General features: G+C 37.4%; 5 protein-coding genes across 6 annotated transcripts; 3 read left to right on the forward strand and 2 right to left on the reverse strand.

Moving 5' to 3' along the window:
* Positions 1 to 11,257: 11,257 nt before the first annotated feature.
* Positions 11,258 to 19,324, reverse strand: LOC121188135. Its single transcript, XM_041047710.1, has 7 exons — positions 19,202 to 19,324; positions 17,885 to 18,141; positions 16,592 to 16,679; positions 15,344 to 15,456; positions 14,874 to 15,026; positions 14,655 to 14,745; positions 11,258 to 11,392 (listed from the first exon to the last, which is right to left on the reverse strand). The coding sequence occupies exons 1-7, from the start codon at positions 19,322 to 19,324 to the stop codon at positions 11,354 to 11,356; spliced, it is 864 nt and encodes a 287-aa protein (XP_040903644.1). The 3' UTR covers positions 11,258 to 11,353.
* Positions 19,325 to 22,339: 3,015 nt separating this feature from the next.
* leprotl1 (leptin receptor overlapping transcript like 1) lies at positions 22,340 to 28,043 on the reverse strand. The gene is made up of 4 exons (XM_041048672.1): positions 27,934 to 28,043; positions 27,230 to 27,305; positions 25,947 to 26,133; positions 22,340 to 25,737 (listed from the first exon to the last, which is right to left on the reverse strand). Exons 1-4 carry the CDS (start codon positions 27,947 to 27,949, stop codon positions 25,621 to 25,623), a joined length of 396 nt encoding a protein of 131 aa, XP_040904606.1. The 5' UTR covers positions 27,950 to 28,043; the 3' UTR covers positions 22,340 to 25,620.
* An 860-nt stretch (positions 28,044 to 28,903) lies between these two features.
* srp72 (signal recognition particle 72) lies at positions 28,904 to 37,731 on the forward strand. Of its 2 annotated transcripts, none has more exons than XM_041048405.1 (19): positions 28,904 to 29,046; positions 29,775 to 29,895; positions 30,292 to 30,412; positions 30,662 to 30,805; positions 30,989 to 31,100; positions 31,194 to 31,225; positions 31,486 to 31,610; positions 31,805 to 31,862; positions 32,158 to 32,289; positions 32,407 to 32,535; positions 32,863 to 32,935; positions 33,043 to 33,107; positions 33,250 to 33,345; positions 33,833 to 33,936; positions 34,196 to 34,273; positions 34,570 to 34,707; positions 34,875 to 34,907; positions 35,086 to 35,247; positions 35,809 to 37,731. In XM_041048405.1, the coding sequence occupies exons 1-19, from the start codon at positions 28,947 to 28,949 to the stop codon at positions 35,987 to 35,989; spliced, it is 2,004 nt and encodes a 667-aa protein (XP_040904339.1). In that variant the 5' UTR covers positions 28,904 to 28,946; the 3' UTR covers positions 35,990 to 37,731. The 2 variants fall into 2 exon arrangements, with proteins under 2 accessions (XP_040904339.1, XP_040904338.1); XM_041048404.1 differs by having other exon boundaries at positions 28,907 to 29,046; positions 34,875 to 34,912; positions 35,088 to 35,247.
* Positions 37,732 to 38,148: 417 nt separating this feature from the next.
* LOC121188588 (snRNA-activating protein complex subunit 1-like) lies at positions 38,149 to 39,459 on the forward strand. Its single transcript, XM_041048406.1, has one exon. It carries the CDS (start codon positions 38,218 to 38,220, stop codon positions 39,289 to 39,291), a length of 1,074 nt encoding a protein of 357 aa, XP_040904340.1. The 5' UTR covers positions 38,149 to 38,217; the 3' UTR covers positions 39,292 to 39,459.
* Positions 39,460 to 39,885: 426 nt separating this feature from the next.
* On the forward strand, positions 39,886 to 43,418 carry arl9 (ADP-ribosylation factor-like 9). Its single transcript, XM_041048963.1, has 4 exons — positions 39,886 to 40,306; positions 40,815 to 40,992; positions 41,090 to 41,265; positions 41,870 to 43,418. Exons 1-4 carry the CDS (start codon positions 40,028 to 40,030, stop codon positions 42,044 to 42,046), a joined length of 810 nt encoding a protein of 269 aa, XP_040904897.1. The 5' UTR covers positions 39,886 to 40,027; the 3' UTR covers positions 42,047 to 43,418.
* Positions 43,419 to 70,169: the final 26,751 nt, after the last annotated feature.

Raw genomic sequence — 70,169 nt, forward strand, 5'->3', positions numbered from 1 at the left:
TTTTACTTGCACTCAGTTGCAGAGGAAAAGAATGTTTTTAATTTTCCATTTCACTGTTGTCCAGCGCTGAGCTACAGAGCCAAGAGCTCCAGCAGTAAGAAATACAATTTCTGTGACAGTGACATGTGTATCTTCAATTTTATGGCTTTCAGCTCATCTCACTCACATTTTTCCTGCACATAGTGGGTCTGCTGTGTTTCTGACAGTCCTGACACGGAGGCATCAGAAGAAGACAGGGTAAACCTGCTGTTGCGTCTTGTCTGTGCTCTGATGAGGCCTCAGGAGTTAAAAAGTGTGCTTTCTTTTGTCGATACAGCTCCAGTGAGTCCCAGGCGCTCGTCACTGAGAAGAAGTTAAGACGAGTAGCTTAAAGAAAGTACCATCTTACATCTGCCTGGTTTCACGTCGCTCTTGTTTTTTTCTCCATCTTTCATTCCTTTGTATCGCGGTTGCCATTCGTTTGGAACGTCTCGGGATCGTCTTTTCCATTCCCAGACAGCTGGAGCGAGTTACTGGCTGCCTGGCGATCAGGCCAGCGGGGGGAGACGCAGATGGTTCAATTCTCATGTCACCCTGTCTGCTTGGCAGAGACGTCGGGGAGCAAGTGGAGAAGGATTTACTCACACACAGAACATATATATACATATACATACACACAAATAGGATCCAGTGCATACACAGTCACGCATGTATGTGTGCAGAGCTTTCACACACATTTTTTCCATTTACATTGCAGGCTTTTACTTGACACTCTTGTCCAGAAACACTTAAACAAAGTGCAGAAGCAGAATAAGCTTCAGTTAAAGCCACCAAAATGAGGAATCCAAAAGGTCTCAGCCCCCAACATGAAATGCAACAACATTTTGAGGAGACCATGTAGAGTATCGCAAACAAACAAACAAACAAAGGTGTAAACATTTTGCAGAGTGTACACACATGTTTCCACTAACAAATCTATTCTTGTCAAGGTGAAAAAGCCACAGAGGCAACATTTAGACAGATGAAGTTGGGACAGATGGGGAAAGGGAAATAATCTGATTATTATTAATCTGAGTATTAAACAGTGTTGATCAAATTATGAACCAATAATCACAGTTTGAGTTTAGACATGAAGGGAATCAGACGAAATGATGCAGTTGCTTGTTTAGGTCAGTTCAGATAAAGGCCATTACTTCACAGTGGGGCTGCAGCTAATGGTTGTTTTCATTAGCAGAGATTTTTTTGGGGGATAATTGGATTTACCATTTAACTATTTAAAAAAACCAACAAACTGAACATATAAATAAATAAATACCCATCACAATTTTCCAGAGCTCAAGGGTTGCGTGTTTTGTCCAAGTATTCAAAACCCCAAATTATTCCATTTATAATAATCTAAAACAGAGAAAAACAGGAAATCCACAAATACGAAAATCTGGAACGAGCAAATGTTTCGCATTTTTGCATAAAAAATTACTTTAATGATTCTGAAAGTTGTTATCAGTTAATTTTCTATCGATCGACCATTTGATTGATCAACTATTTGTCTTGTTACTCTTTCAAAGGTCCTTAAAGCAACATCACCACCATTCACCTCCCCACACTACTCAACGGGAGATCTAGACGGCGTTGCAGAAAAGAAAAGAAAAACATACACACATCATTTATCCCTGAACCTATTAATATTTACGTAATTATAAGCATATTTTTAGCATTACAACAGCAGTGACCATGCTACGCACCACATTTGCACTTTATTCAAAACATACTTCTGGAAGTGACGTGACTTCAGTGATGTGACTTCATGGGGGTGAGATTTTGGAAAAGCCCTGAAATTACTTTGGAGAGAAAAAGAGTTTTGGGTCTCCCCCTGTTGCACACAAAGGCTTTTTTTTTTTTTTTTAAGTTTGTTTTCACAAAATGGGCCACATTACAATTCTCGGGTAGCTCAGTTTCAATAATTGTTTGCTGAATGTTTTAAGGTTTGTTGTCATACCTAATTTTGGCAGAAGGGCAGGCTGCATTCCTGCGGTGCACGGCTCGGTCATTGTGCTCGTCGAGGCCCCTCTCCTGCTGGGGAGGAGACTACTGTTTCTAAGTGTGTGTGTGTGTGTGTGTGTGTGTGTGTGTGTGTGTTAACATTCGGACACAGTAGGTGGGAGGTATCCATAGCAAGAAGACCCTGCTGACAGCTGCAGACAGGTGGGAAACCTTACAATAATATTACACTGCAGTTCAGGGAATGGGTGTGTGTGATTGAGTGCATGCATGTACATGCTTCATATGCATGTGTATGTATCTGTGTCAGACAGCAAGCATGTATTCACATATCAGTTGATGTGTAAATTCATATTAGTTGACCAACATACTTGGCTCTCTGTTACACCACTGGTGTGACTGCAGCAACATTAACACTCGCAGTGTGTTTTTTCTACTGTTAATCTTTTAAACTTGAACTGAAATTAAATTTCCTCCTCCTCAAGAAATCTGTGTGTGTGTGTGTGCGCGCGTGTGTGTATGTGTGTGCGTGTGTGTGTGTGTGTATAAATTTTTCTGCAGTGATAGCCCTACATTAGTGTTCTCCACAGGTGAATATTTGGTGCTAGTGACAGTGTTGATACTAGTAATGTGATTTGTGTAATATCTGTGTGGGCAGGCACTGAAGTTATTACAGTTAGTATTTACATAGGCAGTTCACAAGACAAGCATTCACACAGTTTTGGCAGAAGAAGAAGTTAAACTTCCCATTTTTCCAGTTTTGCTGTGTTCACACATTATTCTAACATGGTAATGTTCTAGCTATCCTTGTAGTCACAAATATTCTAAACATTTGTAGTGGTTTGTTCATCACAGTTAAAACCAGATACAAAAAAAGTGTGTATATTTCCTTTACAATTCATCCCAACTTGTGTTTTTAGTGCTAATAATGCAGTTCTTGGCTCTCAGTCTCGCCACCACTCAATAGGTGTGGTGGGTTACCCTACTCTAAAAAAAAAAAAAAAAAAGGTGCTGAACCCTAAAATAATTTTATTAGTCTGGATTTCAGTGGAGGGCTTTAGTGGTCCATGATGGTCTTAAAGCTGTGACGGCTTTCCCACAGCGACGTGAATAAAATTCCATGGGAAACATTGGATTCTTGTCATTTTTGTGCATTGCAATTTGTCATATTCATGGATATTGAATATCAGGACATAATATCCGTAACAGCTTTCAAAGCCGCTGCCTGTGGAACCGTAACACATGCATGTGTTTCATCCACGCTCCCTGCTGCTGAAGAATCTTCATCTGTGCACCGAGTTCATCTTCTCATCTTACCCTCATTAGTCTAAGGCTGCTTGGACACAAGTTGTGCAGCGCTCACCAGCCGTCTCACCAAAAAGAAAACTCCACAAGCAGGAGGAGCCTGTAACTCATGCCAACATGAGTCACTTCAAAACCGTGGTGAAAAGTGAAAAGTATCCCTCAGAAGTGGCTCTTTTTTGGTTATCTCCATTCTGAATCTGCTTTACAAATGTGTGCAGGACATCCATAAAAGAGCTGTCCCTCGCTGGGGTTTTCTATGGTGAGATAAAAGAAAACCGAGGAGGTTATCTCCAACTCAGCTGACATTCCAAGTCAGAGGATGGTGTTGACTGCAACCCGCTAATTGAAGACACATTTGAGAGATGTCTCGCTGTGGGCCAAAATGGGCATGACGGCAATCCTGGAGCAAGAGGGACCTCCAGTGGCCGGATAAGTCATGAGGAAATACACTGCTTTCTGTGTGAAATATATGTCAAATATGATGAAGAACATACACTTATGACTGAGTGGAGTTCCTTAGAAATGAAAGACAGACATACACCTACATCAGTTGCCTTGATTGCTGTTAAGAGTGTAAATGTAGAGCTTGTCAGGAAGGTTAAAGTTCATTGACAGTTTGGGAGAATTTGACGTCTGGACTATGTGTGACTTCCTCTGAATGAATTAATGGCTACAGCACTGCATTAACTCTGGAGTTCAGTTTGTGAAAACTCCTTTTTTTATGTTGCACATGCTCCATATACTGAAAGGAGTTTGAAGAAAAACATTTGCACGTACAGTATATTACAGCCACATATCACAGAGGTAAAACGTGTTTTATATCCAATCGTCTTTTAATATACTTGAATATCACTCGCTCCTGATTTTAAGATGTAAAAGTAAAGCATGGAATAATCACCGTTAAAGCTGAATGTAGATCCAACATTTCAGAATAATGTTCAGAGTGATGTTATGCAGCGAAGCTTATCGTTTTTCGAAAGGTTTGTTTCTGCAGTATATCTATCATACTTTACCTTTTATCTATATAGATCTCTATATAGTATTAAATAGGTGTTAAAGTTTCAAGTTGAACTTGGTGAACTTGCGGAAATTCTGTAAGAGTAATTGATTATCTCTGCGCTGGATCTCCTTTCAACCTCAGGAAACAACAGCTGCGAACTAAAAAACAACTAAACCCATATAATACATGATTCAGTACTAATCAAAAAAAGAATAAAAACATTTCTTAAGAGACGATAATAGAAGAATTCACCGTTTAGCAGACAACAGTCAACAACTAAATATTAAAGAGAAGGAAAGAAAGGGTTAATTAGACATCAACAATTAAATGTGATGATTTCTTTTAAAAGATTCAAAAGCAAGCTCTTAATAATGTCAGCTTTGGGATTTCATATCTGCAGCTACAGCACGATATCTGATTTAATACTGGCTACGTTTCATTTAATAAAATCAAAGTGAAGATGGTCAGCCTGTCTGGAATTATGAGAATAAATGCGAGAATCCATTTTTTTGTGAGACAGCTGAATCTGCACAAATCTTCCTTCCTCTGGTTCGTGTCATTTTTGAAAATGTGAGTCTGGGAGTGAGCTGACTGAGCTTTTAATGCCTGGCTTTAACACGGCTTTCATCGTGGCTTCACATGCTGGAGAAGATTGTCCTGATTTAAAGAGTACTGACAATACTTCTTCTACACCCAGCATGATATACGCCCACCAGGAACCAGGCAGCAGTAGCTCAACTTTTGCTTTAATGGCCAAACACAGAAAAAGCAAAGAAAGAGATCCCTCCTTCTCTACTGATGTCTGACAAAAACCTTTGACTTTCTTCCCAGGATCCTTCACAGGCCTTTCACTTCTTGTCTTCTAAGTTGCCAAAAGAAAAGCTGGATGTAGAAGTGCTGAAAATGAAAAAAAAGAAAAGAAACAGAGATGGAGGAAAGGAGGAAAGGAAAAAACGTCCAGAACAGCCCTGCCCTGGCACAGAAAAGGCATTTCAGGTCTGACAGAAAATAGACTGCAGATGTTTCTGCCAAAACCTGAGGAGGAAATGTTTACAACCTGGTGCACCTTGTATACCAAATTGGTGCCAGCAGTTCGACCTCATTTCGGCTGCTTTTACATTGAAGGAGAAATCCAACAAATCCAACATCACTCCAACAAATCGTGTGTGAGAGGCTTACTCCATCAAATACAAAGTCTGCAGGCAGCTCTGGCATCATTTTCTCCACACAATTAGTGTTTGCATAAAAACTAACACTGTCATGCTGTTTGGTGGTTCTGGTTATTATATCCGTAGCATTATTGTTATTTATATTAAAAATAGAGTCTGCAAATTAATTAAATAGCTCCTTCTGTTTGTGTTACCGAAACCAGCCTGACGTGCAAACAAAGTAGAATCCTCACAAACCAAGAGAACAGATCAGTGGACAGAGACTTTTTTTTCAGTCTGTCTCTCTGAGCTTCAGCCACCTGGAGCTGAAAACACCAGAATCACAGGCCCATAAACTGCAGCAGGTGCACACATAGTTTAACAAAGCACATCAAAGTTTACAGGACTGTTGTAACTCATGACAGCTAACGTAGCCATCTATCAAGCTAATCTATTTACAAAAAATTTAATTAATTCAAAGAATCCATCTACCAGCACCTTTAAAGCGGACTAATGAATACTTTATATCTTGGATCTTTAATTGATAGAAAAAACAAAATGTGAAAATTACAAGTTATGGATTTGTGATGGGGATAAAGCCTTTTAATTAGTTAGTTAGTGGCCTAGCTGACCTAAATGAATCACCTTCTGCCTGTAGCTTCATATTAACTGTAAACACCTGAGCGGTGTCAGGAGAAACAAGCATTTGTCGCAAAATGCAAAACTATCCTTTCAGACAGGATTGTAGTCTCTCTGCATTTGTGCTGTCAAACGCCTTCTTTATGTGCCTGAAGGCTTAAAGAAAAAACTTTGTCGTTGTGCCTTCATCTACATCATCGTGAATGAGATCATGAAAAGCGGATTTAATAGCTGAAAATCAAATTAATGTTACAGCTTTCACCTCGATCCATCTGGTCAGCAGGTCATCCTGGAAATCTCCTTTAGAGCAATTTATCAAAATTTAGCAAGAACACTGGCAATATTGACAGTGTAATAACAGTGAAATACAGCCACCATAATATCACTCACAATGTCCTGCCAGTGTAAACACTCCATAGAGTGGAAAGTATATTTCTCAACATAAAACACATCTGTCTTCCAGACCATTGATATTAGGCTTCATACGACAGTAAAGGGAGGCTTTTCCTCCCAGCCGGCCAATGCTGGAACGACCTTGTCGCTGTGCTTCACCTGTGCACTCGATGGTCCGGACGCCTTCGGCAACCGTCTAAACCTCAGAGCTGCTGCCACACACACACACAGTCACCCTTCAGTCACACTGTGGGCTGTAAAATAAGCTGCCGCCACATGCCAACCAGGGGTCAACGGTGTGTCAACATCTTGCCTCTGTCACGCAAGACAACACACGTGCACAGACGTACGCACAGAGCCCCACACGTTTGCGTTAGTACAGTCAGGAGGGCCTTTATTGTCTACATTCATTCCCTAACCTCAAACCATTTTCCTTCCAGCTCTTCATGCTAAACCACAACTTTTACCTTAAACTAAACCCACGTCCAAACCCATAAACGCTCCTTGAAGAAGCAAAGACCGGCCAAGTAGACCTCACTGAAGAACGAGAATTCACACTGGTTCTCGTTTGGATAACAAAGACCACTCAGATGGCGTTAGAACTGACATCAATCAGTTTTTTTGTCTGTAGGGAGCCTATTGATTCCATACAAAGGAAGGCTGTGAGCCAGGAAGCAATGAATTGGACAGCATACTCCTAGTGACAATGTCTCATGGAAAAGGGTCTTATAGAAGCTCAAGGTTGTCAAATCTTTTTTTACCTTCAGAAAAGACACCGACACTGTGATGGTGTGATGAGCGTTCCGTCCTCCTGGTTAAGAGCATCAAACCATTTCTATATGCCCTATTTCTACCAGCAGATTTCAAGTCAAACAGTGGTGACCACAAAGTTCTCATGCCAGTCTTTGCAGTTTTGCAAAAACCTTTCAGACCTTGCGCCTCACACTTCCTAAAATTTGAATCACTGCGGTCAACCAGCAACTCTTGAAGCACCAAGCAATCACTTCCTCTACCACCTCTGTCAAAAACATCCCTTCCACCAGGAGAAGAACGAGGATTCTGCACAATGTTGACGAGTGTTCGTGAAGTTTTGACAAAGAGACATCACATGCAACTTCCTTCCTCCAGTGGATTTATCCACAGCTCTCACAAAATCTCAGAGCTCTCACCAATGGCAGCTCCTGTAAGGACGGGATCATAACTCACGCGAGCATGTACACATAAATTCTTGCAGACAGTGCACACACACCCTCTGAGGGGATGATGATGATGTGTGGTTTAGCCCAGGGACCACGCTGAGGCCTTCAAATCTCCAAATAGACTCCTGGCCCCTTTCCCTGTGATTCAAGACTGAAAAATCTCCCAGCAGCCCAACTCTGAGAAGTTAAAAATGGAAATGGAACTTCATGCAAATTTCTTCTGACACATGAAAGTGACAACCTGAAGACAACAAATCAGCTCGTTCTGCTTGTTTTTTTTTCACTTGGTTTAATAATACTTTACAATATCTTTGGATTCTTATGGCAACTTTGTGATCATGCTGTACATTGTGTGAGGCCTGGACATCAGCTCCTGCAAACTCCCACTTTTAAAAAGTGCAAGATAAAAGATTAAATGAAGCACACACATGTGAAAAGCCAAATCCGTGCTGTGTTTGCCGTGTTGCTCCTGCCACAGTTTGAAGTGAAGAAGCAGAACTCCCTCTTTAGCACATTGCCAGGTTTGCATTTTCTCTTAGCATAGCTTATTGGTTTTGTTTATGAGGAGGATTCCTCTACATGTGATGTCAGTGTTTCTTAAAGTAAGAGTAGCTGTGTGTTTACATACAGTGTTGTACAGTGATCCTGCTCGATGTACACAGCATGGGCGTGAAGAGCTAAGATCCTCCGCCGCCAAACAAGCCCCTCTCAAAATCCCAACACCTAACCCCTGTGTGTGTTTACTCACGCCACTGTTAAACATTTACATACCCATCCAAACAGTGTCAAAGGGAAAACCGCATCATCCCGCTCTGTTTTACATTAGCATGCGGCTGAGCAGTTTGCCTCTTCCTCCGAGGGGGAGAAAAAGTCCCAAAACATCCATAGTAATCAGTCTGTGAACCCAAACAGCAGTATACACTGAGGACACGCAAGTAAACAACTTTTAACTCAGCTGGACTCAAGTCTCATCCGCACGAGGAGCGAGTAAGACGTGACTCCATGTTTCTCTAACGTTTTGTCTTTTAGTTCAAGCTCTGAACCGCAAACAACTGTGTCCTGAACATGTCAGAGTTTGTTTTGTGAGCTTAGACAGAGGCATATTTCTCTAAATGGACCCCAGCCCTCATAAGTGTTTAATAAACGCTTTCTATTCACAATAATTGAATCTGTTCCAAACCCATGTGGTGCTATTTACGATCCATTTAAGCAATGTACAGTACATGCTTTTACCAGATAATCTGTGTTTGTATAAGCAAGTACACAGACAAAAGTCACACGTGGAAATACAAGTCTCCTGGTCTCCATTTTAACAAGTCTCACTTTTTTAATAGGTATATCCTGGTGTTAAATATCTGTAATGTGTTTTCTCTGGCTGTGACGACGTTCGGACATAAACATGCTATTCTTGCTCTACCTATAATTGTTCTATTAATAACACCTATAATGTCTGAGTCTTGTTCTGCATGGACGGGTGCAGCAGTATTTATTGTGTGCAAACGCGACCTGTTTCCAGCTGCTACACGTTGTTAATCTCTGGCTACACCTCTGCCATTCACAGCCCATTTAGGTCAGACTCTTTTGGCGCTTGGCAGTCGGAGGGCAGGCGGCTGCTGCCGCTGCCACTGATGTCCCTTGTGGTCAGGGGCGCTGCCACAGATCTGTGGACCACACCTTTCTGATGAGATTTAATAGCGGGTCCTGCAGCCTGACACGTCCGACTGAGAACAGCAGCACCGCCAACCCTCCAACTCCTCAACATCGGTCCCAGACTGATGTACACATTACTTTCCGCTGGCGCTCATGCGCTTTAAGGGTTACTGACCACCCAGGGCTGGGCCTAGAGCTCAGACCTTAACCCATATAGTGCCCAAGACTTTAAGGCACAACCCAGATTATCTAGACTGGTGCCATCAAATTTGGGACACAAACTCAACCCAAGGTCGGAAGCTGTATTTTTGCTAAATATTTTCCATTACTGACCTTTAAGCTGTAGGTTGTTCCCAATATGCATTCTTGTGTATTTGCATGAATGCAAATATGTATTATTGAGCTTGTTAGAAAATATCTGCACTTTTATGATCTACCAAACTTCTAAAATCTAATAATCCCTGACAAGTTTTCGTTGAATGTGACTCAGCTGACATGGAGCTTAAATGAACTTAAGCTTAAATGAACAAGACTGCTAAGTTTTTGTTTCCTGCAGAGTCAGCCTCATTGTTCTTCGACCTAAATATCCAGGATTAACTTAGGTGCTCACCCTAATTATGACACAGGGAGAGGTAATCATGAAATTCAGTGTTTTGGTTTATGACTAAGACTCTGATCTAATCCTCAGGCTGGAAACTGTTCACCAGAGTCAGGGGAAAGTTTTGCTCAAAAAGGGTTTTTCTCAGCCATGAATGTGAGATCACCAGTGAAGTTTAATTCATTTCACGCATCTCATTGTGTTGATAGTTGCTCACTTTAAACTTAACTTTGTAATCTAAAGCACACCTGACTGGGGTTTGCTTCCCGCATACCACAGGTTATTAGGTTCAGGCCACTAAAACTCCGGTTAAATATTGAAAAAAAATCCCAGCGTCTCATCCTTCAGCTCGGTGTTGACTTTAACGAAAACCACAATCTTTTCCTAACCTCTATAAAGAAGTGTGACTTACATAACATAACCATAAGAACACTTATTGTGCTTGAGTTGCCAAAAGGGAAGGAATGCAATACAAACACACTGACACTGATCTTTTTTCTTTTCTCTTTCTCTGATGATTAAATATCTTTCTAGACAAACAATCCACCATCTGATATAAAATACACAGATAAATCTGTAACTATGCGATTCACTGTGATTAAAAGCTGATTTAATCCGATTCAGTTCAGCTGCAATTAGGATTCTATATTTGTACTTTTTTAATAATAATTTTTAAAATTTTTTTAGGCACATCCCTGTAAATGAAACCACAATATGTATTAGTAGTGTGACAGAATGCATGCCTCAAACAGCTTGGCCCAAACATTTGCATTGTCTGTAAACAGTTTTTGCCTTTACGCCATGTGTCCATCACATGGTTCACATGCGATGAAGCTCCTGAATCGTCATCATTAGCGTGAACCTCACATGCGTTTTAGATTCCTGCTGACAAGGAAAAGCCAAGTGAAAAGTGAAATGTTCTGATCTTTACAGTCGACATGTTGCAAACTCAACAGGGGAACAATCAGTAGAGCTTCATTTCGGTCAAAGCAACACGTCTGTTGTTTCCTCTGTGCACCAGCTGCCGGTTCCCCTGTGAGGATTCACTGGCAAAACAACAAAAAACATTCTCAGGTGCTTTTGCTCTTGTTAGTGGTGTTGATTACAAGGTCTGAATAATGGACAATTACAGCAAAATGTGACCAGACAACTTTAAGCACATGTGATGTGCAGACAAAAGGAGGACAGGAGCACAGAGCATTGTGTTTAATTCAGTCATATATCACAAAGCAGATTCTTTTCAAGACAGGTGAACAATCATGGAAGACAAACAGTGAATGTATGGTTTCACAGGTATGTTTTTCTAAGATTGTTTGGTTTTACACAATGACTGGGAAGTATTCCACGTAGCTAACCACACACACAAACATCTAGTCATTATCTTCTGGTTTGGAGAAGGTGGGAAGAGAAAGCAAAGATGAGTCCAGGCTCCAGGCTTCTGTCCTCAAGGAGGTTTTTGGTGTCCGTTGATAGGACTCCCTGCCTGAGGGTAGAAAAATAAACTGTAAGTGAAGATGACCAAAGACAATAAACATGAAGTATGTGCACGAAGGAAACCCAGAGTGGGAAATTGGCTTCAGGAAAAATGTCCCAGTAAGAAACAGAAGGTCAAAACATGTCAAGATATCTATGATGAAATTTGGCTGAATTTAGGATTTTTTGGACATTTAGGTCACATGTTGAGGTCAGTTCATATCACAGTCTCCAACAGCCGCAGGCAGGACGCATGATTTCCTCTGTCCTGCAAGTCAGTGGTGGCCATTCAGTAGAACAAACAATCGTCCTGTCGATAGAAAACACTTCTCTCAGTTGCAAATGATGTATGTTGTCTAGTTTGGTTCAGTAAGTCTCACATGCATGTATTTCAGTTTCAATCAACCATTGTTGTTTATACACCAGGTGCATTGCTTCCACCCTTCGATGTGGCGCTAGACAAGTATATTACAATATAAACCAGAAACCAAAACCATGATCCCTGACATACAGTTTTTATGTTTAGAATATTGTCTGTTTAGGCAACAGTTTTCTTTCCATCTTTGTGTCATCTAAGAACAAATCTGATGTCTACACACTGTGGGTCTGCCGTTTATATAAATCATGTCAGAGCTAGTAATGTGTTTTATCAGGGTTGTTTCCTTTATGTCTCCGGCAGTCCCTGCTCCTCCAGCTAAATTTCCTCCCTCTCTCAACTCTGCAGGGACTAAAAAAAAAAAAAAAAACCTCCCTGTATCATCTGCACTCAATCAGAATAATTATCCCAAGAAATGCACTGCAGAGCCCGTGAGAGGTGAGGGGAATGAAGCACAGAGGCTATTGGCAATCAACCTCCCTCCAGTCATTATTAGTCATCTCTCTGCTGCTTTGGAAGAGGACGCTAACGGTTTGGGAGCAAGCCATGTGCCGCCAACAGACAGGCAAACAGACAGAGAAAAGACCTGATGTGACTCCGGTGCACAGAAAGTATCAGAGATCTCTGAAGGCTCTGGCAGCACGACAGCCCCACTGGGGACTGGCAGTCATCCGCACATGAGTATTAGTCTTATGTCCTCTCTGTCAGGCTCTGTCTTATCCACAGATTTTAAAAACACTGAACTTGTCAGTCTGAAGATGTGGGAGCTTTTAAAAATCCCAAAGAAGCCAGCAAAACACCTTTTGGGTTCTTCACTATAAAAATCCTCCAGTAGGTTGAAGCGTTTGAGGTCCTGTCAGGATTTGTGAATGCTTCCTGAAGGAGCTTTTTGTGGAACATTGTGGGGTTCCCGTTTGATTGCAAAATGGCCTTGCAATCAAAAGTTCTTCAAAGCCCTCTAACTTTTTAAAGCAGACAGACAGAAAAAAAAATAAAATGCTGATTAGACTCCAGTGGCCATGAAGTATCAGTTTTATGAATGTTCTGGCAGCCCTACAAGTCCACAGGGGGCTGGCAGTCATCCTCAGATGAATATCTCTGTGTTTTGAATTCTAATTTCACCCCTGAGAATTGCACTTGTCTCTGGCCCAAAGATTTTGAGACTGAACTGGTTACTTTAAAGGCAGATGATCTTTATTCGCAAAAATACATTTTTTTTGCACATAAAAACAGGTGGAGGGGAACCCATGTAGTGACAAGCTGATGTTTGTTTAGTAATCCCGAAACACAAAATACAGCTAAGGCTGATGGATACTTCTTTAGTTTTGTTGTTATTTAATCAAACATCCTCTGGGAACCATGAATATCTGTGCAAAACTTTGCCTCTGCCTTAAAACTACGAATAATGAGCCTAATTAAGGTTTTTACCCTGTGCCCTCTTGTGGCCGTTTGACGATACTGCAACTTCTTCCAGCGGCACACCCAATCATTCACGCTCCTCTGAATACAATACTGCTGAACGCCGTATAGAGTTGCATGTCCTTGTTAAAATATACAGCAGACAGACAAAATAAAAACACTGATGAGACTTCAGTACCCATGAAGGATCAGAGTTTTGACAATCCTGGCACCAAAGAAAGCCCACAGTGAGCTGGCAGCTGTGCCCCAATGAATATTAGCTCTGTGTTTTGGTTAGCTAATATTTCACCCCTGAGAGCTGCAGTTGTCTCTGATCCAGAGATTTTAAAACAAAAAGAAGTGAAGACAACTGTAGTCAATATGTACCAGTTATCTGATAAGTGAAAAAAGCCCTGAGGCCGTCCTCACCAGAGAAACAACTGTTTTGGTTGCTTGTTCAAACAGCTAAAAATGACCCGAATTTCAGTTTTCCCAACAAGCAGCATTCAACTAAGGGCCCCACCTATGTTTATGATCAGCAGCAATTTATGTGACATTCCTCCACCTCTGCAAAGAGTCTCATTAAGAAAGTCATTTTGGAGGGATGAGCATATAAAGCATACGACTTTGACCAACAAAGGCCAGGACTGTTTCTTGGAACAGACACTCCTGTGTCAGAAACTTACTGAGAAGTTTTTAAAGGGTTCTTTACTAAACATTCTGTGGTTAACCATTGATTGCATAAAGCACTGCATTCAAGGAACCTTCAAAAGACAAAAACAGTGATGAGACTCCAGTACCCATGAAGTTTCAGAGTTCTGGCTGTATATCAACTCCTGTAGGGACTGGCAGTCGCGCCCAGATGAATATTAGCTCTGTTTTTTGGATGTCTTCTATTTCAATCCTGAGTTCAGTCCTTGTCTCTAATCCAGAAAAGTTTTACTACAGACGTGGTCACTCTTAAAACACAGGTTTCTGCAAGGGTCCTGTTAAACTTCAGAGGGAGCCAACGAGCATTTGGATTTTCCTGCAGGTTTCTTTTAAGAGCCTTCACATTAGGGCTGCAACAAATATTTGATTGGTCCATTAGTAGATCAGCAACTTTTGATTTATATTTTGAATAATTTTTCCAGCAAAAAATACCAACAGTAAAATAATCAGTTTGAATACATCTCTTTGAGACAGGCATTTTTGACATTTTATGGATAAAATCAAGAAAGCAGCTCCCCTGAGGATTGGCAAACTTAATATTCATAAAATGAATATTAACCCTTCCTAATGAATATTTCTCCCCTGAGGTTTGCACGTGCCTCCCACCCAAATATTTTAAAAGACTGAGCCGTTGAACTCTGATATGTAGAGACATTTGGATTAACCTTAAGACTGCACTGAGAAGATTCTTTGAACACACACTCTACTTTTCAGGGTTCATGTGCACTTCAGGGTCGAGCAAATGACCATTAAGAAACTGTTGGATAGAAAAAATTAAATTTGATACCTGGTTAAAGAGCTCCTCATACAACAAGTTTGACTTCTCCACCTGAGATGCCAAGTCAGCTACTGAATCTGCATCCCACGATGTTATACTGCTTCAGAGGAAAGGCAGATTAAAGATGTTGTACACACTGTGTAGATTCATGTTGTACTGTCTGCAGGATTGTTTTTTAAAAAAAAAAATAGTTTGAATTCACAAAAATTATTGTTCATTATTTCTTACCTGTCACAGCCCTCAGTGTCCTGTAGGGGGAAGTGGAGGGTCTGTGTGGGACTGTCATCATGTGAGCTCCTCTTCAGTTTATCAACTTTCTTTTCCAACATGCCAACCTGCTGCAGCAGAGCTTCTCTCTCCTCCATTAGACAGTCTTTGAATCTGCAGAAATGTTAATCTGTTAATGCACAAAGCAGTGACTGGCTGAGTCACTAAAAAAGGTTCACACAATAATATAGATTTTAACCTTGGCAGGTATTAGCCCTTAAAAGCTCAGTTTGTACTTGTGTCTTAACTAATCAACAATTAAAGTTAAAGTCTAATTGGGGCATGAGTTTCCAGAAAAACACATGTAGAGGTTAATAATTAAAGGTATTCATAGTGTGTTCAGGTAGGACACCATCTTTCACAGTAAGGGGCTGATTGAGAAAGAGGCTTTTAATGTGCTCTGATCAGGTAATGAGTGTGAAAATACCCACCTCTTAACACAACACATCCAGAAGCGCTGTTGCTGACATAACCACTCAAACTGCTCTGCAGTCTCCTGCAGTTTCCTCAGACTTCCTTCATTCTCCTTCTGCAGTTCCCTGACCTTAAAAAAAAAGCAAAACAACATCGCTTTATTTCGTTCTTAAACCAGGATGTGATCAAGACAACAAGAGAGCAGGAAATAAAAAGGGCATTTGTGGTGTGCATGTCTGCCCGGGCTTTAATACACATCAGAAAAATGACTCTTGCACTCACTGCTGTCATCTGGAAAGATGAGCAAATGCAGTAGAGTTGCACTTAATCTCCGACTCCCAGGACTTTCATAATAATTCACAGGCTTGATCCACCACAAATAAATGTTCTCATTAAGTTTTTCACTGACATGGCGGTCTGTTGTTTTGTTCTCTTGGATTTGTGCAGCTCTCAAAGGAAAGATAATTGTAGACCTGGATTGTTTGCTGTTTGATGGACTGGTTGAAGCAGAGGCCAGTAAGGGAGAGAGAGTCTTTGAAGCCAAGTGTAAATGAAAAAAAAAAAGAAAAGAAAACTCTTGACAGTGCGGAGGAATGTCTCAGTAATGCCCAGACCCAACACACACTAATTCAAACCTAATGCCAGTAAAATCTGAATTAGTGTGCTCTCTGGGATGGTTGTAGTGTTTAATATTTGGCTACACTATGTAAATTTGAACCTTGAGGTTTTATGTTTCATGAAATTAATTATTCCAAGTCCAGCACTGGGCTGTTATTCACTGTTTTTAACTGGCACGCTGCCACAGTGACCAGAAGTAGCCTGAGAGAGCACGAACAGTGTTAATCCATTACTTCTGATTGGAGGAGCTGGCAGCAGGCTGATGTTGTGCTGCATTATTTATGTATCTGAGTTGGCTGCACGACTGACTAAGAAAAATACTCCACATTCACTGTAAAACCATTAAAACTCCATTACTTATCTATTTATGCTCACGCAGAAAAGAGCAAAGAGAAAAGACACAGTGGACAAGCTGAACAAAGTGTCTGATCCTGACATCTGCTGGACAAAAGTGACACTGCAACCATGAGCATGAGCAGACATTGTTTTCATCTTCTGTTGTGCTTTTATCAGTGTGTGTATTTGTTATCAGTCCGTATCAGTTCACTGCAGATTGAAAGATTGCAGAAATAAGTACAGTACAGAAATTTAGTTTGTCCTGCCCAGCGCGTTTTCTGGGTCGTTCCTCTGGTTCTTGGTTCCCTCACCTCCTTCTGATGAGCTCGGCTTAAATCCTTCATCTCCTCTGTCAGAATTTTGTTGATGTCTTGTAGCTCCTCCAACTCCTGTGTCTTACTGTTGGGGACAGATACACAAAGATCTTATCTATCTTATCTGTGCATGCCTTTAACATATGGATGGAGTTGTCGTCATAGGGTTTATAAGTTGCTTTACATGCAAAACTAATTTAAATTTGCCTTCAGTTGACTTTATATACTGATTTGTACATTTTAGAAGTGTGGCTCACACGGAAACTCCATCCATATGAGTACTTACAATAATACACACAATAAAAAACTCATGTGCTAATACCATTTGACAACAGATTCATAACCAAACCAAAAAATTGTTTCTTATTTTCAGTGTTTTTACGGCTGTTTCTTCCACAGATGTATCTGTTAGTCTGGATTTCTATTTTCAGCCCTCACAGACAAGCAAATGAGGTGTAGCTTCATGTTCGTTTAAATGCTTTTTTACGTCAGTCTCTTCTTTCATCTTCTCCCTGGTTGGCTGCTGTATCCTTGAATCATAATGTGATAACATATTCTGACATTAAGCCAACTTTCTAAAGTCAGACTGAGGACGACAGCATTTCTGCTGACTTTTAATCAAACTTGATGTTTTTATTCAGTCTTGAACACTGTGAGCTGAAGCTGTGGGTTTGCAGAGCAGCTTCACTTGGCTCCTGTTTGCTGTAGATGGAAATCAAACTATAGTGTTTTTTATTAATGTGAAAGTTTCTTTTCTTAGTCCGTGGTCTTTTCGTCAATATTATTGTTCATTTTTACATTTTGTTCAGTTTTAACAGCTGGGTGAAACATGGAGGAATGTGTTCGGATCTACCCAGCAACAGTTCGGCATAGCTAAGAACAACATGGAGAGTGACAAGTTTCCACAATCTTTTTTTTTTTCAGGAATTCCTTCACAGCCTCTTCTCTGCTGAGACGCAGTTTCCAGTCTGCAAACACCACAGTTTAGATCAACTGTGAATATGAGATCAAACACCCACGAGTATAAGGTGAAAACCCTTTCCTTTTCTCTGTTGTTTCTTTTATTTTTCATACTGTCAAAGTTGTATCACCCTGTTCCAGCTCTAATATTTTTCTAAAAGGCTTTTAATGGCTGCACTACTCTATCAAATGTAAATATTCTAAATGTTTAATACACATTTCACCCAAATTGTTGTTATTTTTCAGAATATGATCTGTACTACAATTTAAAATAAACTTATTCTTTAAATTCCTTAATTGCAGATGAGATTGCAGCTGCTGTGGGCCTACCTGCGCAGATCCGCCTGGAGACTCTCTGTCAGTTCAGCCCTGCGCTGGGCCTCAGTGTGAAGCTCTGCCTGGAGTCTCTCTGCCACCCCAGCTCTGTGCTGTGCCTCAGCGTGCAGCTCCTCCACCAGGCCCTCCAGCTTCACCTCAGAGCTCTGCAGGCACAGCAGCTCTGAGCCGACCTGCCGCAGCAGCTCCGCGTCCCGGGAGCTCTCCTGCACCAGCAGGACCACACGCTGTTGCAGCAAGTCCACCACGTCCTGCAGGAGAGACACATGGACACACAGATCCTCATCTACGTACATGCACAGTGTTAAGTACGTTTATTTAAGTAATTCCTATTAATATACATTCCTTCTGCAGAATATTCTCATATAAACATACCCTATTTTATGGCTTATATCATTCTGTTTTTATTATGACTTTATGCTTGCACTGTTTCCATCACATATTTTATAGTATGCATCCCTTCTTATTGTCTTTATTCCCTGCCCTTTTCAAATCTCCCTGGATGTGTCCTGATCGTAGCATTATTATCTTGTGCAGACTGCATAATGGATATCAAGCACACCTATACATGCAGGTCAAAGAGTCTGTGGCAAGCCCAAACCTGAAGTTATATCAAATCTGTGTGGGGAAAGTGAGTGAGTCCCACTCACAAATACCATCAAAGTTTCTTGAAGAGCTGAAAATCCTCCTAGAGTCCCATAATAAAGGGGTTCCCGACATTTTTCTGCCATATAAAAATGTTCTGATTTTTTTTCTCCTCGTTTTTCTCATCTTTGTTTTGTCCTGTGAAATACTGGATCCAGGCCTCTGAAAAGCATTCAGATGAAAGTGTGAGAAAGCAAAACCATCCACTCTTTAGTTAAAGCGCTCACAGCTCATAGCTCACACCTATGCAACCTGTGTTGAGCAGCCAAAAACCCAAAAGGCTGGTAACTGCTGCCAAAACCTCTGCATTTACCGTATGTTAACACTGGCACTTACTAGTAGCCCAATTGCAGTGTAATTGCAGTAATTATAGGATAGGTGGCCCATTGGTATGGTCATGGCTATTTGCATTCAAATTATGGGACTCTAATGAGGTTAAACACCACAAGGTTGAATGACACAAATTTTAAAAATCACTCTGAATTGGGTAGACATCGGTCTTTAGGTAAGTATTTCCTAACAAGAGTCTAATTGCTGCACCAGCGTTTGTGGTCGAAACAGAGCTGAATGTTGTTTTGGGAATTGTTTTGATATCAATTAAAGTAAAATACAGTCTTTTCAAAAATCACAGGACCATTACAGACAGGACTGCAGTGCTCGTGCAACCTGGTGTGCCAGGCAGCGGTGATACTGCTTGAGAGCCACGGAGGGAGAGCGTAGGCCTGGCGCCCAGGGGCCCAAGGGATCATGAGGCGCTTGGGCCAGAGCCTCTGTTTGAAGTGACAGCATAATGACCACAAAGAGACACAAAAGAACCATGAAGAGACACAAAATCACTCGCCTCTGACAGCTCACCTGTTGCTGGTGGATCCTGCTAATGAACTGGTCCTGTTTCATCCTCAGCTCCATGTTCATCTGCTCCTGCTGGAGGAGTCGGGCGGTCACAACTTCCAGGTCATTCTGCAGCTTCCTCTCTCTCTCTCTGGACACCAGAACCTCCCTGTCGAGCACTGCTGCAGCCACGCAAAGCATCAAACCAGAGTCAGGTAGGACGCTAAACCAGAGCTCACCACACTCAATTAGGTTGTTGTGCAAAGAAGTAGAAGTTAAATCTTGTGGCAGATTCTTCTTCCCTCAGCATCAGATAAAATATCCATGACAGATGTTTCTCCTGAGGACTGATCTGTCTCTGATATCGCCTGAGAGGAATTCTGTTTCATAACTGTTTCAGCTTCGGCTTAAAAAAAAAAAGTGCGATTGCAGAATGTGGTAGCTGAATCACGCCTTTTGCAAATCAGGCAGGTATGAACAAAACACATTGTCTACCATTTAAACTTTTAGAATTTTTTTTTTTTTTACCTGACAGTTTCACATAAATAATCACACTGATGCACCACACCAAATCACAAATGGAGATCAATCTGAAAACAGATTTGTGTCTAAGAACAACTCTGGGGGGCCGTGACCTCTAGGTTGGGAACCACTGAACTGAACTAGCTACCCGTATATTAAGTAGTTCAAACCAACTCGACTTTGAGCAGCTACAGCAGAAAAATGCTGCTTACACATTGACTGTTAAAGCAGTAAATACAACCAGACACAGTTTTCCCATGAATTAGGACAGTTTTCACCTTCAGGCCACGACCTTTGAACCGAGTCAAGTTTACTATTTACCTCTGACCATTTGTAGAGGAAGTTCACAGGTACTAACAACACTTTAATCTTACTACATAAGCACAAAGCATGAGCGTCTTTTGTCGCCTTGTCACTTTGGACAATCATCAGTCATTATGAAAGTGTAACTGAGTCCTGGGCTTTTCCTGAGTAAACATTAAGCTAAGTTAATTATTAGTGCCTCAAGTGCAACTAATATGCAGGAGACAGGAGGAGACAGGAGGGGACATACGCACAGTTGGCAGTTTATTAGGTACACCTAGCTAAAACTAATGCAGTCTAATTGATTCAGCTTCCTGATCATTTTGGAGGGAATCGTTTGCGCTGTTGAATTAATTGTGTTGTCCAGAGAGTTTGTGGTACTCACCATGTCAGTATAACGCAAAACAAATCAACAGCACCATAAACTAGACTGCATTAGTTTTAGCTGTTTGTTTAGTCTTGCCCTCCATGACTTACCTTTGTCATGAGCCAGGCGGGTGCACTTGGCCGTCAGATACTGGATCTGACTGTAGTCCTCGTCCCGGTGTGCTCTGAAAAACCTCCTCATGCTCATCTGTCTCTGAACTGCTCTCTCCTTTCTAAAACCTCTTCCGCCTCAGGTTAGGGCGAGTGTGTCCCACATGGTGAGATAAGACACATAGATTTCCTGCAATATTTAACTCTCGTCTGTCTTAAAGAAGACTTGTCCCTGGAGCGCACCTTCAGAGGACAAGTTTAAGCATTAATCCAAGCTGCTGTTTTCACAACACAGAGGAGGGAAGTGTGTTGCTGGTGTGTGAGTTCAGGCCTGATGCATTTTGTTGCCATCTGTTTGAATAAACAGGAAAATTAGGACTTGTTTCATGAACTCATTGGAGGACTGATCTGACGTTATATGCAAATTCTGTGTTAAAATTCTCCCCAGGGCAGCGAGAGCTGAAGCAAGTCGGGCATGTTGTGTCTGGCAGGCAGGCGGCTTCATAGCAGCGGCCTCAGGTTATAACTTTTTCCTATATAGGATTGCATGAGACATTTTATAGAGGAAAATACCACTGACGTACTGTAATAGTACTTTGTGTTTTATTTATGAGTTGTGTTAGAATGCAGTCTGAAAGTGTTTGCAGAAAACTTTCATTTTTGCTCATTTCTCATGAGATACAGCAATAAATTCACTGAAAAGCAGTGCACTTGCATTATAAAGCCTATAAAGCACTACAGTTAATGTTAAGAGATAATAAATACCAGATAAAGGTTTTGTTGAAGAAGAGGGCACACTGAAGGCAGGAGCTGTTCATTTTAAAATTATACAATTATACTATGTCAGTGTTGGTGACAAATGTGTCTATAAAGAGGACCAAGTTCTCTCACATGACTCTTTATTTTCTCTTCTCAAACTTTATTTACAGATCTCAAAAGTGTCAAGCCAAAGAAAGGTGTTGGAGTCTGTAAATCAGCTGTGGATCTCACTTTCTGTGCAGCTGCTGATGAACCTGCTATCACACTTCCTGCCAGCAGAGGGAGACAAACAAAGGTATTCCTAATAAACTCCTGTTCGTTTATCACCTTCCTTTGTACAGTTTCGACAAATGTGTAATTTAAATGACAATCTTCTTTTCTAACCTTTACAAGGATGAAATTCAGATGCGAGTAAGTGAAGTTGTGGAATTTATTTTGATGAAATGAAGTCAGATTTTAAAAGGCACTAACAGGAGTGAGTACTGGCACAAAATGCCATCCATGAATAGATCTAAAAAAAAAAAAAAAAAAAACAAGGTTTAATGTAATTAAAGTCTGAAGGATTTTAAAGGTTTGATTATGAATTAGATTAAAACATCACATTAAACTGTAGTGTCAGTTCACTCACATAAAGCTGACTTCCTTTCAACAAAAGACCTCAGATTCTTTAAAATGCTGTCTTCCTACTCCACACAATGAGATGTTTTGACTCTGTTTTTCTGTCTAGTAATGTTTCTCCTGAGGGCACTGAGTGCTGCTCACCAACAAGGCAAACTAAGTAGGCCGTGCAGATGATATCAGTTAAGCTTATTTCCTGAGAAGCCTCATAAAACGAGTGAGGGGGCCTCAGTCTATCTGATGCAGTCTTGCCAGCAAAGCAAATGCATTTGTAGTCATTCAAAGGAGAGGATGTTCAAAAATGGCGTTTATTTAAAAAAAGAAAACCACCATGCTGACTTCTGCCTCGTTAACACAACAGCTGTAGATAGAAAATGGTGTTGGACATTGACACAAAGCATCCAATAAAATAAATAAATACAATATCCTCCCAAATCTGTGAGAAAAAAAAATAAATGTAACATCTGTCGTAAAACAGAAACACAGAGAAAACCCGTCCCACACGTACACACCAGGCTCTGCCACATCAGGGAGTCAACATCAGACCACAAACAGAAAGTCAGAGAACTTTTCACTAATTCAGTTTAAAATTCATACGGACGTTCACGCCTCAGGAACACAATACGGAGTTACCCTGCTTGTCCAACCGCAGACAAGCTTACAGACTACCACCAGTGAGTAAATCTACTGTCAAGAGCTTTTTCTTTAGATGCAAAGTGGTGATATAATAATATGCACAAATCATGTCAGTAGTTTTCAACATTAAGCTTTGTTTTTTGTTATTTTAATGTTTTCAACAGAAACTAAAAAGCTGCCATCACCATGGTGCTTTTAATACAATCAGTGCCTTTCACTGAGGTTATGATCTCTGGAAGAGTCAGGTACGACACAGGAAATATCACAGAGCGTGGAGTGTTAGAGCCAATTTGTGGTGCTGAAACCCAGCTGTCAGTTCATATCTGAGCCACGGGTTCTCTCTGCAGATTTCCAGTGCTTTTCTCTTCTGAAAGAGTTTTTAATCTGTGCAGGACATTCTGTAACATTTGTGTTTAAGGTAAGATGTCCATTTTTTGTCCTTCTTAAAGGTCTCATTTTGTAGAAAGTGAGATAAAGCAAAGTCTAGGTGCTAAACACCCAGACCTCATATTTGGTCACCGCCCTCAGCCGTGGTCCCAGCACTGGACCCACCGTCCATAACAACACAACACCAAGCGGTTAATTAGTGAACTTCAGGGGTGTTGACAGGCGTCCTGAGCTTCAGACAGAGCCAGGCTAGATGTTGGTGTGTTTATGCTAAGCTAGGCTAATCGCCTCCTGGCTCTACTTTATCGTATTTAATGTGCAGACATCTACTTTTCAGCATGAAAGCAAATATGCAAACAGCATTTACCAAAATGTTGAACTATTCCTTTCAACCACGTATTATTTAATGCATGTGTATGGAAATTTGTGATATAAAGTACCTTGAAGGCAGGCCTACAAAGACATAATGACTACAGAGATGCAACAATCAATCGATCAAAAGGAAATTCATGTGCAGCTATTTTGGTAGTTAATCGTTTAAGACATTTTTCAGCGAAATTGTCAAAAATTTTATTCCTCCAATTTATAAAATGTGACAATTAGCTGATTTTCTTGGTCTTACACCAAAGTAAATTAAATATTTTGGGGGTTGGACTGTTGCTTGGAGTAAACTAGACATTAGATAATTGTGCTCTAAGATATTATAATGGGCTGTTTTCTGATGTTTTATGGACTAAATTATTAATCAATTAATCAAAAAAAGGAACAATCTGTATATTAGTCGTTAATGAAAATAATCATTAGTTGCAGTCTTAAATGACTGAAATATTTTATTCTTAGATTTAAATATTCAGTCTCCAAGAAAAAAGAAATGATGAATTTTATCTTCCAGAGAGCATGGTTTCAAACAGCGCCATCCATAAAAAATATAAATAGACAAAATCAACATCTAAAAGGAAATGTTCGACACTCAACTCTCCTTCCAAGACACCAGTGCTTCAACGAGGCAGCAGAAGCTTAATTCCTTGTTTAGCTACTGCTAAACATAACAGCAAACAGGAGAGCTGGCTGATCCTGAACTGCAACACATTACACAAACCGACATGTTCCTTCACACAGGCCGGAGAATGCAGAAAAACTTCAAAATTAAAAGAAATCATAAAACAAAACTTGTGTTTTTATCCTGGAAATGCTGGTGTGAGGAAATACGACAGCATGAGCGTCAAATCTGGACCTAATGTGCTTAATTAACACCAAGCGTAGTCTCTGGATTCTTTTACTTTGAAGGAGTCAGAACAAAGTAGTCACATTTAAAAGCTTAAGGGCTGTTAGTGACTGGCCAGGCCTTGTGTATAAGTAGCCCAGGTCTTTTTGTAGATTGGCTGCTGTCCTCAAACTAATCCTACGCTTGCTGGCGGCTACTACAGGCTTTTAATGCTTTCTTGACCTGACAAAGCGAGGCTAACCCATACGTACGATGAGGTAAGAACTATCAGGTGCAAAATAACACGGTGAATAAGCAGCCTGCATCCAGTTGGCACCTGGGAAATCACTGAGTCAGATTAATTTGATCTCCGCAGTGGCGGTCTCGGTGTTTGAATGATCCTCTTCTCTAAGTTGAGAGAGGAAACAAACACTTTTGAAAACGACCTCCTTATTTTGTGTGATGAGAAACGCAAAGAAATGTCACATTGCTGGAAAGACACCTGATTCAAATCACAGTTACACTTTTAAAAAAAGGTTTGAAAGATGTGGTTGGTGGCAGTAACAGCTCAGGTCTTTCACAAACACACACTGATCTTCTAGACTTGTTTGCCAAGATTCACAGCTTTGTGATTTTCGTGTTACAATAGCAAAAAGCTGACAGAAATCTGCCCCCTTATCGGCTGAGCTGATACCCTTTAGTATGACAAAAACAGAAAAAGAGACAGTTTCAATCCAATAAGTCCATGTCAAATGCAAATGGAGCTTTTTCATAAGAGGTGGTGAAATCTGAGCTCATACTGTGCAGGTTTCCCATCAGTTTTCTGCTGATTTACTCTCAACACACTGGAAATGCACACCCGTCTGTGCTCTTCATTTACAAAAAGCTTCTTCACAGCATTTTCAGACTATCAACTTATTGGAAAAAGGAGGCCTGACAATTTTGACCCTGTCCTTTTGGTCGGATTAAATCCTCTGTGACATTCAACTGGATTTTTTTAAAAACATATTTTCACAGATAAGACAAGCAGTTGTTCACCATCACTTGGCTCACAATGCTCAAAAAGAAAGTGGACACACAGATGGAGAAAATTCACAAACACAGAAGTCAGTTAGCAAAACTTAAAACGAGGAAAAATCCAACTGAAAGTCAGTATTTTCCATCCCACTAGTGTCAGTTCAATATGATGGAGGCGATAATAAAAAAAAAAGTATTGCACTGGTTTGGTGTGAGTCTATTGATGGGCGTTCATCAAATAAATAACAACAACGAGAACCAAACAGTAATACCATAATAATAATGCTAATAAAAACAGTTCAGACTAAGGTCTCCCCCTCCCTCTGCTGTTTTACCACTGCTGCCAACTGAAGTCATCGTTGGATCCGAAGACGAGGAAGAAGCCAAGGATGGTCCCGAAGATGACTACGTTACCCGTTAGCACAAGCGCACACGCCCCCCAGGCAATCTGCAAACCACCACATTAATAACTCATTAATAATTCATTCATTAAGAATATTTAGGCCAAAATCTTAGGGTGTCAACAACAACAATTTCCAGAGTCCCTTCTACATGCTGCTCTACACTTGTATATTAACACTTAATATACACTTGTATATTAAATACTTTGTCAACCACAGCTTTACATCACCACAGAGCAAAGCTACTGCAACTTACAACTTCAGCTCTCGCGAAGACGATGGGCAGGCCGAAGGCTGAAATGACGATGCCTGTCGTGAGGAAGATGGCCAGCTCTTTGCAGGCGTTACTGGCCGAGTCTGTGTCGTCGACCACCCTCCGTGAGATGCAGTAAGGGATGGGAGAGAGGATGTAGAAGAAGAGGAGGAACAAAGGCCAGTATTTGCTGCAAAGAGAAAATTATACAGATTCAGCTTTATCAATGTTGAGCTAATATTGGCTGATAAAATCAGTCAGGCTCTACTAATAATCACTTATTGCTTTTCTAACAGGCTTCCTCTCCGACATTCTGCTGGTCTGAGGCTGTCATTTACTATCCTGATAACTGAGAGGAAAATGAGATTAGATTACAAGAGCCTGAGCTCGTCCCCCACATGTAGGCACTGAAGAACCTTGTCACAGCTGCTTTGAATAGACAAATCAGCTGTGTTCAAATACGTTTGTGCAGCGACTCTTCACAACCGAGCCACGGCCCATCAGCAGTGGAAACCTTACTGCCACTCCCAGCCACATACTTCCATTAAGTGTTTCTCTGCTGTGACAGCCACAAAGTGAAACTAGATAAAACAGAAAAGAAAGACAAACCCTCCATCTGTCGCTGATTTTGATCATTCTAACAACGACAGATTAGTTGTGAATATGCCCAAATTAATCAGTAAGTGATGAGTTTAATTTTACATAATATTCAAATAAACTTCAGTTTCGGTTTAACCCTCCTCTCCTTCTGTCCATATGCTCTCTCTCTCTTTCTCATACCTCCTGGTGCTTTTTCTTTTTAGAGATTTTTTAAAAACTTATCTGAATGCATTTTTGCTACAATCCCTCTACAGTTGAAAAAGTGGTTTTACTGTTACTTCACTGTGATGTTTGAGCTTCACTGTGCAGAATGATGAATATGCAGAGTTTGTTTTCACAGGTCTCTGCTAAAGAGCAAAACTGTCTGTGCTCACCTTAAATCTCTGCACATTACACACTGTGTCGTAGAAACGTGAAGCCTCTGATGCACATGCACTAAGAATGGGCTTTTTGAATAATAATGATAATAATCTGCTTCTATTAACATTTTTATATCATTATTATTAGGATTTTTTGTAAGTACACTGTCCCCCTGTCCATACTTGCATTCACACGTATTTAAAGGTGTAAACCTGTGATGGGATCACCCATCACAGCTTAATGCTAAGTGTAAGCAGTGTCCTTCACACACACATATAACACACACACTCTGACAGGCTCACATGGTGTGTGATGGTGGTACTTACTCGTACACTGGGAGGGCACATCCTAGCATGAGAAACATGAGACCAATGGCCCCTCCAAAGGACAGACTGATGAGAGCTGCAAGGCAAACAGGGGGACGGATCAGCATTGACAAAGCCGCATACCCTCCCTCTCACACTGTTCCCGTGTGGCCCCCAGACCCTCAACAATCTCATCGCAGCAGCAGGGCCCCTGGCTACTGCGGCTATCATGTGATGAATCAACTGATTTCACGTGAAACAGCTTCATTAGCAGTGTAAGCAACGCTTTTGCGGCTCCGTGTTAAACTCTGAAAGCAGTACAGCCCGTGTGGTTGCTTGTTAACAGCAATTTAATCCACTTGCAACAAGCACAGCATCTCAATCAGCGACTGAAGTTAAGATGTAGCTAGCGTTGGCGCTATAATGGCAACTACTACGACGTTATATCGCTGAAAAAGAATGACATTAAACACGGCTCAATAAAGCAACGTTACTCGTTGACTGGCTAACGTTAATTTATCTGCGATGATAAAACAGCTAATCAAATGAGTGCAGGTTATTCTGCTAGCTCATGCTAACGACTGTATTGGCCCTGCGGCTAACTACTTCTACCGTTAGCTCGCTGGACATTTACGCATCCATCTATCTCCGGGATATTTAAACACACGAACTGGGCCTGAATCCAGAGGCTTTTCTAAAGAAAACAAAAAGTAGAAAATGCTAACCTTTAATCCCGGCCATTTCTCCTGGACAAAAGCTAGACACACAGCCCTGGCGAATGACAACAGTGCCCCCTCCCCGGCTCCCAGTCCGAGTCCGAGTCCACCAACAACCCCGCTGCCTTCACGTTCTACCACAAAAATCGGAATAACGAGCTCTTCACACAGAAGCAACCTATTGAATAAGTTGTCATGGTGACTTATTTTGTATCTTACGGAAGAGGATTAGGGCCACTAAAAAAATATTTTTTAAATAAAAAAGATTTTTTTCGGGGGTGTAAGAATTCTGACTTTTTTCTCAGAATTCTGACTTTAATCTCAGAATTCTGACTTTTTTCTCAGAATTCTGACTTTAATTCTGACTTTCAGAATTCTGAGATTAAAGTCAGAATTCTGAGGAAAAAAGTCAGAATTCTGAGATTAAAGTCAGAATTCTGTTCGTTGCTTAGACGAGCCCATGGTTTTAGAGTTTGAAGAGTCAGAGCCTTGAGCTTTCATGGGATCCACTGAGGCTGCCCTGTGCTACTAACTGCTCCAGCACAGCGGAGCTGCCTGCGACGTTTTTTTGAATTGGGCAGTGAAGGCATCATTTGCCTGCGTCACTGATAAACACAAAAACACATATTTTGAAAATGTTAAGTTTTTATTGACATTGAAACATGGTCGTAGATCATGTGTATTTGATTGTATCTTAAAAAAAATATAAAACAAGTACCCAACTGAAACAGTCGAACATGGAGTACTTCACTGAAGGAGACATAATAATAAGAGAAATCACCTTCTTCAGTATCTAAGGAATACAATAAAATATGAATATGTGGTTATATGATTGAGTTTTTAAAAGAAAACTTAGCTAAAATAACCTACATTTCTCTGCATAATCTCCTGTTCCACAGACCAGTGGCTGTAATGCTTCTCTGAGATGGTTTGCCAATTGCCAATAAACACCAAAGAAGAAGAAGAAGAAGATAAGCAGGAGCGAAGTAGAAGAAGAAGAAACCCAGGTCCATTCAACCAAGATGGCGGCCGGAGGGGTGTCTGTGGCTGCACTGTGGACCGAAGTGAATCGTAGCGGACAGAACGGAGACTACACAAGAGCTTTGAAAGCTTTGACAAAAAGTAGGAAACCATGTCTGTCGCTCGTACTCTCAAACAGAGCCGGGGTTGCGGTCAAACTGTAGACGGACGGTGCCTTTCCTCGGGCTCCGGTTAGCGGAGTTCATAGGGCCAGCCGGTAGCATGTGGCTAGGCTAGCGGCAGTTAGGCAGCTTCGTGTCAGATCCGACAAACATAGACTAAGCTTTGTATACCAAACTGCTGCTCACAGCCGTGTACGTAAGAGCTGTAGCTACATGTCAAGTTGGTTTCCACATGTTTTATGTGTTATAAAGATATAATAATGTGCCCCAGAAATACGCTGTCCCTCTCTGACTACTGACGTGTCCCTAGCCTGGCAGCTAACTTCTCATGGTAGCAGCTGATCGGCCTTCAGCCAGCTGCTACCATGTCCATAGAAACGCTTATACTTGTCTTTATTATTCTGTTTTGAGACATTGAAATCAGCGTGTGTTTCTCATTTGTTTTCGTCAATTTGACGACGTTGATGATGAAACAGTTAAAGGAAACATACGTGACAGTATTGAGCCACAACAGTTTGCACCGCTTAGATATAACGCTGCCAGCGTAAGTGTAAAGTGGTGAAAATACTGTACCAGGTTTGTCAAACCTTTACTGTAAAGCAAAGAAATTATAAGGATGTCTATCAGTCAGAAAAATAAATCAAGTGTGTTTTTGTTTTTTATCTGTTACTGAGTGCTTTGCAATGTGTGTCTTCTCTCCTGTCACAGTTTTGCATGAAAACAGAGATGATGTGACGGCCCTTCACTGTAAAATAGTTTGCCTTATTCAGAATGGCAGCTTCAAAGAGGCTCTGAATGTGATGAACACCCATTCAAAAGTGCTCGGCAGGTAAACAATAAATTCTTACTTTCTACCTGTGCTTTTCTGTTAAATGTGCATTTTTCATATCATTAGAACTGAAGCAAAGAGTGATTAGAGAAGTGGCAGAAAATTATTTCTGCAACTGTTTTGAGCGACACTTGAAGGCGTCACCTTGCACTCTTGTATTTGACAACGTCTGCTGTAAATCAAACACCAGACATGTCAAATACTTTAAAATACTTTAAGTGACCATGAGGTGCTTTATAGAGCAGAAGAAAATTCATTCAATGAACAGGTAGTTGGTCGAGATGTTTGAAAATTAGAATAGTACTTAGACTTTCAGCAGAGCACCATTGGCATCGTTATCAACACAGTCATGTACAACCTTTTCAATGTTTGTTTTTCTTTTTTCTCGTCCATCAGTGAGGTTGTGTTTGAGAAGGCATACTGTGAGTACCGTCTGAACAGAGTGGAAAGTGCCCTGAAGACCATCGAAGGTGCTCCTGAGCAAACAGACAAGCTGAAGGAGCTTTACGGTCAAGTGGTAAGGCTTCTTCACCTCTAACCAAATTATAATATTGCTTGATGCATTTGTTTAGTAGCCTGTGTATCATAGAGACTATTTCAGTGGAAGGGACAGTGTTCCTGTCCATCTCAATATTGATTGGAAGCTCAGAGATTTAGAAAGCATTTTATTTTTCTACACCCTCAACAAGTAGTTTTTAGTTACCATTAATCTGCCAAAGCAGAGACCTCTGCTGACTGGATTTGACTCTTCCTTCTCATTTTGTAGCTGTACAGACTGGAGCGCTACAATGAGTGCAAGGCTGTCTACACAGACCTGATCAGGAACTCTCAGGATGAGTATGAAGAGGAGAGGAAGACCAACCTGGCTGCTGTGGTGGCTGCGATGAGTCAGTGGGAGAAGGCCCCACTGGTAAACACTCCTCTGCAAAATTCACATTTCAGGCTTTTTGCTGACACTGTCGAGTTATTATTCATATGCCTTCATGTATTGTTGTTCACATCTGGTCTGTAAACTGATGATGCAGCTGATGAATTACTCTTTATATCACACAGCTGTACATTATTTTACAATGTTTTATTTTCCCCACTGCAGGAACATCTAGGTCTTCCCGAGTCCACATATGAGTTGTGTTACAACGCTGCCTGCACTCTGATTGGCCAAGGGCAGCTGAAAGAGGCCTTTAATAAATTACAACAAGCAGAGGGTCAGTCACTGTCCTTCCACATTTCCTGTCATTATTCCTGACATTATTTTGTCCTTTCTTGATTTGGTATTAACTGGTTGTTCTCTTCTTCAGAGCTTTGCAGAGTCTCGTTGGCGGATGATTCTGTAAGTGGTTCTTTGTTTGTCTAAAACACTCAAGCATCACTGATCAAGTCTCATCCATTTTGAGGGAAATTGACCATTAAATTTCGTACGTTTTTCAAAGATGACAATGACACACCGAGTCTTAATATTTTGGTGAATTGATCTTGCAAGACCACTAAATGGAAAATAACAGAGAATTAACTCTTAATTCACACACAAATCACAAATCGACCAAGGGATTCACCTTTTTTCACTCTCTTTGTTGGTTTGTTCCTTTGCAGGATGTAACTGAAGAGGACATTGAGTCGGAGTTGGCCGTCATCCATTCTCAGATGGCGTACGTCATGCAGTTACAAGGTCGGACAGATGAGGCGCTGCAGCTCTACAACCAGGTCATCAAGCTCAAGTAAGTGCAGGATTCGTAACAAGAAAATCTTGTCCCAGAACCGATGAGAGAATTGCAGATGAAGAGAACATAACACAGGCTGAAAGGATGTCGTCGTATTACAATACACATGTGTATTTCTGCAGGATACAAATGCAAGTTGGATTTTATTTATCTGTTTACTTGTAATTTGTAAGTAATTGATTTATTTTCAGGCCATCAGATGTGGGGCTGCTTGCAGTGACTGCCAACAATATCATCACAATAAACAAGGTGGGTGGTGGGCAAGCTTTAATGTTTAATGATCTAATTAGAATTGTGACTTAAAGCGACATTATTATAATTAGTGTCTCTTCAATCTGTAGCCTGGCTCCTAATCAGTATACGCTAACTGCTTGGACTCCGAGCCAAACTGTTGCTGTTGCTTTTGCTCAGCAAAAACCTAGTAGTCTTTCTTTAGCCATAAACCTAATTTACTTTAATCTTAGTCAAGAACCTCCAAGCCCATAAATCTTAATTCCAATTTGAATAAAAGATGTTGTCACTAACTCTCTATCTGTTCCCTCAGGACCAAAATGTGTTTGATTCAAAGAAAAAGGTGAAACTCACAAATGCTGAAGGTGTTGAATACAAGCTGGCAAAGAAGCAGCTGCAGGCCATCGACTTCAACAAAGCTCTCCTGGCCATGTACACAAATCAGGTATGTTTATAACAACCTGTAACGATTCAGAGGAAGGAGGCACAGCAACGACTGATTTTTCTTTTTTTTCCCCTGAATCCCATGAGGGATTTTAACATTACTGTTTGTCATTAACAGGCCGACCAGTGCAGGAAACTGTCATCCAGTCTTCAGTCTCAGAACCCAGGTCACCCACGACCAGTCCTCATCCAGGTTGCTCAACTGTGCAGGGAGAAGCAGCACAGCAGGGCCATAGAGCTGCTCCAGGTAGAAACAGCTGATGCTTCTCGATGTTGTCTGATTTATATCTCAAAAAACAAAACCCTCCATATTATTTGGGAATTATGTAAAGATCCGTACTAAAACTGTATGAAAATGTAAAACTTGACTGGAATTATTGAGATCTTAGATTTTTAGTTCCTCCCTTCAGGGTGCTTTTCATGTATACCTCCAACAATCAACTGTGTTCTAAGTGAGATTCTGTAAGAAAATTTGCTTTGGGGTGAAAAGTGATGCAGATAAGGATCATTGTGTGCATTCATTGATTTGTGTTCTGAAAAGATCATGCTAACTGGCTATCCCTTTGTTTTCCAGCAATTCTCAGACCAACATCCAGAGAGTGCATCTGGCATCAAACTGACAATGGCACAACTTTATTTGGTACAAGGTACTTACATGTTTTTACATGGACTGTAGTTTAATACGTTCAGCTGAATTTGTGTTATTACACTGTGTTTTCAGATTTAAATGATAAAGTTTAGTTTTGGTCCTCAGGTCACGTAACAAAAGCCTGTGATGTCCTGAGGTCCATTGAAGAGTTCAAGCACAAATCAGGGATGGTAAGTTTGACAAGAAAACAAAATGTTGCTGGACAAAATGTCGCTCTGGATTTTGGAGCAGTTTTGTATAACTGTGTAAACTCTCTGACCTGATCTGTAGTTTCTCATACGATCCGCCTGAACTTTACCTTTCACTCCCCAGGTTTCAGCTCTGGTAACGATGTACTCCCACGAAGAAGACATCGACAGCGCTATCGATGTTTTCAAACAAGCTATCGAGCACTACCAGTCTGAGCAGGTTTGTGATTAGTGTTTTGTTTTTTGGTTTTTACAGCATATTTAATGTGCAGCTGGACATGACAGGGAAGTTATCTGTTACAGATGATAAAAAGCAAAGGTAGTAATCACAATCCTAGAAAACAAAAGGCCCTGAATTAAAGACCTTGAGTTAAAAAAAAAAAGAAATTCAGAAAAGCCTTAAATATGTTTTAAGACAGTCTTAAAATTTAAAGTCTTTAACTTTGGGAACCCTGAGTGATGCATTTTATATCTCAAGCTTGTTTTGAATGAACTGAAAAAGAACTGGATTGCTAACATAATCCATGATGATGAAAGCAGTGCAGAACAAAGATGGTGACATGCTTTATTAAATTAATCTGGCAGATCAGCACAGATAGTTAAGGCTGTGGGTAAATCTGTAGTTTAACAAAAGACAAGCCAACACATACATGAGTTTCTGATGAGGTTCCACTGTGTAATGTCCCTGTTCTTTTTTCCCTCCACAGCCCGGATCTGCTTCACACTTGGCTCTTGTACGAGAAGCTGCCAATTTCAAACTGAAGTACGGACGGAAAAAAGAAGCCATTAGTGATCTGGAGCAGCTGTGGAAGTGAGTTACAGTCCTGCAGAAAGTCCTCTAATTCAACATGTGGGGAGAATTTATGGAAGGACACATAATGTTCTCCTTAGAGGTTATCACTCAGCTGCTAAATGTGCTTTTTGTTTTTGCTGTCATTTTGCCAGAATCATGTTTAAGTAGCTCAGATGTTTATCACGTTATCAGATGCTTTGATATTATAACATTATAGAATTTTAGCAGTTTCTTCTTTTACAACAGTGAATCTTCATTTTTTTTTTTCTTCAAACAGGCAAAACACCAACGATATTCACACACTGGCACAGCTCATCTCGGCATATTCTCTGGTGGACACAGATAAAGCCAAATCGTATCCTTTCACCTGCTGAAATGATTGAAATGGAAGACGCAAAAGCCGAAACATTAGCTTGTTAACAGATTAGTTGACCTACAGAAAATGAACAAGCAAGTATTTTTATTTTCGATTAATTATTTAAGACATTTTTACAGCAGAAAATGTCAAACACTCTGATTTTTAGCTTCTCAAGTGTGAGAATTTCTCTATTTCTACAAACAGTTGGATAATGTTGGTGCAGATGATGGTGAAAACAAGGGAGTACATGTAAAATGGCAATTAAAAAATAGTTCCTTAACATTCCTCTCCAGCCTCAGCAAGCACCTTCCATCTGCAGACACTATGTCTTTCAACGTGGACGTGGACGAGCTGGAGAATTCCCATGGAGCCACATATGTCAGGAAAAAAGCTGCTAAAGTCACAGGAGAAAATCTCCCTAAAGAACAAGGGTAAAGCCTTCGTTACTCTCAGCCACACTGGCTTTATGACGTTCAGAACAGCTTCTCATTTTCAATAAACACTTTTTTATTGAAAATATACTGGAAACTGGAGAAATCAGCCTAGGTGGATTCACATAACCCCCATATTTGCTTATATTTCTGCATTTCCTTTACAGCCAAGGCGAAATCAAGAAGAAGAAGAAGAAGAAGAAAGGTATGTCATTACCTCACCTATGAATCACCTCTTGACTACTTTATCTTTTATATTTTGAGTTAATATAATCTTTATCATTTACTCTTAAAGATGAGAGCTTATGTACATAGTTAACGACAGACACCAGCTGAGCTTAGTGCTTCCTTTCATTGATGCCTCTTGATCTTCATTTTAGGCAAGTTGCCCAAGAACTACGACCCCAAAGCGACCCCTGACCCTGAGAGGTGGCTGCCCATGAGGGAGCGTTCCTACTACAGAGGCAAGAAGAAGGGAAAGAAGAAGGAGCAAATAGGAAAAGGCACACAGGGAGCAATGGCAGGAGCTTCAGCCGAGCTGTGAGTAAACTCCACAATCACGTGCATGTGGACATCACCTGGGAGGAGAGCTGCCTGGGTGCAATTTCCTGTAATTGAAACCTAGTAATCAACTCCTCTAATAGAGGAAAAGCACCTGAGATTGTCCCTTTTGTTTCCCTGCCAATGAATCCTCAGCGGAGGCCTCCAGCTGCTGTGCAGAAGAAACAGCTCATGTGTTGTTTTGGCCAAAATAAAAATTATTCTCAGTCTCGCCCAAAGGAGAAATCCATCTGCCAGGACTTTAACACTGGTCGGTGTCAGCCTGCCTTTATGACTGTTACTACACTTTCAACAGAATCACATAAGGAAATAGTGCCCTAATAACACTGATCATTTATCGCTGCTCGACAGATGATTCAGTCCCTGGTTCTCTTCTGCAGTAAAGATTTCAAGAGCTGCTTTAAACTCCTCTGCAGCAGTAAAACACCATAAACAGACATGTTTATAATACAACTCTCTCTTTTCCAGTCATTATATTTGGGTCAGTGCAGTGCTTTGAGAATAATCTCTGACATGATTTTGGTTCTTCCTCTGTTCCAGGGATGCCAGTAAGACAGCCAGTAGCCCCCCTACCTCCCCCAGACCAGGGTCTGCGTCCGGCTCATCTGCAGCCCCCAGCAGTAACGTGGTCCCCCCACGGCAGCAGAAACCCGCAGCCTCGGGGGCCACTCGTAAGAAGGCACCACAGAAGAAGAAGAAGGGGGGGAAAGGAGGCTGGTAGTCAGGGGGGAAGCAGCATGTGAGGCAGAGGGAGCCACGGGATACACCCACATCTGTGTGGCTGAGAAATCACCAACAAATCATAAACTCTTTTTTTTTTTTTTTTTTTATTGTTTCAAGGTTCATTTTAGTTTTGTTGTGGCCATTCATTTAAACACCTGAAACCAAAATGTCCCCTTTACTCTAGAAAGTTTTAAGGGGCAGTTCCAGTAAAATGAACTTTTTGTTGCTCTTCAAAAGCAGATGTGTCCTTGAGTGGTAATGTTTTCATTTTGTTTTAAGTTAAGACCTTTCAGGTCAGAGTAAATTTAACAAAAACTTTACAGTGCAGTCGCTGAACTGTCTTTTTTTTTAAGGTCCACCTACAGGGAAAATGCTTTTCTGTGTTATAATTTAGCATTCAGAGATCAAATTCAGGTTAAAGTTTATTGCAAACTTTGTTTCTATGAAATCAAGTTTCTTTCTTCCCATCATTCTGGCTCAGCAGATGGCCCCGAATCCTACAATCCCCCTGAGCCTCAGCCTCTGTTTCTATGGAGAAGCCATTTAGATATGCAAATCTGAGCTGTGGCAAATTCAGAATGCTTCATCATTGCAACTGTGAAGAGAACACAGCACCAATGTTTATAATTTCATCAAAAATTACCCAGAATTCAAAAGTAAATTGATTCTGGTGCAGAGTGAATTCAAAAACCCAGTTCCTGACGCATCATGAAACCCTTACACGTTTGTAGCGCCTCTAGCTGTGCACTCATCTCAGTGAGGGTAACATCCTGTTTGGATGTTTGTCCAGCTGTCTGATCTGCTCCTTCTCTTCAGTTCTTCCCCAGAGCTGTCCTCAGTTCCCCCCGATTCTCAGTCGTCATCTCCACATTTCTCTGCAGCCACAGGTTTAACTGTAGAGAGCGGCTTCTCCGTCTCCTCTGCAGAGCTCCGAGCACCAGCGCTCTGCTCGGACAGCAGAGCTCCTTCCTCAGCTCGAACACACCGAAGCTCTGAAGTCAGCTGCTTCAGCTGTTCGGTTCTTTGCTGGTCTTGTTCTCGGTGATTCAGGAAACTTCACTGTCTTTCATGTTCATGTTCCACATGGTTGATCAGGCGTTTTGGGACTTTGCCATCTAGCAGAACAGTGAACTTGGAGTCTCCTCGAACACAACGTTCTGCTCATTTTGGTGTACTGTTTAATTTGTTTATCAGAATCAGTCACCTCTCTGCCCTTTAAAGTGTCAGGTTTTTCACAGAGGCATCTTCCACATGTGACTAAACTATATGCAATGAGCCGATTTGTTGAACTTCTACAGTGAATTTATTGTCATTTTAGGACTGAGCTGATCTTGATACTGTTAAATCAGTAATGTTAAAAACCACAGATCAGTTTAAGGACATTACAGGAAAACTGCTGCTTTTGCAAAGTAACTTGAAGTTCAGTTTTGGGAGAATTGTCTTTGATGTTTCTTGGGTCTGAGTGTTTTAATGTCACACTCTGGCTGTCTGCATCACCTTTCTTTAAATTGTCCCTTTACTTTCAGTAAGCTGACCATCAACCACTGGGCATTGGATGCAGTGTTAAAGAATGTTTATTTTTGAATCCCTGTGTTGGTCTAAATTCAAGTGAAAGAGGATTTTAATTCTTGAGTTTAATTCTGTCAGATGCATGTCTTTGGAAACAAGGAAAGACACTATTTTGGCCAAACAGGTGTCCCATTTTGTTAAGTCTTAATAAAACTGTCGGCAGCAATGAGACAAGGCGCTTGTGCTCCTTTATTTCTTGTGTTGCTCAAACTAATTGTGTGTTTTTGGAGATGGTAGTAAGAGAGGATAATAATTGAAGATGACATTTTGCCATTGCTGGTTCAGTTACAAAGTTCAGTGGGACAAACCTTTCTCAATATGGATCTTCAGGGGAAAATCGGGAGGTATTTTCTGAAAATAAATAATTAGAGGCTCATTAATGTTCTTCCTTTTTTCATCCACTGACGTGCCTCTGTGCAGACTTGAAGTTGTATGTGGATTAAAATGGGAAAAACTGAAAAAATGACTTTAAATTCCTGTGGGAATGAGTTTGCTTCATTGGTTAATTGACGTAATGAACCCCACCCACCTGTAGACACAGCTCTCATGTGATTGGCCAAATTCGAGCCTCACCTGCCTTGATTCTGTGCTTCTAATGAGCAGCTTTGGGGGCTTTGGTCCTGAAATTTTGCTGAAGAGTTGCATTTTGTGGACAAGATGCCGCGTTTGCCGCCCAGTTACTCAGATTTCTTCCACAGTCCTCTGACAGAAGATGTGGAGGAACTCCTGGCTCGTTTCCAGCAGACTGACTCGGTGAGATATGAAGCGTTTTCAGCCATTTGGAGGCAGATGTGCTTCACAGACGTCTTCATCGGTATCACAGGGAGGGCCGAGATGAAGAGGTTCTGTAGGGTGACATTAGCCACAGCCGTGAAGTACTTCCTGCCGCCATACAGCTACCAAATTAGAGTAGGAGGCTTGTATTTGATGTTTGGTTTTTACCACACACAACCTGCCACACCACCTGTGAAGATTAGACTTGATCTGAAGGACTGGGATCAAGTTCAGAAGTTTCTAAAGGATTCTGTGGACTCTGGTCATCATGATGTGGTTTACATCTATCAGAGGCTTGTTGCTACCAAAGCCATACACTACACCGCCATGCCACATTTTCTCACCTTCCAAAAGCAGAAAAAACCAAAGAGGGAACCTGTGTGTGCAGAGTTTCTGGGGAGGACCACAGCAGTGCTGGAGCTCATCTCTTCAGACCTCCTGGGGGAGCTGACCAACATCCAGAGTCAATACGAGAAGCTGAAGGAGGCCACCGTGGAGGTCAGCGGCCTGGTCACCATGACCCACCGAGACTTTGCCTCCCGCCTGACAGACTGCATGTCAGGGTTCATTGTGTGGCAGCAGAAGACTTTCTCGCAGGATAATGGAGGCAAGAACCCTGGGGATGATGAGGAGAAGCCAGCTGAGTCCAGCAGCAGCAGGGCCAGGCTCCTGTCTTCCATCAAGCACAAGAGCTACAGCAACTTCCAAGAGGCGCCCAAGTTCCGGAGGCACCGGCAGGCCGAGGTGGTGGACTCATCCAGCTCAGGGGCAGAGCAGGTTCAGGAGACTGTGTCTGGTCAGAGAAAGAGAGAAAGGCCTCCGTCGCTGAGGGCCCGGACCTGGAAGAGCCTTGGGGTGACGCAGGAGGAGAGACAGCTCCAGACCTGGCTCCTGAGTGCTCCTGAGCAGCAGGAGAGGGTCCAGAGGACCAATAAGGTAGCACCGTTCAGACGATGATGGGAAGGGAGGGAGAAGGACTTTCAAAATCTGGATGTTTTTGTCTGTTTCAAAGCTAAAGATGGATCTGTTGTCCGCACTGAAAGGAGCAACCAGCTCCTCCGTTTGGTTTATCCACACTGACACAAAACAAAGGAAAGAAGTAAATCCACATATTTCAGGAGCTTGAGTCACTTAAGTTTGAGGATTTTTGCTAAATAAATGAATTGTTGATTTGCTTTCTGTTGCTTGACTAATTAATCATTGTAGATCACACTCAGTTTTTTTTAAGCAAAAGTAATAAAAATTCACAAGTGAAAATTTGCTGATTTTCTTATATCTGTGAACTTAGTCGGACAAAGCAAGTTTTTTTTTTCATTTCATTGGTTTGAAGTGCATCCGTTACTTTAAATAAAGTATTTAGAAAAAAAGACTCATGAGCACAGTACAAACTAACATAACTGTCCTAAAACTAAACTAAATAGACAAAACCTTTGACACACTGCAGTTAATGTGGTGAATATCTTTGGGATGATGGCGCCCCCTGGCGGTCAGACCCAAACACTACACCAACACGGAGCGGCACACTTCAGCCCGGAAATATCGTTGGAAGAAGTTCCTCCTGAACTTCCTGTGCGTTAATCCACTTGTTGAGGAGAAGGGGAGGAGGACGAGGAGGTGAACATAAAGGTAAAACGTCAAGAAAACGCGCACAATGCCCGTCTAACCACAGCAGTGAACCGGGCAGTGGAGCACGATGTTCGGCTTGAGAGAAGCCGGCGTCCTTGGCGCCTCCGTCGTTCTAGCGGGAGGAGTCGCTTATCTTATCTGGAACTACACGTCCTCCTCCGGGCAGAAGAAGCCTGTAAACCGGAGCGGACAGGGCGGTGTAAGTCCCAGAGGGGAAGGAGAAGGGAAGAAGAAGAAGGAGGAGGAGGAGGAGCAGCGGAGGAGAGAGGAAGCTACAACCGAACAAACTGTTGTAGCCGCCGCTGCTGCGCCCGTCGCTGCTGCCAAAGCTCCACAATCTGCAGAGGTAAAAATGAGCGGGACACACCCGGTGCAGGTGGAGACAGTGGGTCCATTGGTGGGTTTGAGCACCAAACACGGGCGGATCATGAGACACTGGGTCCCTGGACACTGACATGTAAAAGACCCCCACAGTTTGAGACACTCTTTGTAGTTGTTTTGAGTCAAATTTTTTGTCGATGGTGACTTTAAAGACAGTTTGTGTCTATTCTTGTTAAGTCTCTGTGGTTGTTTTGCATCACTTTGTGGTAATTTGCATCTTTTCACAAAATTTTGCGGATCCAGGACAGCAGTTCTACCTGTATACCTTCAGTAATTTAATGTCAGTCTCTGTAGGTGGAAGTTTAGACAGGGTTTGCACTGAGGAAGAAGTCTCATATTTCTGTTTCATGTTTAAATATTTGAATTTGCGATTTTTTTGTTTAACAGAAAAATAGTTAATGTTTTGTACATAGAACTTTTAAAACTCTGCCCAGCCTTGATCTAATGAGTACTGGTCTCTGTGTGTGCTCCAGTCCAGGCCTGCGGAGTCAGGAGGGACACAGGTTCTGGTTCTGGGTCTGGATGGAGCCGGTAAAACCAGTTTGCTGCACTGTTTGGCCACGGGCAGCCTGGAGCAGGACATGCAGCCGACGCAGGGCTTCAACGCCGTGTCCATCAGCAGAGAGGACCTGCACATCGAGTTCCTGGAAAGTGAGTCTGAACTCTTATGAAACACCTGAACCCGGTCACAGCAAAGCAAAGACACAGAGGTGAATGTGACGTTGTCTGTCTCTCGTCTGTCTGTCAGTTGGTGGTAAAGAGGAGCTGCGACCATACTGGAAGAAGTACACGTCCAAGGCTCTTCTGCTGGTGTTCGTGGTCGACTCCTCCGACCCACAGCTCTTCCCAGTGGCTAAGAAACATTTACATGAGCTGCTGGCGTCTGACCCCCGCCTGCCTTTGATGGTGCTGGCCAACAAACAGGTGAGCATGACAGAAAAACACTCCACGCTGTTTCCAACAAAAGCCTGTGAGCGTCTTATCTTCAGAGAACCTTGCTCAGTTTATGATTAGAGACTTTTAGTGCAGCTTCAGTTTGTTTCTATTATGAATTAATTAACTCGATTGGTTGTTTGTTCTAATGATAAATGTCCTCTTCACCCAGGGTCTAGGGTTTTGTGTACATTTTTTTTGTTTTGTCCAATCAAAACTCCAAAACTCAAATATATTTAGTTTGATATTAAAAAAAGAATAAGTAAATACTCACAGCACAAGCTTTAACCAGAGAGGTTTGGGATTTTTTTTAATCGCTATAGTTGCTGATCATTTTTTTTAAATAAACAAATCAGTGTTAATTTTGGTTTATGTCCAGTTGGTGACGAGAAAGTCCTGAATTGTCATGTGAGCACTGATTTAAAAAAAACTGTAGTTGTTCTGTACAAAGCTGGAGAAAAACTCACAGAAGAGTGTCAGTATTTGATTTCTTGTCCAGAGTTGAACAAAAGTTTGGACTCATCATGCAAAGACACCTGTGAGGTATTTGAAGTTTTCTGTCTCAGGTTTACTGAACATGTGTTCATGTCTCCAGGATCTTCCAGGCGCCTGCAGCATCACTGACCTCCATGACTCTCTGTCCCTGTCTGAGGTCGGAGAACGCAAGTTGTTCCTCATCGGTACCCATGTGAAGAAGGGCGAGGCGGAGCTGAGCTCAGGCGTTCAGGACGCTCGTGACCTGATCATCCAGATGGTTTGTGAGGGCAGATAAAAGTCTGTGGTTTAGGTCCGTCTGTGGTTGTTGCTTAATCCTGTGTCTTTAACAGGTTCTTTGCACTGTTTTCACTGCAGCAGGTTGGCTGAAAATCTCTTATTTATTTGTGAGAAAATTAAAAGTTGTTGTTTTGGTACGTTACATTTGGGATTAAAGAACACTTATTTGTTTCAGTGACCAGATTTGAATAATAAAATCTTTTTTTTTAGATGTGTCTTTATTTAATTTGAGGGACACTCCAAACAACTGGTTTTCAATTTTTTTTCTGCACCAAAAATGAATTTTCTCTTTGTCCCAGCAGGTGAACAGTAGAGCCATACATGTTACACTTTACAAGAATGTTACTCTGTGGTTATTAGTTAATCTCTTAATGTTTCTTAACGCTGTAGGCGATGATACACAAGTTCTGGTGCTGCCTTCAGGCTGTAGTGCAGGTGGTCAGATGGGATACGGTGGATTTATTTCAGGCTGTGGATTCTCTTAGGATATCTGTGAACCTAACGGCTGCAGCTTTGTCACCAGCAGTGAGCAACAGTTTGTTGGCATCAGAGTTTTGTTTTTTTTTGTTTTTTTTTCCTGTGTCAGTGTTTGTAGACAAAAATGTAAAAGCGCTGTTGTAACGGACAGTTCATTTCTTTTGTGTTGAATTTGGATAATCCACAGAATTTCATACGTCAGCATAAAGACTTAACGCTGCAACTGATGCAAGATTTTTATGAGAAACTAAACATATCATAACCTTTTATAGCACAAAGACAGGCTCCAATCCAAGTGATTGTTACGTTCATTTACTACTCATCCACATTAAATCTGTGCAGTCATAAAAAAGTAGCCGTTAAACCTGTGGGTGCCGTTGGTTTCAGCTGTTTATTGAAGTAGGTTAGAGTTGATGTTACCAAACCTTAACACTACACGACATCTTTTCTTTTGGATCACAGCTTTAAAAACACAAGAACTTTTATGATACCAGTTCACTGTTACCTACTGTGATACATGTTTTGTCTTAATCTTAAAAAGGGAATTGACTTTATGTTAAGAGGAAACTCTTGAACAGGGAATACATGTTTTTCTTGATATCTTTTGGAAAAGCTTTATGAGTTTTTGCTGCTCAGAGAGATGTTACCTTACAGCTCTTGATTCTCATTTATTTGATGAAATCTGTTTAACTCAGTGTGTAAACGTTTGAAAAAAAGGTGAACCACGTTGTTGAATTGTGCAAAACATTTTTGAGGAATGTAAAAGTTTCAAAGAGCACTTTTTTTTATCCAAAGTACCAAAACATGTCCAATTTGAAGTATTGTGTAAAAAGATTTCTCCCAGTTTGATAAAATCTTACACTGTTTTTCATGTTTAAATAAAAAATGTTTCCAGTAAATTACTGTGGTGTTTCCATTGTAATCTCAGGTATTGAACACACCCACATACAGGGACAGTCTCTTTCCCATCAGGACACCGTGCGGTGCCATATTTATGAGGACAGAACTATTAATAATGACAGTTGGATAACCCTGTCCTCTCATAGCTCCTGACAGTTTCGTTCATCACGCTATCAGAGCACACTGTCTGGAATCTGATCAAACACACACAGGCTCTGCAGAAATACAGCAGCAGCCTCCGACACCACTGACCTCAAGGTATCACTTTACTTTTAACGTCCTACATTGGGATTCTTGAGACAGCAAGATGGATGGTTTAACCGTACAGACTCCAGTTTCAAGGAAGTCCTCAGGTGTGGAGCTGGTTGCCAAGGACTCCTGGCTCCATAGCAACAGTAGGAGATTAGTGTGACACCATCAACAGGCAACAAGTCGACGCATCCAGCCCACAGTACTGCTGCGTGCCGAGATGGTCTCTGAGAAACAAGGTAAATTTAACAGTTCTTAAGTTAAAAAGTCGACAAATATTTGTGATTTAATATTTACAGTCTCATGTCTTTTGTCGTTGATTGTTCCAGGTGTTCAGTCCCGATTTGGTCCATCAAAAAGGTGAAGTAACATTTTTTTTGTTTAATCATTTTCTCTTTTTCTCTGCAGCCACTGTTGGTGAGTGAGTTCAAAAGTGTTGATAGATTTGTTATCTTTCAACTCTTATTTTCATTTTACATTACTGACCCATAACTGGGCAAATATGTCTGTTCACTTATTAAATTTCTGTTCCATTTTTTTTTTATACCTGCTTGAGGTTAAAGTCTAAAAGTCTGAGCCTAAAAGTCTTGAATGTTCTCTTTCAGGCAGAGCTGCAAAATGAGAAAAAAAACACTCTGACAGTTGTGTCTTTGAGTTTGATTAGTGGCCACAGTGAGGTTTAAATTTCAAAACCAAATGTTTAAACCTAAGAGTAGGGTCAGTTTTTAAATGTTGTGGCTCTGCAGGAAAGTAGAAAACCCTCAGAAGAGACGGGAAACTCACGGAGTGATTGCACACCCCCCCGGGCCCAAAGCGCCTGAAATACACAAAATTTAATGCTGATTTGTGTGTTTTTTGTGAATGTTGTGTTTCTTCTTGGCAGAATCTTGGAGCTGGCGCAGCACAAAACCTCAAAAACCGTTTGGGCTACGACTCCTTGGTGAGTGGCCGAGTCATACGAGCTTCTCTTGGATTCTTTCTCACACATGTAAAAACAAACACACTTCATCACAATGGCCTCTGTTCATTACACTATTGGTTTTACAGTTTTTCAGCACTGCGAGACAACCTCTGTTCCAGCTGTTGCATCACATGAGGTTGCATGTTTGTTCACTGACCCAGTGTGAAACTGACTCCAAGAATCCAGGAGCCTGTGTGGTCAGTGTTTCCTTCATTGAGCGCAATCTCTTTAAAACGGCATAATTAGAGACAGATGTCTGGCACGCTCCGAGTGTGTGGAAAAATGAACAGAGGTCACGTTAGATTGAAAGTATCATTCTTTCGTTTGGTAATTACCCGTTTGGAAAATGTTTACTCTGCTTCTGCATCAACATTTTCATAGCGGCAGTTTTCCTCTTTTCATTGATCAGTGAGAAGCTGAGCTGGGGCGACCAGGAGCCGATATGGCCCATCTCCGCTTCAGCGCTCGGAGCCATTCCAAGTGCAAGAATCCAATACCTGGCCAAGCACAAAAGAGACTTCTCAGCAAGGGAGGACCACTGGAGGTAACTGTAGCCTGTCTGCACCCCAAACATTATTGATGACTCTATCAAAAAAGCATGAGAGGGTTGGGGCTGTTTGTATTCATGCTTTAAAGGAGTGCACATAAGCTTTTTCTGTTGTGCTGCATCAACATATTTGCGGAAATGTTTGCAAAGCTGAAGGGTAATAAGCCCGAGTCCCTCTGATGCTCTTTGGCACAGAGTTGATTCGGTAAACTGTAAAGTGATGTTCAGGACTGATGCCAGCTGCATCCCGATCAGAGGCAATCGCCCCCGGGAGCTGTCAGGCTCAGTTAGCAGAAAGGAAGACATGATGGACCTTACAGCCTCCGAGGCTTTTATTTTGATAGTGCTTGTTGTTTTCTGACTCAGCTGCCACATTAAAAGCACAGTAACATGCGCTGTAATTCAATCAGAAGCCCACACAGGAAGTGCAGCTCCCAGAAGAAGAAGAATAATTTACTGTAATGATGGTGACAGCGATCAGCTGCTGGTCTGGTGCGAAGCAGGATTTTCATCAGAGACACAGTATGGAAGAGCTGTTTATCGATGTATAGATCGATTTTTTTTTATTTAGACTGTGATAAATGTATTTTCAGGTCTGTCATGTCTGATAATTACCTGTTGTTCCACATCTAATCTCATCAGTCTGCAGTAGAGACGTCCAGTGCATATGGTTTAATTTTAATCAAATTATTTGGCAAAACACTGAACTAAAGGACTGTCTGCTCCTGCTCCGCTATTATTTATGTCAACATGGCATCAAATATCACAGTATTATTGGTGCAAAATCTCAGTATCAATAGTAGGGGTGGTTAATCGGACCAGTTTCCTGATTCGATTCGATTACCACTCGATTATTGAGTTTCCATTTGAAAACAGTAACCCAAAATCCACCATAAACTCATAGCACCATTAAAAAAACAGTCAGTCACTTTAGTGTTGTTTAGAGTTTGTGTAGACATTTCAATTGTGTTATTTTCAGCCATATATGTTAAGAATACCAGGATGTCCTTGGTTAAATATATCCTGGTATTTGTGGATATATATATATATGAAAAAGTTAACTTTAATGGACATTTGTACTTTGAGTGAGTTGTGTTTATGTGACTACATGTGTAATGTGGTTACAAGAAAGTTACACATGTTAAGAAATGTCATGAACTCACGCAGTCAGTGTTCAGTTTGAGAGCTGATGATGAAGCAGGTTAATGGAGCCTGTTGTTAAAAGTTAGACATTGTTTTTCCAAGCATTGTGTAATTTGTATTTTAACCATACACATTTCATGATTAAATGTAGGTTGAGTGGGACTAGTTGTTTGGTTCAGTGGTGTCTTATGATTGATGAATGATGTCTGTGGCCACACCCCTTTTTGTTTTGGGAATTCTGCCAACATGTGAATAAAACAACAAGGTGAGTTTAGGTAGACATTTTTGCCATGTGGATGATTTAGTAATAGTTAAAGCTTTGTATAATTTGTATAGTGTGTTGGTTGTTGGTTAGATGGGGTTTATTTTGGCAGTACAAATGTTGATCTGCATTGTAAGATGAATTATCTGTGCAGATAAAACATGTAATTTGGTTTGATGGACAGTGTGTTATTTGTAAATCACCTTAGTGTTGGTTAGAGTTTGTGGATGGAGGTTGAGAATGTTTTAGTGATTAAAAGCAATTTTACAATGGTTGTGGCTTGTTGATGTACACAGGTGTTGTTAAAACACATTTAAACAGTTCTAGCTTTGGTTTTGTTGAGATATGATGCAGAACAGAGGTATGTTGCAGTCTTTTTTACCTGTTTTTCTAAACTTATATTTTTATATGTACTGTGTTTTTCTTGCTGGATCACAACAGAGGTCTGGTGCATTTTCTACATTTCTACTGTGTTTATGTGTCCAGATCCTTTGCTTTCTCTACTTTCTCAACAATTAAGAACTATTTCAAATCATATACAATCATGCACATTACCACTTACCCACAAACGTAACGCAAAAATACATAAGACATTATGGATTATATGTCATAAATCCGTGCTTTGATTCTATAGCAGTAATACCTACATATATGTCATATACATTATTCAAAGTAAGGTTTTCTTTCCTACATTACAACAGTATTTCCACGAATGCCATGTCTCATTCTAACTAGATATGTTGATAACAATATTTAAGAAATGCTGTTGAAATACAGGTTTTGCTTTACCTTTACATCACTTCAAAAAGCAAAAGGCACTGGTTATGGTACACCTAGTACACTAGGGTGGGGTTCAATTCCCTGCAGTGCCCTGCTAATAGATTGATGATGTAAGATCCACACAAAATCCTAAATCTTCACAGCTTGTCATGACAACTCCATGGTAACACATCTATGTAGACTGTATGTATTTCCATTATATGGCTCAAATGGCACACTTTATGGCTCCAAGTAAAAGGAGCTCAACTGCACCAATGCCTCCACAATCTTCTCTTGTTCCCAACAGCCCTAATCTCATCTGCTCTCCAGATATAAAGAGACATAAACATTTACAAAAGACATGTATTCTCCCCCAGTAGGTGCTGTTTGTGTGTAGCATAATATGAGCATGTCACTGTGTTCTCATATTTTAGTAAGATGTCATAAAATGTCATAAAAAAAAAGTCATATTATAGTAAAGCGTCAAAATTTTTTAAAAAAGGTCCTATTTTAGTAAGACCTCAAAATGTCATGAAAAATGTCATGCGGCCGTGAGGCGTAAAAATAGCCAAAAAAAGTAAAAAATTTTTTCGCCTCAAAATGTCATAAAAATGGTCATAGCCTCAAAATTGTCCAAAAAAGTCAAATTTTTTTTTAGCCTGAAAATATCATGAAAATGGTCATAGTATAGTAAAGCATCAAAATAGGCAAAAAAAAAAGTCAACATTTTTTTTGGCCTTAAAATGTCATAAAAATGGTCATAGTATAGTAAGGCGTCAAAATCGGCCAAAAAAAGTAAATTTTTTTTTGACGTCCAAAAATCATAAAAAACGTCATAGTATAGTAAGGCGTCAAAATCGGACAAAAAAAGTCAAAAAATTTTTTGACGTCCAAAAGTCATAAAAAACGTCATAGTATAGTAAGGCGTCAAAATCGGACAAAAAAAGTCAAAAATTTTTTTGACCTCAAAATGTCATAAAAAACGTCATAGTATAGTAAGGCGTCAAAATCGGACCAAAAAAAAGTCAAAATTTTTTTTGACCTCAAAATGTCATAAAAAACGTCATAGTATAGTAAGGCGTCAAAATCGGACAAAAAAAGTCAAAAAATTTTTTGACGTCCAAAAGTCATAAAAAACGTCATAGTATAGTAAGGCGTCAAAATCGGACAAAAAAAGTCAAAAAATGTTTTGACGTCCAAAAGTCATAAAAAACGTCATAGTATAGTAAGGCGTCAAAATCGGACAAAAAAAGTCAAAAATTTTTTTGACCTCAAAATGTCATAAAAAACGTCATAGTATAGTAAGGCGTCAAAATCGGACAAAAAAAGTCAAAATTTTTTTTGACCTCAAAATGTCATAAAAAACGTCATAGTATAGTAAGGCGTCAAAATCGGACAAAAAAAGTCAAAAAATTTTTTGACGTCCAAAACTCATAAAAAACGTCATAGTATAGTAAGGCGTCAAAATCGGACAAAAAAAGTCAAAAAAATTTTTGACGTCCAAAAGTCATAAAAAACGTCATAGTATAGTAAGGCGTCAAAATCGGACAAAAAAAGTCAAATTTTTTTTTGACGTCCAAAAATCATAAAAAACGTCATAGTATAGTAAGGCGTCAAAATCGGACAAAAAAAGTCAAAAAAATTTTTGACCTCAAAATGTCATAAAAAACGTCATAGTATAGTAAGGCGTCAAAATCGGACAAAAAAAGTCAAAAAAATTTTTGACCTCAAAATGTCATAAAAAACGTCATAGTATAGTAAGGCGTCAAAATCGGACAAAAAAAGTCAAAATTTTATTTGACGTCCGAAAGTCATAAAAAACGTCATAGTATAGTAAGGCGTCAAAATCGGACAAAAAAAGTCAAAAATCTTTTTGACGTCCGAAAGTCATAAAAAACGTCATAGTATAGTAAGGCGTCAAAATCGGACAAAAAAAGTCAAAATTTTTTTTGACGTCCGAAAGTCATAAAAAACGTCATAGTATAGTAAGGCGTCAAAATCGGACAAAAAAAGTCAAAAATCTTTTTGACGTCCGAAAGTCATAAAAAACGTCATAGTATAGTAAGGCGTCAAAATCGGACAAAAAAAGTCAAAATTTTTTTTGACGTCCGAAAGTCATAAAAAACGTCATAGTATAGTAAGGCGTCAAAATCGGACAAAAAAAATCAAAATTTTTTTTGACCTCCAAAACTCATGAAAAACGTCATAGTATAGTAAGGCGTCAAAATCAGACAAAAAAAGTCAAAAAAATTTTTGACATCAAAATGTCATAAAAAACGTCATAGTATAGTAAGGCGTCAAAATCGGACAAAAAAAATCAAAAAATTTTTTGACCTCCAAAATTCATAAAAAACGTCATAGTATAGTAAGGCGTCAAAATCGGCCAAAAAAAGTCAAAAAAAATTTTGACCTCAAAATGTCATAAAAAACGTCATAGTATAGTAAGGCGTCAAAATCGGACAAAAATAGTCAAAATTTTTTTTGACGTCCAAAAGTCATAAAAAACGTCATAGTATAGTAAGGCGTCAAAATCGGACAAAAAAAGTCAAAAATTTTTTGACGTCCAAAAGTCATAAAAAACGTCATAGTATAGTAAGGCGTCAAAATCGGCCAAAAAAAATCAAAATTTTTTTTGACCTCCAAAATTCATAAAAAACGTCATAGTATAGTAAGGCGTCAAAATCGGACAAAAAAAGTCAAAAAAATTTTTGACCTCAAGATGTCATAAAAAACGTCATAGTATAGTAAGGCGTCAAAATCGGACAAAAATAGTCAAAATTTTTTTTGACCTCCAAAACTCATAAAAAACGTCATAGTATAGTAAGGCGTCAAAATCGGACAAAAAAAGTCAAAAATTTTTTTGACCTCCAAAATTCATAAAAAACATCATAGTATAGTAAGGCGTCAAAATCGGACAAAAAAAATCAAAATTTTTTTTGACCTCCAGAACTCATGAAAAACGTCATAGTATAGTAAGGCGTCAAAATCAGACAAAAAAAGTCAAAAAAATTTTTGACTTCAAAATGTCATAAAAAACGTCATAGTATAGTAAGGCGTCAAAATCGGACAAAAAAAATCAAAAAATTTTTTGACCTCCAAAATTCATAAAAAACGTCATAGTATAGTAAGGCGTCAAAATCGGACAAAAAAAGTCAAAATTTTTTTTGACCTCCAAAATTCATAAAAAACGTCATAGTATAGTAAGGCGTCAAAATCGGACAAAAAAAGTCAAAATTTTTTTTGACGTCCGAAAGTCATAAAAAACGTCATAGTATAGTAAGGCGTCAAAATCGGACAAAAAAAGTCAAAAATTTTTTGACGTCCGAAAGTCATAAAAAACGTCATAGTATAGTAAGGCGTCAAAATCGGACAAAAAAAATCAAAATTTTTTTTGACCTCCAAAACTCATGAAAAACGTCATAGTATAGTAAGGCGTCAAAATCGGACAAAAAAAATCAAAATTTTTTTTGACCTCCAAAACTCATGAAAAACGTCATAGTATAGTAAGGCGTCAAAATCGGACAAAAAAAGTCAAAAAAAAATTTTGACCTCAAAATGTCATAAAAAAACGTCATAGTATAGTAAGGCGTCAAAATCGGACAAAAAAAGTCAAAATTTTTTTTGACGTCCAAAAGTCATAAAAAACGTCATAGTATAGTAAGGCGTCAAAATCGGACAAAAAAAGTCAAAAAATTTTTTGACGTCCAAAAGTCATAAAAAACGTCATAGTATAGTAAGGCGTCAAAATCGGCCAAAAAAAGTAAAAAAAATTTTGACCTCCAAAAGTCATAAAAAACGTCATAGTATAGTAAGGCGTCAAAATCGGCTAAAAAAAAGTAAAAAAAATGTTTGACCTCAAAATGTCATAAAAAACGTCATAGTATAGTAAGGCGTCAAAATCGGACAAAAAAAGTCAAAATTTTTTTTGACGTCCAAAAGTCATAAAAAACGTCATAGTATAGTAAGGCGTCAAAATCGGACAAAAAAAGTCAAAATTTTTTTTGACCTCAAAATGTCATAAAAAACGTCATAGTATAGTAAGGCGTCAAAATCGGACAAAAAAAGTCAAAATTTTATTTGACGTCCGAAAGTCATAAAAAACGTCATAGTATAGTAAGGCGTCAAAATCGGACAAAAAAAGTCAAAAATCTTTTTGACGTCCGAAAGTCATAAAAAACGTCATAGTATAGTAAGGCGTCAAAATCGGACAAAAAAAGTCAAAATTTTTTTTGACGTCCGAAAGTCATAAAAAACGTCATAGTATAGTAAGGCGTCAAAATCGGACAAAAAAAATCAAAATTTTTTTTGACCTCCAAAACTCATGAAAAACGTCATAGTATAGTAAGGCGTCAAAATCAGACAAAAAAAGTCAAAAAAATTTTTGACTTCAAAATGTCATAAAAAACGTCATAGTATAGTAAGGCGTCAAAATCGGACAAAAAAAATCAAAAAATTTTTTGACCTCCAAAATTCATAAAAAACGTCATAGTATAGTAAGGCGTCAAAATCGGACAAAAAAAGTCAAAATTTTTTTTGACCTCCAAAATTCATAAAAAACGTCATAGTATAGTAAGGCGTCAAAATCGGACAAAAAAAGTCAAAATTTTTTTTGACGTCCGAAAGTCATAAAAAACGTCATAGTATAGTAAGGCGTCAAAATCGGACAAAAAAAGTCAAAAATTTTTTGACGTCCGAAAGTCATAAAAAACGTCATAGTATAGTAAGGCGTCAAAATCGGACAAAAAAAATCAAAATTTTTTTTGACCTCCAAAACTCATGAAAAACGTCATAGTATAGTAAGGCGTCAAAATCGGACAAAAAAAATCAAAATTTTTTTTGACCTCCAAAACTCATGAAAAACGTCATAGTATAGTAAGGCGTCAAAATCGGCCAAAAAAAGTCAAAAAAAAATTTTGACCTCAAAATGTCATAAAAAACGTCATAGTATAGTAAGGCGTCAAAATCGGACAAAAAAAGTCAAAATTTTTTTTGACGTCCAAAAGTCATAAAAAACGTCATAGTATAGTAAGGCGTCAAAATCGGACAAAAAAAGTCAAAAAATTTTTTGACGTCCAAAAGTCATAAAAAACGTCATAGTATAGTAAGGCGTCAAAATCGGCCAAAAAAAGTAAAAAAAATTTTGACCTCCAAAAGTCATAAAAAACGTCATAGTATAGTAAGGCGTCAAAATCGGCTAAAAAAAAGTAAAAAAAATGTTTGACCTCAAAATGTCATAAAAAACGTCATAGTATAGTAAGGCGTCAAAATCGGACAAAAAAAGTCAAAATTTTTTTTGACGTCCAAAAGTCATAAAAAACGTCATAGTATAGTAAGGCGTCAAAATCGGACAAAAAAAGTCAAAATTTTTTTTGACCTCAAAATGTCATAAAAAACGTCATAGTATAGTAAGGCGTCAAAATCGGACAAAAAAAGTCAAAATTTTATTTGACGTCCGAAAGTCATAAAAAACGTCATAGTATAGTAAGGCGTCAAAATCGGACAAAAAAAGTCAAAAATCTTTTTGACGTCCGAAAGTCATAAAAAACGTCATAGTATAGTAAGGCGTCAAAATCGGACAAAAAAAGTCAAAATTTTTTTTGACGTCCGAAAGTCATAAAAAACGTCATAGTATAGTAAGGCGTCAAAATCGGACAAAAAAAATCAAAATTTTTTTTGACCTCCAAAACTCATGAAAAACGTCATAGTATAGTAAGGCGTCAAAATCAGACAAAAAAAGTCAAAAAAATTTTTGACATCAAAATGTCATAAAAAACGTCATAGTATAGTAAGGCGTCAAAATCGGACAAAAAAAATCAAAAAATTTTTTGACCTCCAAAATTCATAAAAAACGTCATAGTATAGTAAGGCGTCAAAATCGGCCAAAAAAAGTCAAAAAAAATTTTGACCTCAAAATGTCATAAAAAACGTCATAGTATAGTAAGGCGTCAAAATCGGACAAAAATAGTCAAAATTTTTTTTGACGTCCAAAAGTCATAAAAAACGTCATAGTATAGTAAGGCGTCAAAATCGGACAAAAAAAGTCAAAAATTTTTTGACGTCCAAAAGTCATAAAAAACGTCATACTATAGTAAGGCGTCAAAATCGGCCAAAAAAAATCAAAATTTTTTTTGACCTCCAAAATTCATAAAAAACGTCATAGTATAGTAAGGCGTCAAAATCGGACAAAAAAAGTCAAAAAAATTTTTGACCTCAAGATGTCATAAAAAACGTCATAGTATAGTAAGGCGTCAAAATCGGACAAAAATAGTCAAAATTTTTTTTGACCTCCAAAACTCATAAAAAACGTCATAGTATAGTAAGGCGTCAAAATCGGACAAAAAAAGTCAAAAATTTTTTTGACCTCCAAAATTCATAAAAAACATCATAGTATAGTAAGGCGTCAAAATCGGACAAAAAAAATCAAAATTTTTTTTGACCTCCAAAACTCATGAAAAACGTCATAGTATAGTAAGGCGTCAAAATCAGACAAAAAAAGTCAAAAAAATTTTTGACTTCAAAATGTCATAAAAAACGTCATAGTATAGTAAGGCGTCAAAATCGGACAAAAAAAATCAAAAAATTTTTTGACCTCCAAAATTCATAAAAAACGTCATAGTATAGTAAGGCGTCAAAATCGGACAAAAAAAGTCAAAATTTTTTTTGATCTCCAAAATTCATAAAAAACGTCATAGTATAGTAAGGCGTCAAAATCGGACAAAGAAAGTCAAAATTTTTTTTTACGTCCGAAAGTCATAAAAAACGTCATAGTATAGTAAGGCGTCAAAATCGGACAAAAAAAGTCAAAAATTTTTTGACGTCCGAAAGTCATAGAAAACGTCATAGTATAGTAAGGCGTCAAAATCGGACAAAAAAAATCAAAATTTTTTTTGACCTCCAAAACTCATGAAAAACGTCATAGTATAGTAAGGCGTCAAAATCGGACAAAAAAAATCAAAATTTTTTTTGACCTCCAAAACTCATGAAAAACGTCATAGTATAGTAAGGCGTCAAAATCAGACAAAAAAAGTCAAAAAAATTTTTGACTTCAAAATGTCATAAAAAACGTCATAGTATAGTAAGGCGTCAAAATCGGACAAAAAAAGTCAAAAAATTTTTTGACCTCCAAAATTCATAAAAAACGTCATAGTATAGTAAGGCGTCAAAATCGGCCAAAAAAAGTCAAAAAAAATTTTGACCTCAAAATGTCATAAAAAACGTCATAGTATAGTAAGGCGTCAAAATCGGCCAAAAAAAGTCAAAAAAAAATTTTGACCTCAAAATGTCATAAAAAAACGTCATAGTATAGTAAGGCGTCAAAATCGGACAAAAAAAGTCAAAATTTTTTTTGACGTCCAAAAGTCATAAAAAACGTCATAGTATAGTAAGGCGTCAAAATCGGACAAAAAAAGTCAAAAAATTTTTTGACGTCCAAAAGTCATAAAAAACGTCATAGTATAGTAAGGCGTCAAAATCGGCCAAAAAAAGTAAAAAAAATTTTGACCTCCAAAAGTCATAAAAAACGTCATAGTATAGTAAGGCGTCAAAATTGGCTAAAAAAAAGTAAAAAAAATTTTTGACCTCAAAATGTCATAAAAAACGTCATAGTATAGTAAGGCGTCAAAATCGGACAAAAAAAGTCAAAATTTTTTTTGACGTCCAAAAGTCATAAAAAACGTCATAGTATAGTAAGGCGTCAAAATCGGACAAAAAAAGTCAAAATTTTTTTTGACCTCAAAATGTCATAAAAAACGTCATAGTATAGTAAGGCGTCAAAATCGGACAAAAAAAGTCAAAATTTTATTTGACGTCCGAAAGTCATAAAAAACGTCATAGTATAGTAAGGCGTCAAAATCGGACAAAAAAAGTCAAAAATCTTTTTGACGTCCGAAAGTCATAAAAAACGTCATAGTATAGTAAGGCGTCAAAATCGGACAAAAAAAGTCAAAATTTTTTTTGACGTCCGAAAGTCATAAAAAACGTCATAGTATAGTAAGGCGTCAAAATCGGACAAAAAAAGTCAAAAATCTTTTTGACGTCCGAAAGTCATAAAAAACGTCATAGTATAGTAAGGCGTCAAAATCGGACAAAAAAAGTCAAAATTTTTTTTGACGTCCGAAAGTCATAAAAAACGTCATAGTATAGTAAGGCGTCAAAATCGGACAAAAAAAATCAAAATTTTTTTTGACCTCCAAAACTCATGAAAAACGTCATAGTATAGTAAGGCGTCAAAATCAGACAAAAAAAGTCAAAAAAATTTTTGACATCAAAATGTCATAAAAAACGTCATAGTATAGTAAGGCGTCAAAATCGGACAAAAAAAATCAAAAAATTTTTTGACCTCCAAAATTCATAAAAAACGTCATAGTATAGTAAGGCGTCAAAATCGGCCAAAAAAAGTCAAAAAAAATTTTGACCTCAAAATGTCATAAAAAACGTCATAGTATAGTAAGGCGTCAAAATCGGACAAAAATAGTCAAAATTTTTTTTGACGTCCAAAAGTCATAAAAAACGTCATAGTATAGTAAGGCGTCAAAATCGGACAAAAAAAGTCAAAAATTTTTTGACGTCCAAAAGTCATAAAAAACGTCATACTATAGTAAGGCGTCAAAATCGGCCAAAAAAAATCAAAATTTTTTTTGACCTCCAAAATTCATAAAAAACGTCATAGTATAGTAAGGCGTCAAAATCGGACAAAAAAAGTCAAAAAAATTTTTGACCTCAAGATGTCATAAAAAACGTCATAGTATAGTAAGGCGTCAAAATCGGACAAAAATAGTCAAAATTTTTTTTGACCTCCAAAACTCATAAAAAACGTCATAGTATAGTAAGGCGTCAAAATCGGACAAAAAAAGTCAAAAATTTTTTTGACCTCCAAAATTCATAAAAAACATCATAGTATAGTAAGGCGTCAAAATCGGACAAAAAAAATCAAAATTTTTTTTGACCTCCAAAACTCATGAAAAACGTCATAGTATAGTAAGGCGTCAAAATCAGACAAAAAAAGTCAAAAAAATTTTTGACTTCAAAATGTCATAAAAAACGTCATAGTATAGTAAGGCGTCAAAATCGGACAAAAAAAATCAAAAAATTTTTTGACCTCCAAAATTCATAAAAAACGTCATAGTATAGTAAGGCGTCAAAATCGGACAAAAAAAGTCAAAAAAATTTTTGACCTCAAGATGTCATAAAAAACGTCATAGTATAGTAAGGCGTCAAAATCGGACAAAAATAGTCAAAATTTTTTTTGACCTCCAAAACTCATAAAAAACGTCATAGTATAGTAAGGCGTCAAAATCGGACAAAAAAAGTCAAAATTTTTTTTGACCTCCAAAATTCATAAAAAACGTCATAGTATAGTAAGGCGTCAAAATCGGACAAAAAAAGTCAAAATTTTTTTTGACGTCCGAAAGTCATAAAAAACGTCATAGTATAGTAAGGCGTCAAAATCGGACAAAAAAAGTCAAAAATTTTTTGACGTCCGAAAGTCATAAAAAACGTCATAGTATAGTAAGGCGTCAAAATCGGACAAAAAAAATCAAAATTTTTTTTGACCTCCTAAACTCATGAAAAACGTCATAGTATAGTAAGGCGTCAAAATCGGACAAAAAAAATCAAAATTTTTTTTGACCTCCAAAACTCATGAAAAACGTCATAGTATAGTAAGGCGTCAAAATCGGACAAAAAAAGTCAAAAATTTTTTGACGTCCAAAAGTCATAAAAAACGTCATAGTATAGTAAGGCGTCAAAATCGGACAAAAATAGTCAAAATTTTTTTTGACGTCCAAAAGTCATAAAAAACGTCATAGTATAGTAAGGCGTCAAAATCGGACAAAAAAAGTCAAAAAAATTTTTGACCTCAAAATGTCATAAAAAACGTCATAGTATAGTAAGGCGTCAAAATCGGACAAAAATAGTCAAAATTTTTTTTGACGTCCAAAAGTCATAAAAAACGTCATAGTATAGTAAGGCGTCAAAATCGGACAAAAAAAGTCAAAAATTTTTTGACGTCCAAAAGTCATAAAAAACGTCATAGTATAGTAAGGCGTCAAAATCGGACAAAAAAAGTCAAAATTTTTTTTGACCTCCAAAACTCATGAAAAACGTCATAGTATAGTAAGGCGTCAAAATCAGACAAAAAAAGTCAAAAAAATTTTTGACTTCAAAATGTCATAAAAAACGTCATAGTATAGTAAGGCGTCAAAATCGGACAAAAAAAGTCAAAAAATTTTTTGACCTCCAAAATTCATAAAAAACGTCATAGTATAGTAAGGCGTCAAAATCGGCCAAAAAAAGTCAAAAAAAATTTTGACCTCAAAATGTCATAAAAAACGTCATAGTATAGTAAGGCGTCAAAATCGGCCAAAAAAAGTCAAAAAAAAATTTTGACCTCAAAATGTCATAAAAAAACGTCATAGTATAGTAAGGCGTCAAAATCGGACAAAAAAAGTCAAAATTTTTTTTGACGTCCAAAAGTCATAAAAAACGTCATAGTATAGTAAGGCGTCAAAATCGGACAAAAAAAGTCAAAAAAAATTTTGACCTCAAAATGTCATAAAAAACGTCATAGTATAGTAAGGCGTCAAAATCGGACAAAAAAAGTCAAAATTTTTTTTGACCTCAAAATGTCATAAAAAACGTCATAGTATAGTAAGGCGTCAAAATCGGACAAAAAAAGTCAAAATTTTTTTTGACCTCCAAAATTCATAAAAAACGTCATAGTATAGTAAGGCGTCAAAATCGGACAAAAAAAGTCAAAAAAAATTTTGACCTCAAAATGTCATAAAAAACGTCATAGTATAGTAAGGCGTCAAAATCGGACAAAAAAAGTCAAAATTTTTTTTGACGTCCAAAAGTCATAAAAAACGTCATAGTATAGTAAGGCGTCAAAATCGGACAAAAAAAGTCAAAAAAAATTTTGACCTCAAAATGTCATAAAAAACGTCATAGTATAGTAAGGCGTCAAAATCGGACAAAAAAAGTCAAAAAAAAATTTTGACCTCAAAATGTCATAAAAAACGTCATAGTATAGTAAGGCGTCAAAATCGGACAAAAAAAGTCAAATTTTTTTTTGACGTCCAAAAGTCATAAAAAACGTCATAGTATAGTAAGGCGTCAAAATCGGACAAAAAAAGTCAAAAAATGTTTTGACGTCCAAAAGTCATAAAAAACGTCATAGTATAGTAAGGCGTCAAAATCGGACAAAAAAAGTCAAATTTTTTTTTGACGTCCAAAAGTCATAAAAAACGTCATAGTATAGTAAGGCGTCAAAATCGGACAAAAAAAGTCAAAAAAATTTTTGACCTCAAAATGTCATAAAAAACGTCATAGTATAGTAAGGCGTCAAAATCGGACAAAAAAAGTCAAAATTTTTTTTGACGTCCAAAACTCATAAAAAACGTCATAGTATAGTAAGGCGTCAAAATCGGACAAAAAAAGTCAAAAAAATTTTTGACCTCAAAATGTCATAAAAAACGTCATAGTATAGTAAGGCGTCAAAATCGGACAAAAAAAGTCAAAAAATTTTTTGACGTCCAAAAGTCATAAAAAACGTCATAGTATAGTAAGGCGTCAAAATCGGCCAAAAAAAGTCAAAAACAATTTTGACCTCAAAATGTCATAAAAAACGTCATAGTATAGTAAGGCGTCAAAATCGGACAAAAAAAGACAAATTTTTTTTTTGACGTCCAAAAGTCATAAAAAACGTCATAGTATAGTAAGGCGTCAAAATCGGACAAAAAAAGTCAAAATTTTTTTTGACCTCAAAATGTCATAAAAAACGTCATAGTATAGTAAGGCGTCAAAATCGGACAAAAAAAGTCAAAATTTTTTTTGACGTCCAAAAGTCATAAAAAACGTCATAGTATAGTAAGGCGTCAAAATCGGACAAAAAAAGTCAAAAAAATTTTTGACCTCAAAATGTCATAAAAAACGTCATAGTATAGTAAGGCGTCAAAATCGGACAAAAAAAGTCAAAATTTTTTTTGACGTCCAAAAGTCATAAAAAACGTCATAGTATAGTAAGGCGTCAAAATCGGACAAAAAAAGTCAAAAAAAATTTTGACCTCAAAATGTCATAAAAAACGTCATAGTATAGTAAGGCGTCAAAATCGGACAAAAAAAGTCAAAATTTTTTTTGACCTCAAAATGTCATAAAAAACGTCATAGTATAGTAAGGCGTCAAAATCGGACAAAAAAAGTCAAAATTTTTTTTGACCTCCAAAATTCATAAAAAACGTCATAGTATAGTAAGGCGTCAAAATCGGACAAAAAAAGTCAAAAAAAATTTTGACCTCAAAATGTCATAAAAAACGTCATAGTATAGTAAGGCGTCAAAATCGGACAAAAAAAGTCAAAATTTTTTTTGACGTCCAAAAGTCATAAAAAACGTCATAGTATAGTAAGGCGTCAAAATCGGACAAAAAAAGTCAAAATTTTTTTTGAAGTCCAAAAGTCATAAAAAACGTCATAGTATAGTAAGGCGTCAAAATCGGACAAAAAAAGTCAAAATTTTTTTTGACCTCAAAATGTCATAAAAAACGTCATAGTATAGTAAGGCGTCAAAATCGGACAAAAAAAGTCAAAATTTTTTTTGACCTCCAAAAGTCATAAAAAACGTCATAGTATAGTAAGGCGTCAAAATCGGACAAAAAAAGTCAAAATTTTTTTTGACCTCCAAAATTCATAAAAAACGTCATAGTATAGTAAGGCGTCAAAATCGGACAAAAAAAGTCAAAAAAAATTTTGACCTCAAAATGTCATAAAAAACGTCATAGTATAGTAAGGCGTCAAAATCGGACAAAAAAAGTCAAAAAAAATTTTGACCTCAAAATGTCATAAAAAACGTCATAGTATAGTAAGGCGTCAAAATCGGACAAAAAAAGTCAAAAAATTTTTTGACGTCCAAAAGTCATAAAAAACGTCATAGTATAGTAAGGCGTCAAAATCGGACAAAAAAAGTCAAATTTTTTTTTGACGTCCAAAAGTCATAAAAAACGTCATAGTATAGTAAGGCGTCAAAATCGGACAAAAAAAGTCAAAAAAATTTTTGACCTCAAAATGTCATAAAAAACGTCATAGTATAGTAAGGCGTCAAAATCGGACAAAAAAAGTCAAAAAATTTTTTGACGTCCAAAAGTCATAAAAAACGTCATAGTATAGTAAGGCGTCAAAATCGGACAAAAAAAGTCAAAAAAAATTTTGACCTCAAAATGTCATAAAAAACGTCATAGTATAGTAAGGCGTCAAAATCGGACAAAAAAAGTCAAAAAAAAATTTTGACCTCAAAATGTCATAAAAAACGTCATAGTATAGTAAGGCGTCAAAATCGGACAAAAAAAGTCAAAAAATTTTTTGACGTCCAAAAGTCATAAAAAACGTCATAGTATAGTAAGGCGTCAAAATCGGACAAAAAAAGTCAAAAAAAATTTTGACCTCAAAATGTCATAAAAAACGTCATAGTATAGTAAGGCGTCAAAATCGGCCAAAAAAAGTCAAAAAAAAATTTTGACCTCAAAATGTCATAAAAAACGTCATAGTATAGTAAGGCGTCAAAATCGGACAAAAAAAGTCAAATTTTTTTTTGACGTCCAAAAGTCATAAAAAATGTCATAGTATAGTAAGGCGTCAAAATCGGACAAAAAAAGTCAAAAAATTTTTTGACGTCCAAAAGTCATAAAAAACGTCATAGTATAGTAAGGCGTCAAAATCGGCCAAAAAAAGTCAAAAAAAATTTTGACCTCAAAATGTCATAAAAAACGTCATAGTATAGTAAGGCGTCAAAATCGGACAAAAAAAGTCAAAAAAAATTTTGACCTCAAAAAGTCATAAAAAACGTCATAGTATAGTAAGGCGTCAAAATCGGACAAAAAAAGTCAAAATTTTTTTTGACGTCCGAAAGTCATAAAAAACGTCATAGTATAGTAAGGCGTCAAAATCGGACAAAAAAAGTCAAAATTTTTTTTGACCTCAAAATGTCATAAAAAACGTCATAGTATAGTAAGGCGTCAAAATCGGACAAAAAAAGTCAAAGAAATTTTTGACGTCCGAAAGTCATAAAAAACGTCATAGTATAGTAAGGCGTCAAAATCGGACAAAAAAAGTCAAAAAAATTTTTGACCTCAAAATGTCATAAAAAACGTCATATAGTATAGTATAGTATAGTATAGTAAGGCGTCAAAATCGGACAAAAAAAGTCAAAAAATTTTTTGACGTCCAAAAGTCATAAAAAACGTCATAGTATAGTAAGGCGTCAAAATCGGACAAAAAAAGTCAAAATTTTTTTTGACGTCCAAAAGTCATAAAAAACGTCATAGTATAGTAAGGCGTCAAAATCGGACAAAAAAAGTCAAAAAAATTTTTGACCTCAAAATGTCATAAAAAACGTCATAGTATAGTAAGGCGTCAAAATCGGACAAAAAAAGTCCAAAATTTTTTTGACCTCCAAAAGTCATAAAAAACGTCATAGTATAGTAAGGCGTCAAAATCGGCCAAAAAAAGTCAAAAAAATTTTTGACCTCAAAATGTCATAAAAAACGTCATAGTATAGTAAGGCGTCAAAATCGGACAAAAAAAGTCAAAATTTTTTTTGACGTCCAAAAGTCATAAAAAACGTCATAGTATAGTAAGGCGTCAAAATCGGACAAAAAAAGTCAAAATTTTTTTTGACCTCAAAATGTCATAAAAAACGTCATAGTATAGTAAGGCGTCAAAATCGGACAAAAAAAGTCAAATTTTTTTTTGACTTCCAAAAGTCATAAAAAACGTCATAGTATAGTAAGGCGTCAAAATCGGACAAAAAAAGTCAAAAATTTTTTTGACGTCCAAAAATCATAAAAAACGTCATAGTATAGTAAGGCGTCAAAATCGGACAAAAAAAGTCAAAAATTTTTTTGACGTCAAAAACTCATAAAAAACGTCATAGTATAGTAAGGCGTCAAAATCGGACAAAAAAAGTCAAAAATTTTTTTGACGTCCAAAAGTCATAAAAAACGTCATAGTATAGTAAGGCGTCAAAATCGGACAAAAAAAATCAAAATTTTTTTTGACCTCCAAAAGTCATAAAAAACGTCATAGTATAGTAAGGCGTCAAAATCGGACAAAAAAAGTCAAAAAAATTTTTGACCTCAAAATGTCATAAAAAACGTCATAGTATAGTAAGGCGTCAAAATCGGACAAAAAAAGTCAAAATTTTTTTTGACGTCCAAAAGTCATAAAAAACGTCATAGTATAGTAAGGCGTCAAAATCGGACAAAAAAAGTCAAAAAAATTTTTGACCTCAAAATGTCATAAAAAACGTCATAGTATAGTAAGGCGTCAAAATCGGACAAAAAAAGTCAAAAAAAATTTTGACGTCCGAAATTCATAAAAAACGTCATAGTATAGTAAGGCGTCAAAATCGGACAAAAAAAGTCAAAAATTTTTTTGACGTCCAAAAGTCATAAAAAACGTCATAGTATAGTAAGGCGTCAAAATCGGACAAAAAAAATCAAAATTTTTTTTGACCTCCAAAAGTCATAAAAAACGTCATAGTATAGTAAGGCGTCAAAATCGGACAAAAAAAGTCAAAAAAATTTTTGACCTCAAAATGTCATAAAAAACGTCATAGTATAGTAAGGCGTCAAAATCGGACAAAAAAAGTCAAAATTTTTTTTGACGTCCAAAAGTCATAAAAAACGTCATAGTATAGTAAGGCGTCAAAATCGGACAAAAAAAGTCAAAAAAATTTTTGACCTCAAAATGTCATAAAAAACGTCATAGTATAGTAAGGCGTCAAAATCGGACAAAAAAAGTCAAAAAATTTTTTGACGTCCAAAAGTCATAAAAAACGTCATAGTATAGTAAGGCGTCAAAATCGGCCAAAAAAAGTCAAAAAAAATTTTGACCTCAAAATGTCATAAAAAACGTCATAGTATAGTAAGGCGTCAAAATCGGCCAAAAAAAGTCAAAAAAAAATTTTGACCTCAAAATGTCATAAAAAACGTCATAGTATAGTAAGGCGTCAAAATCGGACAAAAAAAGTCAAATTTTTTTTTGACGTCCAAAAGTCATAAAAAACGTCATAGTATAGTAAGGCGTCAAAATCGGACAAAAAAAGTCAAAAAAAATTTTGACCTCAAAATGTCATAAAAAACGTCATAGTATAGTAAGGCGTCAAAATCGGACAAAAAAAGTCAAAAAAAATTTTGACCTCAAAATGTCATAAAAAACGTCATAGTATAGTAAGGCGTCAAAATCGGACAAAAAAAGTCAAAAAAAATTTTGACCTCAAAATGTCATAAAAAACGTCATAGTATAGTAAGGCGTCAAAATCGGACAAAAAAAGTCAAAATTTTTTTTGACGTCCGAAAGTCATAAAAAACGTCATAGTATAGTAAGGCGTCAAAATCGGACAAAAAAAGTCAAAATGTTTTTTGACCTCAAAATGTCATAAAAAACGTCATAGTATAGTAAGGCGTCAAAATCGGACAAAAAAAGTCAAAAAAAATTTTGACGTCCGAAATTCATAAAAAACGTCATAGTATAGTAAGGCGTCAAAATCGGACAAAAAAAGTCAAAAAAATTTTTGACCTCAAAATGTCATAAAAAACGTCATAGTATAGTAAGGCGTCAAAATCGGACAAAAAAAGTCAAATTTTTTTTTGACTTCCAAAAGTCATAAAAAACGTCATAGTATAGTAAGGCGTCAAAATCGGACAAAAAAAGTCAAAAATTTTTTTGACGTCCAAAACTCATAAAAAACGTCATAGTATAGTAAGGCGTCAAAATCGGACAAAAAAAGTCAAAAATTTTTTTGACCTCCAAAAGTCATAAAAAACGTCATAGTATAGTAAGGCGTCAAAATCGGACAAAAAAAGTCAAATTTTTTTTTGATGTCCAAAAGTCATAAAAAACGTCATAGTATAGTAAGGCGTCAAAATCGGACAAAAAAAGTCAAAAAAATTTTTGACCTCAAAATGTCATAAAAAACGTCATAGTATAGTAAGGCGTCAAAATCGGACAAAAAAAGTCAAAAAATTTTTTGACGTCCAAAAGTCATAAAAAACGTCATAGTATAGTAAGGCGTCAAAATCGGACAAAAAAAGTCAAAAAATTTTTTGACGTCCAAAAGTCATAAAAAACGTCATAGTATAGTAAGGCGTCAAAATCGGACAAAAAAAGTCAAAAAATTTTTTGACGTCCAAAATGTCATAAAAAACGTCATAGTATAGTAAGGCGTCAAAATCGGCCAAAAAAAGTCAAAAAAAATTTTGACCTCAAAATGTCATAAAAAACGTCATAGTATAGTAAGGCGTCAAAATCGGACAAAAAAAGTCAAAATTTTTTTTGACCTCCAAAATTCATAAAAAACGTCATAGTATAGTAAGGCGTCAAAATCGGACAAAAAAAGTCAAAAAAAATTTTGACGTCCAAAAGTCATAAAAAACGTCATAGTATAGTAAGGCGTCAAAATCGGACAAAAAAAGTCAAAAAAAATTTTGACCTCAAAATGTCATAAAAAACGTCATAGTATAGTAAGGCGTCAAAATCGGCCAAAAAAAGTCAAAAAAAATTTTGACCTCAAAATGTCATAAAAAACGTCATAGTATAGTAAGGCGTCAAAATCGGACAAAAAAAGTCAAAATTTTTTTTGACGTCCGAAAGTCATAAAAAACGTCATAGTATAGTAAGGCGTCAAAATCGGACAAAAAAAGTCAAAATTTTTTTTGACCTCAAAATGTCATAAAAAACGTCATAGTATAGTAAGGCGTCAAAATCGGACAAAAAAAGTCAAAAAAATTTTTGACGTCCGAAAGTCATAAAAAACGTCATAGTATAGTAAGGCGTCAAAATCGGACAAAAAAAGTCAAAATTTTTTTTGACGTCCAAAAGTCATAAAAAACGTCATAGTATAGTAAGGCGTCAAAATCGGACAAAAAAAATCAAAATTTTTTTTTACCTCCAAAACTCATGAAAAACGCCATAGTATAGTAAGGCGTCAAAATCAGACAAAAAAAGTCAAAATTTTTTGACCTCAAAATGTCATAAAAAACGTCATAGTATAGTAAGGCGTCAAAATCGGACAAAAAAAGTCAAATTTTTTTTGACGTCCAAAAATCATAAAAAACGTCATAGTATAGTAAGGCGTCAAAATCGGACAAAAAAAGTCAAAAAAAAATTTTGACCTCAAAATGTCATAAAAAACGTCATAGTATAGTAAGGCGTCAAAATCGGACAAAAAAAGTCAAAAATTTTTTTGACCTCAAAATGTCATAAAAAACATCATAGTATAGTAAGGCGTCAAAATCGGACAAAAAAAGTCAAAAATTTTTTAGACCTCCAAAAGTCATAAAAAACGTCATAGTATAGTAAGGCGTCAAAATCGGACAAAAAAAGTCAAAATTTTTTTTGAAGTCCAAAAGTCATAAAAAACGTCATAGTATAGTAAGGCGTCAAAATCGGACAAAAAAAGTCAAAATTTTTTTTGACCTCAAAATGTCATAAAAAACGTCATAGTATAGTAAGGCGTCAAAATCGGACAAAAAAAGTCAAAATTTTTTTTGACCTCCAAAACTCATAAAAAACGTCATAGTATAGTAAGGCGTCAAAATCGGACAAAAAAAGTCAAAATTTTTTTTGACCTCCAAAACTCATAAAAAACGTCATAGTATAGTAAGGCGTCAAAATCGGACAAAAAAAGTCAAAATTTTTTTTGACCTCCAAAACTCATGAAAAACGTCATAGTATAGTAAGGCGTCAAAATCAGACAAAAAAAGTCAAAAAAATTTTTGACCTCAAAATGTCATAAAAAACGTCATAGTATAGTAAGGCGTCAAAATCGGACAAAAAAAGTCAAACATTTTTTTGACGTCCGAAAGTCATAAAAAACGTCATAGTATAGTAAGGTGTCAAAATCGGACAAAAAAAGTCAAAAAATTTTTTGACGTCCGAAATTCATAAAAAACGTCATAGTATAGTAAGGCGTCAAAATCGGACAAAAAAAGTCAAAAAAATTTTTGACCTCAAAATGTCATAAAAAACGTCATAGTATAGTAAGGCGTCAAAATCGGACAAAAAAAGTCAAAAAATTTTTTGACGTCCAAAAGTCATAAAAAACGTCATAGTATAGTAAGGCGTCAAAATCGGACAAAAAAAGTCAAAATTTTTTTTGACGTCCAAAAGTCATAAAAAACGTCATAGTATAGTAAGGCGTCAAAATCGGACAAAAAAAGTCAAAAAAATTTTTGACCTCAAAATGTCATAAAAAACGTCATAGTATAGTAAGGCGTCAAAATCGGACAAAAAAAGTCAAAAAAAATTTTGACCTCAAAATGTCATAAAAAACGTCATAGTATAGTAAGGCGTCAAAATCGGACAAAAAAAGTCAAAAATTTTTTTGACGTCCAAAAGTCATAAAAAACGTCATAGTATAGTAAGGCGTCAAAATCAGACAAAAAAAGTCAAATTTTTTTTTGACGTCCAAAAGTCATAAAAAACGTCATAGTATAGTAAGGCGTCAAAATCGGACAAAAAAAGTCAAAAAAATTTTTGACCTCAAAATGTCATAAAAAACGTCATAGTATAGTAAGGCGTCAAAATCGGACAAAAAAAGTCAAAAAATTTTTTGACGTCCAAAAGTCATAAAAAACGTCATAGTATAGTAAGGCGTCAAAATCGGACAAAAAAAGTCAAAAAAAATTTTGACCTCAAAATGTCATAAAAAACGTCATAGTATAGTAAGGCGTCAAAATCGGACAAAAAAAGTCAAAAAAAAATTTTGACCTCAAAATGTCATAAAAAACGTCATAGTATAGTAAGGCGTCAAAATCGGACAAAAAAAGTCAAAAAAATTTTTGACGTCCAAAAGTCATAAAAAACGTCATAGTATAGTAAGGCGTCAAAATCGGACAAAAAAAGTCAAAAAAAATTTTGACCTCAAAATGTCATAAAAAACGTCATAGTATAGTAAGGCGTCAAAATCGGCCAAAAAAAGTAAAAAAAAAATTTTGACCTCAAAATGTCATAAAAAACGTCATAGTATAGTAAGGCGTCAAAATCGGACAAAAAAAGTCAAATTTTTTTTTGACGTCCAAAAGTCATAAAAAATGTCATAGTATAGTAAGGCGTCAAAATCGGACAAAAAAAGTCAAAAAATTTTTTGACGTCCAAAAGTCATAAAAAATGTCATAGTATAGTAAGGCGTCAAAATCGGCCAAAAAAAGTCAAAAAAAATTTTGACCTCAAAATGTCATAAAAAACGTCATAGTATAGTAAGGCGTCAAAATCGGACAAAAAAAGTCAAAAAAAATTTTGACCTCAAAAAGTCATAAAAAACGTCATAGTATAGTAAGGCGTCAAAATCGGACAAAAAAAGTCAAAATTTTTTTTGACGTCCGAAAGTCATAAAAAACGTCATAGTATAGTAAGGTGTCAAAATCGGACAAAAAAAGTCAAAAAATTTTTTGACGTCCGAAATTCATAAAAAACGTCATAGTATAGTAAGGCGTCAAAATCGGACAAAAAAAGTCAAAATTTTTTTTGACCTCAAAATGTCATAAAAAACGTCATAGTATAGTAAGGCGTCAAAATCGGACAAAAAAAGTCAAAAATTTTTTTGACGTCCAAAAGTCATAAAAAACGTCATAGTATAGTAAGGCGTCAAAATCGGACAAAAAAAGTCAAAAATTTTTTTGACGTCCAAAAGTCATAAAAAACGTCATAGTATAGTAAGGCGTCAAAATCGGACAAAAAAAGTCAAAAAAATTTTTGACCTCAAAATGTCATAAAAAACGTCATAGTATAGTAAGGCGTCAAAATCGGACAAAAAAAGTCCAAAATTTTTTTGACCTCCAAAAGTCATAAAAAACGTCATAGTATAGTAAGGCGTCAAAATCGGCCAAAAAAAGTAAAAAAAATTTTTGACCTCCAAAAGTCATAAAAAACGTCATAGTATAGTAAGGCGTCAAAATCGGCCAAAAAAAGTCAAAAAAATTTTTGACCTCAAAATGTCATAAAAAACGTCATAGTATAGTAAGGCGTCAAAATCGGACAAAAAAAGTCAAAATTTTTTTTGACGTCCAAAAGTCATAAAAAACGTCATAGTATAGTAAGGCGTCAAAATCGGACAAAAAAAGTCAAATTTTTTTTTGACTTCCAAAAGTCATAAAAAACGTCATAGTATAGTAAGGCGTCAAAATCGGACAAAAAAAGTCAAAAATTTTTTTGACGTCAAAAACTCATAAAAAACGTCATAGTATAGTAAGGCGTCAAAATCGGACAAAAAAAGTCAAAAATTTTTTTGACGTCCAAAAGTCATAAAAAACGTCATAGTATAGTAAGGCGTCAAAATCGGACAAAAAAAGTCAAAATTTTTTTTGACGTCCAAAAGTCATAAAAAACGTCATAGTATAGTAAGGCGTCAAAATCGGACAAAAAAAGTCAAAAAAATTTTTGACCTCAAAATGTCATAAAAAACGTCATAGTATAGTAAGGCGTCAAAATCGGACAAAAAAAGTCAAAATTTTTTTTGACGTCCAAAAGTCATAAAAAACGTCATAGTATAGTAAGGCGTCAAAATCGGACAAAAAAAGTCAAAAAAATTTTTGACCTCAAAATGTCATAAAAAACGTCATAGTATAGTAAGGCGTCAAAATCGGACAAAAAAAGTCAAAAAATTTTTTGACGTCCAAAAGTCATAAAAAACGTCATAGTATAGTAAGGCGTCAAAATCGGCCAAAAAAAGTCAAAAAAAATTTTGACCTCAAAATGTCATAAAAAACGTCATAGTATAGTAAGGCGTCAAAATCGGCCAAAAAAAGTCAAAAAAAAATTTTGACCTCAAAATGTCATAAAAAACGTCATAGTATAGTAAGGCGTCAAAATCGGACAAAAAAAGTCAAATTTTTTTTTGACGTCCAAAAGTCATAAAAAACGTCATAGTATAGTAAGGCGTCAAAATCGGACAAAAAAAGTCAAAAAAAATTTTGACCTCAAAATGTCATAAAAAACGTCATAGTATAGTAAGGCGTCAAAATCGGCCAAAAAAAGTCAAAAAAAATTTTTGACCTCAAAATGTCATAAAAAACGTCATAGTATAGTAAGGCGTCAAAATCGGACAAAAAAAGTCAAATTTTTTTTTGACGTCCAAAAGTCATAAAAAATGTCATAGTATAGTAAGGCGTCAAAATCGGACAAAAAAAGTCAAAAAATTTTTTGACGTCCAAAAGTCATAAAAAAACGTCATAGTATAGTAAGGCGTCAAAATCGGCCAAAAAAAGTCAAAAAAAATTTTGACCTCAAAATGTCATAAAAAACGTCATAGTATAGTAAGGCGTCAAAATCGGACAAAAAAAGTCAAAAAAAAATTTTGACCTCAAAATGTCATAAAAAACGTCATAGTATAGTAAGGCGTCAAAATCGGACAAAAAAAGTCAAAATTTTTTTTGACGTCCAAAAGTCATAAAAAACGTCATAGTATAGTAAGGCGTCAAAATCGGACAAAAAAAGTCAAAAAAATTTTTGACCTCAAAATGTCATAAAAAACGTCATAGTATAGTAAGGCGTCAAAATCGGACAAAAAAAGTCAAAAATTTTTTTGACCTCCAAAATTCATAAAAAACGTCATAGTATAGTAAGGCGTCAAAATCGGACAAAAAAAGTAAAAAAAATTTTTGACCTCCAAAAGTCATAAAAAACGTCATAGTATAGTAAGGCGTCAAAATCGGACAAAAAAAGTCAAAAAAAATTTTGACCTCAAAAAGTCATAAAAAACGTCATAGTATAGTAAGGCGTCAAAATCGGACAAAAAAAGTCAAAATTTTTTTTGACGTCCGAAAGTCATAAAAAAC

This window comes from Toxotes jaculatrix, chromosome 10 (assembly GCF_017976425.1).
Source record: "Toxotes jaculatrix isolate fToxJac2 chromosome 10, fToxJac2.pri, whole genome shotgun sequence".
NCBI lineage: Eukaryota > Metazoa > Chordata > Actinopteri > Toxotidae > Toxotes > Toxotes jaculatrix.

What these genes read in the sequence shown, in the direction of transcription:
- LOC121188135 (XM_041047710.1), bottom strand. Translation starts at nt 19,324, where the DNA reads ATGCTGTCACTTCAAACAGAGGCTCTGGCCCAAGCGCCTCATGATCCC. An exon ending in ACCGCTGCCTGGCACACCAG is followed by an intron (nt 18,142 to 19,201) that starts GTTGCACGAGCA and finishes TCTCTCCTGCAG; the next exon opens with GACGTGGTGGACTTGCTGCA. An exon ending in GCCGAGCTCATCAGAAGGAG is followed by an intron (nt 15,457 to 16,591) that starts GTGAGGGAACCA and finishes TTTTTTTTTAAG; the next exon opens with GTCAGGGAACTGCAGAAGGA.
- leprotl1 (XM_041048672.1), bottom strand. An exon ending in TGTGCCCTCCCAGTGTACGA is followed by an intron (nt 26,134 to 27,229) that starts GTAAGTACCACC and finishes TTCTCTTTGCAG; the next exon opens with CAAATACTGGCCTTTGTTCC. An exon ending in TCTTCGCGAGAGCTGAAGTT is followed by an intron (nt 25,738 to 25,946) that starts GTAAGTTGCAGT and finishes GGTGGTTTGCAG; the next exon opens with ATTGCCTGGGGGGCGTGTGC.
- srp72 (XM_041048404.1), top strand. Translation starts at nt 28,947, where the DNA reads ATGGCGGCCGGAGGGGTGTCTGTGGCTGCACTGTGGACCGAAGTGAAT. An exon ending in AACCAGGTCATCAAGCTCAA is followed by an intron (nt 31,611 to 31,804) that starts GTAAGTGCAGGA and finishes ATTTATTTTCAG; the next exon opens with GCCATCAGATGTGGGGCTGC. An exon ending in TCAAGCACAAATCAGGGATG is followed by an intron (nt 33,108 to 33,249) that starts GTAAGTTTGACA and finishes TTCACTCCCCAG; the next exon opens with GTTTCAGCTCTGGTAACGAT.
- LOC121188588 (XM_041048406.1), top strand. Translation starts at nt 38,218, where the DNA reads ATGCCGCGTTTGCCGCCCAGTTACTCAGATTTCTTCCACAGTCCTCTG.
- arl9 (XM_041048963.1), top strand. Translation starts at nt 40,028, where the DNA reads ATGTTCGGCTTGAGAGAAGCCGGCGTCCTTGGCGCCTCCGTCGTTCTA. An exon ending in GCACATCGAGTTCCTGGAAA is followed by an intron (nt 40,993 to 41,089) that starts GTGAGTCTGAAC and finishes TCTGTCTGTCAG; the next exon opens with TTGGTGGTAAAGAGGAGCTG. An exon ending in TGGTGCTGGCCAACAAACAG is followed by an intron (nt 41,266 to 41,869) that starts GTGAGCATGACA and finishes TCATGTCTCCAG; the next exon opens with GATCTTCCAGGCGCCTGCAG.